The following is a 58,608-nucleotide window of genomic DNA, read 5'->3' as shown; positions in this document are numbered from 1 at the left end:
AAGGTTACAGGCAGAAGGCCTCGGGCTCACTCTTTTTTGTTTGTTTGTTTTGTTTTGTTTTGTTTTTTGCGGTACACGGGCCTCTCACTGCTGTGGCCTTTCCCGTTGCGGAGCACAGGCTCCGGACGCGCGGGCCCAGCGGCCAGGGCTCACGGGCCCAGCCGCTCCGCGGCCCGTGGGATCCTCCCGGACCGGGACACAAACCCGCGTCCCCTGCCTCGGCAGGCGGACTCTCAACCCCTGCGCCACCAGGGAAGCCCCTCAGGCTCACTCTTAAGAGGGCTTGTGAGTCTTAGTAAGATGCTACAGCCTCTGTAACTCTTCTCCCCGCCATCCTGCCTGCCTTTCAGGTCATCATGTGACCCTCTATAGGGGCGCTCAGGTGCTGCAAGACCCCAGGCACCCTGAGAGCTGCCTGCCACTCAAAAGAAGCGCCGGGGCACCCCGTGTCCTAGGGTCTGATGTGGTCAGGCCTTGGGGCCCCGGGATACTTTTCAGCTGTCTCCTCCTGGTGCCGTCTCCTCCCCCATGGCAGCCTTGAAATCCCCACCTCCCTCCCAGCAGCCTGCTCCACGCACATGCTCTTCTCACCCCTCATCAGGGTCACCCTCGGGGTCATCCTTGTCTCAGCCAGGGTTTGGTCATTCCAACTGACCTTTGGGAATGGACTTTGAATGTTACTCCATTGCTCATGTTACATCCCACGTCCCTGCAGGGCTCAATCTGCAGGCCTTGGATCGCTACTGCATCTTCCCTCCCCCTCCCCCCTGGGAGGGCCCTGTGAAAGGGCACTCTGGCTTTGGTGGAAATACTCAGGTATACCCAACTCACCACTTACTAGCTGTTTGACTTGCGCCATTAAACTTGAGGCAACGAGGCCTCCCTAGGAAGACACCCTGCCCAGAAGCTCCACCCAGTAGCCATAAATGAAAAGATGGACAGATCTGGTGACATAAAAACTGCAAACTTCTGTGCCATAAAAGGCGCCCTAGACAAAGTTAAAAGCCAAGCATATGGGAGAAAATATTTCCACTGCATGGAACTGATAAAGGACCAATAGCTAGAAACGAAAAAAATGGGTCAACAAGTCAATCTTAAAATTGCAAAATAATCTAAGAGAAATGTGCGTAAAGCCTAGGAACAGATAATTCATAGAAGAATCAGTAAAAATGGTCAATGAAGGTAGGAGAAGAGGCCCAACCTTACCAGTAATTAGGGAAACACCAATTAAAACTACGATGAGCCCCCTAGCATCCAGATCTCAGCGTCTAGAAGGAAGGCGCCACTGTTGGAACCAGGGCTCCCTGGAGAAATGGCTGCTCCAGGCCTGGGGCAGGGAAAGTGCATGGGGAGCCTGGGACATCTTGTTTGGGGCAGAAAGCAAGGCAGCTTTCAAAGATTAATGGGGTCATGTCAGAAGGACACGGGAACCAGCTGGAAGGGAGTCCCACTGGCCAAATTGTAACAATTTGAAGCTCAAAAAGAAAAATGATTGTTGGCAATCGAAATACATCAGGCTGATGAAAAGCCATGTGCTCCTAAGGAACTCCGACAGTAGAAATCCAGAGAAAGTCTTGGGACCCCATTGAGGCATCTACTAAACCAATATCTTGATGAGTACAAGGTGTGTTGAGGGAGCCGCCGGCTTCCATACGGAGTCTTAGTAGCATCAAGACGCGAAATAGGGACTTACCTGGCAGTCCAGTGGTGAAGACTCTGCTCTTCCAATGCAGGGGACACAGGTTCGATCCCTGATGGGGGAACTAAGATCCCACATGCCGCGTGGCCAAACAAAACAAAAAACAAAATAACGTGAAATAAAAAACACTTTATTTAGTTCTGTGCAGTGTTTCACCATTCATTCTAGTAAGAATGACACACAGTCATATGCATGTATCAAACTATGAGCTACCAATTGTGTAAGTTTGATGATTCTGCAGGTGAGTTTCGTGCTCTTCCAGTAGCATTTAAAAACTGGCAGTAGAGGACCTCCCTGGTGGCGCGGTGTATAGGACTCCGCTCTCCCAATGCAGGGGGCCCGGGTTCTATTCTTGGTCAGGGAACTAGATTCCACGCGCATGCCACAAGTATGGAGCTGGTGCAACCAAATAAATAAAATAAGTATTAAAGGGCTTCCCTGGTGGCGCAGTGGTTGAGAGTCCGCCTGCCAATGCAGGGGACACGGGTTCGAGCCCTGGTCTGGGAAGATCCCACATGCCACGGAGCAACTGGGCCCGTGAGCCACAATTACTGAGCCTGCGCGTCCAGAGCCTATGCTCTGCAACGGGAGAGGCCACAACAGTGAGAGGCCCGCATACCGCAAAAAAAAAAAAAAGACTAAAAAACACCTGGCAGTGCACAATATGAAGATGAACTGTTAAAATTCATGCTAATAATTTAAACTTTTATTTTATTTTATTTTATTTAATTTTTGGCCAAGCCATGCAGCATACAGGATCTTAGTTCCCTGACCAGGGATCTATCCTGCACCCCCTGCAGTGGAGGTGCAGTCTTAACCACTGGACCGCCCAGGAAGTCCCTAAACTTTTGTTTTAAAGTAAATGGCATTCATAAATGACATTAAATAGCAAATAAAAAACACCAGGAAAAAGTTTTATATTTTATAACTTTTTAAAAATTTTTATTTATTTATTTATTTTTGGCCGCGTTGGATCTTTGTTGCTGCGCGTGGGCTTTCTCTAGGTGTGGTGAGCAGGAGCTACTCTCCTTTGTGGTGCGCGGGCTTCTCATTGCGGTGGCTTCTCTTTCTGCGGAGCACCGGCTCTAGGTGCGCGGGCTTCAGTAGTTGTGACGCGAGGACTCTAGAGTGCAGGCTCAGTAGTTGTGGTGCACGGGCTTAGTTGCTCTGCGGCATGTGGGATCTTCCCGGACCAGAGCTCGAACTTGTGTCCCCTGCATTGGCAGGATGATTCTTAACCACTGCGCCCCCCTGGGGCCTCTTGAAGTAACTCCCAGAGCAGACTCGGTTCAGCAGAAGAAGGAACAACTCAAGAGCCAGCAGGGTCCCAGTGGTCATCTGGCCCCTCACTTTCGACCGTGGTAACTGAGGCTTAACTGAGGGTGAGACCTGCTCGCGGTTGCACAGTAAGTCAGGGGAGACGGGAATAGCCTGCCTCCCCTGACCCTGGTCTGAAATGGTACCACCCACCATCTGGCCCTGAGAAACAGACGGTTCCCAGGAGCTTTCCTGTCTCAAGGCTCCCGAAGGCCTTTCCAGGTCCCAGAAATGGGTGGCCTCGGGCCTCTCCTCCTGTGGAAGTGAAGCCGAGCTGGGACCCACTGCTTCTCCTGTGTGTGAACACCTGGGCCCCCCACCATGGCCCAGATCTCAGTTCGGGAGTAAGAAGCTGTGCACATGAAGTCTAGAAACACTCCCGCTCTCCCTCCAGCTCCCCTCGCTCTCAGATCCCAGGTCCCTACTCGACTTCCTTAACCTCCCCCATCAGCTGCTTCTTTTGTGGGGTCCTTCTTTTTCCTCTTTGGCCCCGCCCCGTGGCTTGCGGGCTCTTAGTTCCCCCACCAGCGATTGAACCCACGCCCCCCGCCGTGGAAATGCGGAGTCCTAACCACTGAACTGCCAGGGAAGTCCCAAGTGGGGTCCTTCTTTTGTGGGGTCCCAGGACCCATCTAGGGCCCAGAGGCCATTGACAGGTCTGAGCTGCGGCCATGATTAAGAAATCGTTGCTGGGCTGCTGGGCGGAGACACACTGCAGCGGGTGGCAGCTCCTGGAGTTCCTTTGATAAAGACACTAGTCCCATCATGAGGGCTCCACTCTCATGACTTATCACCTCCCAAAGGCCCCACCTCCAAGTCCCCCCACCGTGGGGATTAGGTTTCAACATACTGATTTGGGGGGGGACCCAACATTCAGATTCTCCTCCAGCGCCATCAGAGGGAGTGCGGCCCTGCCCACACCTTGTTTTCGGACTTCTGGCCTCCAGAACTGCAAGAGAAGACATTTCTGCTGTTTGAAGCCACCCAGTTTGTGGTAATTTGTTCCAGCTGCTACAGGAAACCAACATGATGAGTAATTCAAGTTTCCCAACCACCACCGACTCTAGCTCTGACCTTCCTCACCAGAGCTCCATGCTCTCCTGGAAGAACCCCAACGTATAAGCAGATAGGGTAGGGGGTCCCTGGAGAAAGAGAACCAGGCATGGCTTTCTTGACAGAAGAGAAGCCATTTTTGGCCTAGGCCATTTTGTGATCTAAGCCCGGCCACGATGCTTGCGCTTCAACGGGTCTCAGTAAGTAATGATTTTAAGGGAACAGGAAAAGCAGGAAAACATTATCAGGCAAGAGAAGTAACAATAGCAAAGAAAATGAATCAGTTGTAAAGACTCCCGGTTCTGTTCCAATGGTAAAGATGAGCCTGCAGCACTTTCTTGAGCTGTTTTGCAGAATGTAACCCACCTGGAGCGCTCAGCCACCAGATGAACCAGAACCTAAAGAATGATGCTGGTGTCCGTTTCTGACCCCGGTGACTTCAATCAACTAAAGCTTGGACTCTGTTGTCCTTTGCCCCCATTGGATGCTTTAATTCTTCTCCGCTCGAGCCCCTTCATGAATATGCATACGCCACCCAACCCCCTTCATGAATATGCATGAACGCTTAGCTTAAAACTTCCCCAATTTTGCGCTTTAGGAAAGATACCCGGTGTTCCTTACTTGCTGGAAGTAATAAATCCTTCCTTCTCCTGCTGTTTGACTTGGTTGTATCTTCTGACTCAACACCCACCAAGAGGCGAACCCAGTTTTCGGGGAACAAACTCACTGTCTCTGATCCCTGTCCTGTTCTCAGGGACCCACCTGACCTCTTCCCCCCACTGCTTCCCCAGGCAGGGGGCTCCTCAGGACTCCCAGCCTGGCCCCTCTCGGGGGAGACCCCTCCTCTCTGTCCCTCCTCCCTCTGCCCACCTGCTTCTGTCTTTTGCTTTCACCCAGCACTGTTTTCTCCCCTGCTGTTCCTAACTCATCCAGGGACTGTTTCCGAGCATCAGCTGTGGCTGGACGATTCTAAATAGGACAGAAGGGCAAGGAAGACAGATCCTGTCTTCATTAAAAATGTTGATATTGTTTCATCGTGGATTTTGTGGGCATTAATTTCTATTTTAAAAGATATTGGGACTTCCCTGGTGGCGCAGTGGTTAAGAATCCGCCTGCCAATGCAGGGGACACGGGTTCCATCCCTGGTCCGGGAAGATCCCACATGCCGCGGAGCAACTAAGCCCACAAGCCACAACTACTGAGCCCGCGTGCCACAACTACTGAAACCCGCGCGCCTAGAGCCTGCGCTCTGCAACAAGAGAAGCCACCGCAATGAGAAGCCCGCGCACCGCGACAAAGAGTAGCCCCCACTCGCCACAACTAGAGGAAGCCTGGGTGCAGCAATGAAGACCTGACGCAGCCAAAAATTAAAAGAAAAAAAGGGGGGACTTCCCTGGCGGTCCAGTGAACTTCGTGCTTTCACTGCTGAGGGCACTGGTTCAATCCCCAGTCGTGGAACTAAGATCCCACAAGCCGAGGGGGCAAGGCCAAAAACAAACCAAACAATTGCATTAAAATATGATTTCTCTTGATTCTTGGGGGTTTGGGATGCCCCTGTAAGCTTTGCCCCTTTTGCCTCACTCATCTCATCCTAGGCCAGCTCTGGCAGGCGAGGTCCACGCCTTCATGGCAGGCTGTGCTAATGAGGGAAGCAGACAGTCCAAAAGTGCAATATCAGGTCATGATCAGAGCCATAGGAAACCTAGACCAGAGCAAAGAGAGAGGGATGAGACAGGGCTGTTGTGTTGGAGGGGTGGTCAGGGAAGGCTCCTCTAAGGAGGTGATGTTTGAGCAGAGACCCGAGTGAAGGGAGGGACAGAGCCATGGGATGATGCAGGGGAAAAGCATTCTGGCACAGGGAACAGCAGATGCAAAGGCCCTGGGGCAGGAATGTGCACGTGCCTCTCAGGAACAGCAGGGAGGCAAGTGCGGCTGGAGCACAGAGAGGAAACTGAGGCTGGAGAGATGGGCCCTGGGCTAAATCGTGCCACCCAGTGGGCCAGGCCAGGACTCTGCATTCTGTTTGAGTGTGACTGTGGGAAACTGTGGAGGGTTTTGATGGGGCGGGGAGAGGGCTGACACAAACTTATTCACATGTAAAAGCATCCGCTGGGTGCTGAGTGGAGAACAGGACGCAGGGGGCAGGAGTGGAAGGTGCAGGCTGTAGAGAAGGCCTTGCGGTTGCCTGGGAGGAGATGGTGGGCTCCTTCCCTGGGTCGTTTCAAACAGGGGACCAGCCAGAATCCCTGGGAACATGTCTAGCACGCGTGCCACCATGGAGTCAGCTGTCATTGTTGTCACTGTGTGACCCCGACATAAACCATTACTTGGGTAAGAGCTCCAGGAGGCTCCATGTAAGCAAAGAGATCTTGCTGTGAAACAAACACGTGCCAGATGATCCCAACTTAATAAAAAACGCAGTACATGTATGCCAGGTGTGATGTACGCCAGGTGTGATGTACGCCAGGTGTGATGTACGCCAGGTGTGATGTATGCCAGCGTAGGGACGAGGCTGCGAGGATTTACACCAAAACAGTAACAGTGGTTGCCTCTGCTTGGCGGGATCACAGGTAATTTTCCCTTCTTTGTGTTTTCCTTTTGTCCCCAAATTCCCTGCAGTGATCATATGTTGCTTTTGGAATCATGCAGAACCCCCGTGAATGCTATTTTTATTGTTTTGTTTTGTTTTGTTTTTTGCGGTACGCGGGCCTCTCACTGTTGTGGCCTCTCCCATTGCGGAGCACAGGTTCCGGACGCGCAGGTTCAGTGGCCATGGCTTACTAGCCGCTCTGCGGCATGTGGGATCTTCCCAGACCAGGGCACGAACCCGTGTCTCCTGCATTGGCAGGAGAATGACCAACAGTTCAGATGAGGGAAGTGTATCAGTGCCAGGTTGTGGGCCCCCCCCCCGCCCCATGGCTGAGGAGCTCGGACCATCTTTGTGAGGTCTTTGTGAGGTCATCGGAGCCACTGGACACTCTTGAGGAGGAACAGGGCCCCTTTTGTCCCCAGCAGACTGAGCCGGTGGCCGTGTGAGGATGGACTGGAGAGGGCAGGGAGGCTACAGTGGGGGTTAGGCCTGAAATAAGAGGGCAACAAAAGAAAAGGACAATGGTCAGAGGTGGCAGCTGACTGCTCCGGGTTGAGGGTTTCATGTGCGACAGAGAGGATCTAAGACCAAGAAACTGAAGTGACAGGGAGTCGTCTGGGGATGGAGTCTCTCTTTGCCGGGAAATACTGCAATTGGCCCTTGGTGCTAGTACCGTGGCACTCGCCACGTTCCCTACCACATGGCCATTGCCGATTGGACCACAGGTGGGCACCTCACCCAGGGCAGCCAGTGGCTTCTACAGTGGCCTCAAGTGAGAGCTTTGTCCACAAACACTCACCCAGAAAAGTGGGATCAAACAGCATCTCTCTGCTGGGGGGTCTGAGAGCTGATTCCTCAGTGGGAAGCCGTGGAAGGCTGAGAGGCTGGGTCCAGAGGATTGGAGCCCCAGGGACTGTGCACACTGCAGTGGGGATGCTCAGGCCCACACTGAGGGCCGGGAGATTATGGGGCCTGGAGCTGTCCTCTCCCAGGCGACCACCCAGTTCCCAGGCCCCTGGGCAGCTGTGCTGGGGTCCCTCCTTCTAGCGAGGCCGGGCCATGTGGTTTTTCCTGACTCCCGGAGGCCTGACTCCCTTCTTTCAGCATGTCTGTCCTTCACCATACAGCACCCCTCACTTTGATTTTCCTTTTTTTTGGCCGGCGCTGCGCAGCTTGTGGGATCTTAGTTCCCCAACCAAGGATCGAACCCAGGCCCTTGGCAGTGAAAGCATGGAATTCTAACCACTGGACCACCAGGGAATTCCCCAGCCCCCTCTCACATTGGGAGCCTGAGTGGACCTCTGTTTCCTGCCACAAAAACCTTCTGACCCAGTGTCTCCAACCCTAAGGGACTGCCAAAGTCCAAACTCTTATCCTGGCGTGGCAATTCTTTTATCAAAGGTATCAGCTGAGCCACTCTGAAACCTACTGCCGTGGGAAGTGTGGAGGGGGCACTTTTTGAGGTCAAGGATGAGTGTTTTTCAGCTGTGGTACCTCGAAAGGATATTCTAGGAAAGCTCTGGGAATAGGGTGAGATGAATGAGGCACTTGCCTGGGGCACAAAATTTAAGGGGGGGGGGCAGTAAACAAAGGAAATAATATTTAAATACAATATTTAAAAAAATCTTTACTGGGAAGTCCCTGGTGGTCCAGTGGTTAGGACTCTGCGCTTGCACTGCCCAGGACACGAGTTCGATCCCTGGTCAGGAAACTAAGATCCTGTAAGCCCAAAAAACAAAAGAAAGCCTGACTGTTAAAGAAAAAAAAAAAAAAAAAAAAGATCTTTATTAAAACAAAAATATCCATGATGAACAAAAAATTCAAAATTTTAAACAAAGACAGGCCGTTGTTTCTTTTAATGACCCCACGTACGTGGCTCTTGTGTCCCCAACTGGGTTTATAAGTGTTGACATAGGTGAGCTAACAGCTTGGGAGATGTGGGGTTTTATGTAGTCTTTTTAAAAATGGAGCATTTATTAACTTTTTCCACTTGGGTCAAAACACGGGAGGATATTTTCAGAAGTATACATGCGGTGCACATTTTTTTCTTTTTGCCTCAGGCCCCGTTAGGGCACTACCTCCTTTAAAGCGAGAGAGGAAGTTGTGCTCCAGAGGAAGGAAAATAGGAACGTAACTTCGCCAGCCTCTCAGGCAGCGGCTTCCCGGGTGATGTTCCTGTCGTGGCCAGCAGGGGTCGCTGTGGGGCTGCGCGGCCAGAACGGCTTGGCCGGGAAGGTGCCTCACAGCCTCTGCACCCCCGTTCCTAACACCCCATCGCTCACCGCTCGAGCACGCCAAGGGGGTTGACACAGTTGCTCAGCTCTTCGGCGACAAGGTTATCCATGAGCATAGAGCACAAAACAAAACTCCAGTCGCTGCTCCTGTACCCTGTAGCCCCCTGCCCACAGCCTGCAGCCCACCAGGACACACGGGCCCTGCCCAGCATCACCTCTGTTTGGACCTTACCTGCCCCCCTACTCAAGCAGCATCCCTTGCTCAAGTGTAGGATGAATCACTAGTTGCCAGTGTCCTCTCTGTGGGGGGTTGGGCAGTGGAGAGAACCATTCTCAGGGGCCACATTCCAGAATGATTCCAAGCCAACCGAAGTGAACTGGGGAGGGGTTTTTCTTCCTAAAGACTACCCCCCACCTTCGACCACAGATGCCCCTTTTCCTCTTACTCCCCTCGGCCCCACTGTCCCCACAGCCCTCTGGCTCCGGCTCAGCCTGAGCCCGCCAGGGGCCATGAACTGGAAGTCTCTTTCAAGAGTCATCGCTCATCTTGGCCAGCAACCCACCCCCCGCCCTCCATCTGCTGCTTCCGGTGGCCTGACCGTCACTCTGTCCTGAGCATTCCCATGTCCCCAGCACGGTGGCGTGCATCCTCCGTCTTGCTCCTGGTACCTGCCTCGCCAGACAGGCCTCACGTTCACTCCTGTTTTAAATTAGAGGTGACCGTGGCTCAGAAAGTGTGAGTGACTTGCCCAAGGTCACACAGCATAGGGAGACAGCCCAGAGCCCGGGGCTCTCTCTTGCAGCGCCGCCTCCCTGGAAAGGTCTTGCCTCGCTCTGTCCTCTCCACGCTGCGTGCCCGTGTCAGTGCACACAGCTCACTCTTGGCCCCAGTACTGGTTTGGCTTTCTAAGAGTGGTATTTATTTAGTCTCTGGATTGCTATCCAGCACCTCTGCTGTGCCAGGCCCAGGCGATGAAGGCCTGGATTCAACAAGTTCACGGCCTGGGAGACAAGACCTTTCTTGTGTGTCAGCTGAATCTTCCCAGGCAGCCGGGAGCCCTCCCAAGGGACAGAGGCTGCTTCCTGCTTCTCCTGCAGCCCACCGGGGGTGGTGACCTCCTGGTCCCTCCTCAGGGAGTCGATGCTGCTGACTGTTGCCTCCATCATGAGTGAGGGCTGGGCAGGCCTGGCCCGAGGCTGTGGGGTGGGAGATAGGAGGGGCTGGGAGCAGAGAGCTCAGGGAAGGTATTGGGGGCCTAAGGCTAATAAGGACACACTTCCTCTTTCTCAAACGCCCAGGGGCTGCCCCACCACTCGTACCTTGAGCATAAGGCCGGGCCTCAGCTCTTGGTGTGGGATGCCCAGCTCAGGTCCAGAAGGTGAAGGTCCTATCCTTGGCTGGCTTGGCTCACTGAACTAGCAGGGCCCTCCTTTCTGAATATCTCTCCCTTGAGTTCTCTCTCTCTTCTCTCCCCCACGTGAGGGAGGATATTTCCAGAACAAAAGAGGAAAAGCCCCCGGACTATTTTTTTTTTTTTTTGCTGTACGCGGGCCTCTCACCGCTGCGGCCTCTCCCGTTGCAGAGCACAGGCTCCGGACGCGCAGGCCCAGCGGCCATGGCTCACGGGCTCAGCCGCTCCGCGGCCGGGGCACGAACCCACGTTCCCTGCATCAGCAGGCAGACTCTCAACCACTGCGCCACCAGGGAAGCCCCCCCCCCGGACTTTTTTAAACAAGCAGACTCCCTTCTCCCCTCCCACCTCTAGAGCCCAGCTTCCGTTCTGCAGCTCTGTGCTCCTGAGTGAACAAGCCGGGGCCCCCCACCACCGTCCTGAACCCCAATCAGAAGGGCCCACGACCAGCCAAGGCTGAGACACAGGTGAGGGGGACCCTTGGGCTGGGGGGTCGCCTTTCAAAAAAAAGTCCCGAGTCGAGACTTGAACTAAGGAGGGGAGACAGAGGCGAGGGGCAGGTGGCAGGAAAAGACCAAATGAGCGTGCACAGACACAGGAAGAACGAGTCTGTTTAATGACATGGCTGGGTCTAGTTACAAACATCAGAAACTACAAAAGGACAGGCAGTTACACGGATGGCTGCACGAAGATGGGACAGGAGGACACAGGCACAGTAGCCACAGCAGCAAAACATCCTTGAGGACAATACACGTGACCAAGGGGCACACATTGGGGGGGTCCCCAGCAACGCTGACCTAGATGGATGGAGAGGGCTGACTGCAAGCCAGCAGCCAGGAGAGGCAGGGGAGGGAAGGCCCTCAGCCCTCAGAGCCCCAGGAAGAGACAGAGGCATCTGGTCCCGTCACCACTGCCCCACTGACAGCAGCCTGGATCCCCCTCCCGCCAGGGCCGTCTGTCTTAGTGGCAAAGGCAGATGGAGCTGCCATCCGAGGTTTCTGGACCATGGCCCCTCCCCTGCTGCAGTCATCCTGTCCAGAGCTTCTGGCCCCCTTGCCCATTTAGGGGCAAGTCAGGGACCCACCTCCTTTTGTGGGGGCAGAGGTAGGGAACACCAAATCCTTTCTGCCCGAAGTGGAAAGCAGGAATGTGGGGAGCTGGTCAGAGAGAATGGGCTGGGCTTTGCTGGCAAGCTGGGTCACCCCAACCCTGCCCACGCAGGCCCGGGTCCCCTCCGTGCTGATGTGAGACCCCGTCATCTCTGCCGGAACACTCTGTTCTCTGCCCAGGAGCTGCCAGGACTCCTCGGTGGGCAGAACCGAGGCTTCACTCGTGCTTCTGGGCCTTACTGATACACATTATAGATATGTATGTGTATATATATAGATATAGATTTATATATAGATTGTATATAGAATATATCTGTATATACGGTAGACGTGTGTGCGTGGTATTCTAGATAAGTGATGTGGAGACCTGTGTGTGGCCAGGCAGATAGAAACAGGGCTGGTTTGCTCCTCCAGTGACTCACAGGCCTGCCCCTGATTCCCGCTGGCCGCTCAGCTAGGTCTCTAACAGTGAGTAGAAAAGCTAAGAAGGGTGTGCCCGGCTCTCCAAGGAGGAAAGGTCCCCCACCCCACAGGCCACCCTCTGCGCCGCTGAGCTGGGGTCAGCAACTAGGCAGCTGATGCAACCTTCCGGCGGCTCCAGGGGGACTGTGGCCGAGGCCGAGGCAGCCTCTTTCCAGGAAGACGAGTCAGGGATTCCTCCAGCTTCCTTGGCACCCAGAGATGGAGGGTCAAGGAGCGTCTTCAGAACTCGGCCTTCTGCTCAAGGTGCTGCCAGGGAGCGGGGAGGAGAGAGGGGGTCCTATGGCCCCGAAGAGGGCAGCGTGGCCGGCGGGCTGTGGACGAGATAGGAGATGTAGGTAACAGGTTACTAGGGCCTCGGAGTGGGACCAGGGAACCTGGGGAGAGGGCAGAGGAATCAGGGGCTGCAAGGCCAAACGGTACCAGCCCAGAGACCCACAGGGCCCGTGAAAGACGCCCACTAGACCCAGCTTCTAGGCCCTTTTCCGCCAAGACCTCGGCCGGCCCATCTGAACCTCAGCTCTTTTTCTCTAAAATGTGAATCATGTCTGTGGTGCCCACCTCCGTGGGATCTGAGCTACAGAACTGCCTGAAAGTGTTCCACAAACTGCGAACAGTGAGCTCTCTTCCTCTTACTTCTGAGACATGCGCACTCCCTGGTTGGCCTGTGGTGCCCCCTTGGGCCACCCATGGGCATTCTCTGCACACGCAGCCCCTTTGCACTCACCACCCCCAAACTCCGCCACCTCCTGACCACACACACACACACACACACACACACACACACACATACACACACACGAGTGCGAGCACACCCTGAAGCAGAGACAGTTCAATAAACAGTGGCGTCTGGCTCGCTATTACGTCTCTGATAAGCGAGGCTGGATGGAGCCTTCTAGAACTCTGCCCTGTAACTCTCTCTCGCCCTCCGAACCCCTATGGACACTGGCAGTAGTGGGGTCTGCAGGCCCGGGCCCAGGGAGACACGCCCTCTTGGGGGGGGGGGTCACACCGTGTTCCCAGGAGACCAGAGGTGGCACCAGAGCGTGCAAAGGGATGAGGGGACAATTCCCCTCAGCTGGGGTAACCCAAATGTGGGGTGCTCAGGCCCAGGAAGGCGCAGGGCCCCGGCCAGTCCCCACGGTGGCCCATCTCCATTCAGTGCACAAGGAACAGAAAGGGGGAGGCATGAAATTTCAGCGGTTTCCTAATGCTTGGGGTTTGGCGAGATTTAAGTCCCAGGGGTCCAGCTACGGCAAGAAAGGGGAGGGGACAGGGCTTCGTGTCGGGAAATGCTGTCCATGTGTTTCTGATTCACTGGGGCTTGCACGGGCCAGCTCTCTCTCTTCCGTCCCTCTAGGCCCCTATAAAAAAGCCCTTTTCTCTGGAAGCAGGAAGTCTTGTCTCCTGGCTGTAAACAAACTCATCTTTGGCGGCAGAGCCTGCCTGGGGAGAGGCGTGGGAGGGCAAGCCCCCTCCCCCCACTGACCCCTCCCCTGCCCTCCGGCTGCTTCCGGGCTGCCGGCTCTGCCAGCTCCTCCTCCGACAGGTAAAAATCGCCTGCCTGCTTCCGTTTACTCTGAGGTCTGGGGCGGCCCGGGCCCAGCTGTGAACATCTGGAGTCGCTGCCTGGCCATTGCCAGCAGCCCCCGAGGGCTCCGCGCTCTCAGGGTGGCGAAGGGAGCGGCAGCAAGCGGGGGCCAGTATGGTCAGAGGCAGGAAGGCCGGGAGGCCGGGCCTCTGCAGGCTGCCCTCGGGGGACCTACTCCGCGGAGCTGCGCGGGGATGCCTGTGTGCAGGAGGTCCGGCCGGCTCCGCGGACCAGCTCGGAGCCCGGGGAGGGGACGCCGCCTTTTCCCTGGGAAACTGCTGGGAATGTTTCTCTCCAACGCGTGTCCCGAGCCGCTGGCTGACCCCTGCTTCCCATTCCCGCCTCCGCTCCTCTCCCCCCTCCCTCCTCCAGCCCTGCCTCCGCCCCTCCATTGAGCTCCCAGAGCCCCAGCCCCTTGGGGGCCCAGGGAGGCTGGAGTGTTCCCAGCCGCCAAGTCTGGGGGCCAGCCCTCCCCTCAGGAGTCACCAGGCCAGCCACCCTCCTGGAGCCCGTTCCCCGGGGGCCCTCACCCCAGAACTGGGAACCCGGCCTCCGGGGTCAGCCCAGAAGTAAAACCCCCTGCCGGTGTGCGTGGGAGGGACACCCACTCAGGCCCCGGGTGGGCCCCGGCACGTGCGTGCGTCCTCGTGATTCTCCTGGCTCCAGCCTTGCTGAGGCCAAGGCGGGAGGGAGCGCGGTCAGCATTAGATGCAAAACAGCCCCATGTGATTGGTACCAGGGAGGAAGTGGCCAGAGCCGGCCTGGGCTGCCTCTGGGCCCGATGAGCGGCCTTCCCGCCGGGAACCTTTGGAGCCTCTCTGCCCGGGGCGGCCTCGGTCTTGGGGTGCCCTGAGTGTCCACTGGCTCCAGGGAAAGAGAAGGCTCTGCCCGAGGAGAATCTGTGTGGGGTCCTCGGCGTGAGCGGGCCTTTTCCTATCATGCCTGATCTTTAATGTGTCAGACCCCAGGCCCACCCTCCTGGAACTGTTCCTGCCCCGGTGGTCAGTCCCTGGGCGCTAGGAGAGGTGGGAGGCCAGGGGACGGGGGAGGATGCGGCAGGGAGGCTGCCTCCTCACGTGGTGGCGTTGGGGACCTGCTGTACCCAGCCCACTTCCTTGTAGGCAGCGGTCACGTGGCTGTAGATGAGGCCGCGAAGCTTGGCCCAGGCTCTCTGCGTCTCGGGTGGGAAGTCATTGGCAAATTCCTCGGCAATCACCTCCAGGATGACCCCAGAGAGGATCTGAGTACAAAGGAAGGAAGGGGGAGTAAACGCCTGGGCATCCTGCCCTCTGCAGCCCCAGAATCCCTTCTGTCCTGTGTTTGGCCAAGGGGATTGTTCATGAAACAAGAACCTGGCAGCTTTGGGAACCAGACACCCTCAAGACACAGCCCCCATCCTGCTGCCCCTCCCGGGAACAGCCATGCCAGGGGAAGAGGCTGGGTGGCCCAGTGGCCCGCAGGCTGTCATTGGTTATGGGGCTCTGGGGTGGAACAGGGTGGGTGGTGGGTGGCAGCACCCATCCGGTGACATACCTTGAAGTACACAGGCTCCACCTTGTGCTTGAGGGCGTGGGCTTTGCCCACGAGGGCGAGCACAGAGGACACCTTCTCGGGGTCGTGCAGATTCTCCACCACGGTGTTGAGGGCCCCCATGACCCGGCAGGCGTGCTTCCGCAGCTGCGGGCTCCGCTCCATTTCCAGGGGCTCCTCCATGTGCTTGAACTGGCTGAAGTACTGCTTGGCCGACGGGAAGTTCACAAAGAACCTGGCAGGTGGAAGCAGGTGGGTGCTGAGCAGGGGGTGGCCTCAGGCCCCACCCTGAAGTGTCCAGACGATGGTGGGGGGGTGGTACGGAGGTGGGAGAGGCTGAACCCACCCTCACCCCACCATGTGTAGCAGTTCCTCAAACACACACCCTTCCTCTGGACGACCTGGCTTACATGCAGACCCCTCCCCAGTCCCGGCCATTTCTATCTGCCAGGTTTGCAGCTTCCTCTCCCAAGGAAGCAAGCTTCCTTGCTTTTTGCCTTCTTTCCAAACTCCACACACCCTTCAAGCCCTGCTCCAGTCGCAGCTGAGAGGGTAAGAGCCTGCTTTCTGGAATCCCCAGCCGGTGTGCCCTTGGGCAAGTTAACTTTTCTGCGGTCAAATGCTCTATCCCTGAGATATACCCCCAAGTTAACTTTTCTGAGCCTCAGTTTCCTCATCTATGAAATGGGCGTCACTGTTCCTATCTTGGTTGTGAGTCGTTGTGGTTGTTGGGAGGATGAAACGAGAAACAGCATGTGGAGCCCTGGCACAGTGTGGACACAGGGGGCTCAGTAAATGCCACCCTTTTTTATGAAGTCAGAGCTCTCCTCCTAAACAAAGGAAGGCCCGAGCGGCTTAGCTGACTTAGCTCAGGTCATGGAAGGGATGAGACTCAGTCCTCCTCCCAGCCCAGTCCCTTCCCTATTCACTACCCTGCTTCCCTCCTCAGCCTGCATAGTCATCGGTTGATTTAATTAAAGATATGGATTGATGTCACCAGCCTGGTGAGTCCTTCACGTCTGTCTGTACATCTTACGTCTCCAACCAGCCTGTGCACTTCTTGGGGCAGACCCCAGGGCTTTCTAACCCTTCCCTCTCCAGTTTATCTGAAATTGTCTATCCCCCCCGCCCCCGCCTAATATCACATTCACTGGGTCGCTCTCATGCTTGAAAACATTCCATGGCTTCCCACTGTCTACCGGACAAAGTCAAAACTCCTTAACCTCAGATTCCACGCTTCTTAGAAACTGTCCCACACCCGCTTCTCCAGCATGGGGTCCACATTCTTCCCTACGCTCCAGCCCAACAGCTTCACTTACCATGGGTTAAAGATTCCTCGGCATGCTGGGCCCCTTCCACATGGTGGACCCACCCCTCCTTCCCCCGTGTCAGCTGGGCCTCTCCCTGAGCGCCCGGCCTGGCCCCGGGCGACCGCTTTCCCTCCAAGGCCATTAGTGTGTTCCCTGCCACCTTTCACGGCTTCTTCCTTGTGTGTCTGTCTGGGTCCTGCAACCCCAGGGCAGAGCCCGGGTCTCATGCACACTCTGACCCATCACCTTGGCCCAGAGCCCTGCACTTTGCCGGATGGTGGTGATGACATCTGCGATCCCTCACCCAGCTGGGGCGGGAGGTATGTGGCCAGACACAATCAGAACTTACATAACTGAAGCCTCAGAAAATGGATGGAATGTCCTGGACCTGTTTTCTCAGGTTGTTTCACACTTTTGGAGTGTCCCCTTTGTGATTAGAGAGAGCTGATAATTTGCCAAAACAGCCCTTGGGGCCTGGGGTCGGGTCTCAGATCTGAGAGCTGGAACAGATGCAGGGAGAGCATCTGGCCCCGGCCACCCTTTCAGGCTACGAGGAGGGCCCCTCTCGGAGGCCAAGTGTGACCTCGGGCAAATCGCTTCACAACCTCCTGTCTGCAAAAGTGTGAGAGAAGTCCATGCACCCCTGCTTGCTACTTCACAGCTGTACTGGTGAGGACAAATGACGCGATGGGTCTGAAAATACATTGGATTTCTCTGGAGAAGCGTCGTAATGAAGGACAGATACCCAGTCTGGATTTAAATGAGGATCTCTGACTTTAGAGGTTTTACATTGCAACAAAAATACTAATTTCTATTTGGCTGGTGAATAACAACGTGCAGAGCCTCTCCACTTGTTATTTCATATAAAGCCACAACGAAGTGAGTATTACGTCCACTTTACTGATGACAAAATAACAGGGACTATTTATTGAGCACTTACTATATGATCTCATTAATTCTCGCGATATCCTCCTGAGGTTGGCACTGTTTTTATTCCCACGTTCTGGATTAGGAATTGATGCCCACGGCTGCATCAGTGGGCCAAGCGGAGTGGGTGGCAGGACCAGGAAGGAGCCGGGGCGGCCCCGGCTATGATGGCTTCCCCGGACCGCCTCAGAGGCTGCTCTGCCGGGGATGGTAGCCTGGGACCCGGTGGGTCTCCCGTTGTGGCCCTAAGGATGGTCCTGATGAGCCCTTCTTCTGGGCCAGGGGAGTCAAGGGGCCTTGCGCTCTGCTCCTTCATCCTGGCGTTTCTCTGCGCCCCCCCCCCCCACCCCCGTGTTTACTCCTGACCCTCCCAGTTCCGGCCTGCGCTGCTGGGAGAAGCCTCAGCAGCCAGCTTGGGGAGTTTCTCAGCTTCCAGAGGCATCTGGGCTTCCAGGAGAGCCTGAAATAGGCTTGTCTGAGCGTGAGGGGGAAGGCGGCAGAGTTACAACCGGGAGAGGAGCCTTCCTAGAGCATGCATGCTCCCTCTTGGTCTCCTCCCGGCAGGGAGAGGAGGCGTGGGGTCTGGGCAGCCCCTCTGGCTCCATCCTCCAGGCTGCTACCTCCTCACAGGAGGAGTGTTGGGGTGTGGGAGTGGGGAGGGAGGAGGTGAGAGTGCCCGGTCAGAGGGCAACTGTCTCGGGCTCTGTCCCGCCCGTCCTTGTTGATGGGGCGTAAAGACAAGAGGGGTCTGTGACAAAACTGAGGGGCACAGGATCTGGGGAGGGGCCTTATCTGAGAAGCTTATCAGTCGAGTCCCCCTAACACCCCCTACTGGGGCGGACATCAGGAGGAGAAAAAGGAAAGGGAGGCTGGTGGGACTTGGGGCTGGGCGAGGGGGTGCCGGGCCAGCTTTTCTTCTGAGCTGGGCTGAGCTGGGCTGGGCTCCCGGCAGCAGAGGTGGGGTCCGGCGAAGTGTGCCTGGGGTTATCAGCGGCCCAGATCTAACTGCTATCTCAGGCTTTCTCAGGTTAACTGTGGGCCTCCCTCTGAGCCCTGAGCACTAGGCGACCACCCCCTCAGCCCAGACCTAGTGCCCACTGAGGAACGAGTTCCCCTCTGGGGAACTAGAGGGGTACAGAGAGAGGATGAAACCCTTGCCAAGAGCTCAGACTCTCCAGAAACACCTCAGGGTTCAGTTCCTTCCTCGGCACCCCCCATTCCTGGGGAGGTTGGGTGGGACCCTAGGCGCGGGATCTTGGACACATCCCTGACATGTCCTCACCGGCAAACGGCAGGGCGTCGGGACAAAAAATCTCCAAGGTCCTTTGGACTTTGCCTCATTTCCTCTTGGTGACCCATGTGCACACCCGGCTGCATCCTGAGGCCTGGGGGGCCCGCATGTGCCGACAACACAGCTGAGAGCAGCCCTCCGGGGACGCAGTCTGGCGCATCTGTGACTCCACTGTCCACGGTGTGCTTGTGTGGGTGCTCGCACGTGCAGAGCTGCACCTCCCAATGTCTGATGGCTTCGGGATCTGAAATCCCCTCTTAGCTTCCCCACCACCCCCGGCTGTTTCTGGGCCTGGGAGCTGCCCAAATAGCTGTCCCTTCCTCAGGAATCCTCCTGGAACTCCTCAAGAGTGCTTCTTGCTCTTTTTTCTGCAAAATCTGTTTCTAAGTTGGAATCAGGGCACATCGATATGGAGCTGAGTAGGTCCCAGGCTTGGGGGAGGCACAAAGGAGAGAGTTCGGGAGAGAAAGAGGAGCCAGAGACGGGGCCAGGACTGGGAGACAGGCATGCACTTCAACTGTCCTTTCCACAGACAGGTTTCACCCCATCTTCAAACAATCAGACTTTCCAGATCTGCCCTAGATTTGACAGCTTCCCTCTGCCAAGGACAGAGGGTTAAGGGGACCTCCCTGCCTGCGCCCCCAGGGACCGGCATGTGTGGGAAGAGAGCACCGATCTGTAGCTGTAGTCAATTACTAGCTTGTGTGGCTTGGGGACATTAACTATATGGGAATGGTGTGCATGTGCACTGGTGTGTAGGTGTGTGAATAACAGTGTCACTCTGTGTGTGTGCGTCCCTCGGGGGCATGTGGTGCCTGAATGACCCCTGAGCCCAAGACACATGACCCTTTCTCCCCAGATCGGGGTTTCAGGGTGGGGCCCTGTCTCCTGAAGCTTCTCCCTTTCCCTCCACCAAACTCGGCAGGGACTGTATCCTAGGGGACTGTTTGCTTCTCCACTCACCTGCACCTCACCTGGGAGCTCCCTGCTGGCCTGGCCCCAGAGGCAGGAAGGGGCCAGCTGGGAAAACCGGACCTCCAGGGTCTACTCCTTCTGACCTCTATTCTTTCGCCCTTTGCTCTGTTCTTCCAAGTCTCTGAATACAGAAAGGGGCTGAGCTGGAGAAAGGGGTTTGCTCCTTTGTCCTCCTTCTTGGCTGGTCCTCAGTTTTCCTGTCTCTAGAATGGGGAGCCCCCAAGGCCCCCACTGGAAAGGCTGGTAAAATGTGTGTCCATAACAGCTCGGTTGCGTGGCTGGGGTCGCTGGTGAGGAAGGCATGGCTGGCTGAGCCAGGAGTTCAGAGGCCCGGGAGGGGAGGGAGATGGAGGTGCCCTCCTTCTGCGTCTGGCTCCTAGTTCCTGGTGAGCACCTCGCCCAGAGAGAGCTAGGAAGGGCTCGGCCAGGGCTTCGTCCACCCCAAGGCGCCCCACGCTGCCCGCACCCCGACCGGCCCGGCCCCAATCGCAGCTGGGGAGGTGGCGCCCGAGCTCGGACCCGGGCCGAGCCCGCCTCTGCCCGGAGCCGCTGCCGCCGTCCCTCCCCCGGGCCCGGCCGGGCCGGGGCGACACCTACCGCACCAGGATGGCCACCCCCACGTCCTCGCAGTTGGCATAGAGCCGGGCCCACGTCGCCTGCACCGCCTTCCTCTCCGCCTCGGACAGCTCCTCGCTCCGCTCCCTGCGCTCTATCTCCATCTCGCCCGGCACTTTCTCCATGAGCAGCTCCCAGCGCAGCCCGGCTACGCTCGGCGGCGGCGGGGCGCGGGGAGCCGGGGCCGGCTGCGTGTGCCGCTGGCGGGCGAGTGGTAGAGCGCGCCGGAGGGAGGGAGCGTGTCTGTGCGCGCCGGGTGTGTGTGTGTGTGTGTGTGTATGTGTGCGTGCGTGTGTGTGTGTGTGTAGGGTATATGTGCAGGGGGCGGGGGACCGCGAGCGGGGGGCGGGGATGTGGTCTGCTGGAAAAACATGAAAAAAAAAAGATCCGCTCCAAACCCCCAACCCCTTGTCCGTGAGCCAGTTCCGGCAAGGTGAAGGCTGGGCGGGGTGCCCGCCCTCCAGGCCACCGCGGAGTTTGACTGCCGGGCGGGGCGTAGGTGGGGCGGGTGTACTGAGGGGTCCCGGGAGGAGGAGGAGGCGGGCAGTCACGGGGCGCCGGGCCGCACGGGAGTGCGCCGCGGCGCGTGCAGGTCTGGGGGCACCGGGTCGCGGCTCACGCGCTGGGCGAGGCCGGGGCGTCTGCGCGTGTGCCCCCTTCCCGCGGCGGGGAACTGACTCTAAGTCGAACACTCCCAGGCATTTGCGGCGTGGCCGCCAGCCCGAGGGGGCGGCGCGAGCCCCTCCAGCTGCGCCGCGGTCCGAGCTGAGTTCCCGCTCGCTCCCGGCCTCTCCCGAGCCAGCCGGGGGGCCGCGGCGCCACCCGCGGAGCTCCGGACCCCAGACTCTGGAGGGTTTAGGACTGGGGTCATCTCCCTACGCCAACACCTTACAGGAAAACACCAATGCGGGGATGGGGGGCGGCTGTCGAACTTGAGCGCCAGAGGCCTGCGCCAGCCTTTCCTTCCCGCCAGCACTCCTCCCCCTCGGGGCACGCACGTGGCGTCAGAAAGAAGGCCCTGGGTGGCTTACTGATGACACAGGCAGGCCCAAACCTGGCGCCGCTCCTAATTCTGACCGTGGGGGAGAAAAGCTCGAAGGAGAGGCCGCTGGGCCGGGCAGAGCGGACCTGCGGTGGGTGGGTCGGTGGGGTTGCTAGGAAGTCTTGGTGGTGGGGGAGGCCCAGGGCGCTGGAGACATCTCAGCCACCAGGACCTGGATTAGGGAGGGGTTCTGTGGGTGGAGGAGACAAATTCTTGTCCTGGTGGCCTTCTCAGGGAAGGGGATTGGACCAGAGGTGGGGACTGTGCCTCTGAGAGCCACCTGGTCCCCACCCTGCAAGCAGCTGCTCGATTCTGGTATGGAGGGGGTCCCACCTCTGACTCCCAGTTGAAGCCTGAGGCCAGACCCGGGCTGCAAGCATCTGAAACATGTGACACATGTGACGGCTCTTGTGGGGTGTGTCCAGTTCTCCCTAAGACTCCCTGCTGACACTGCCCTTCCCAAGTCTGTGTCCACTGCTCAAGTATGGCAAGAGGTGGCGGCTCTCCTCTTCAGCTTTGGTTTACGTGTTTATTTTTAAAAATTCTATTTCAAAGCAGAGGGCCCTAGGGCACAGCCCTAGCTCCGGGCCTTGCTGGAGCCCAGGGTTCAGGTACGTTACTGGAATCCTGGGCGGGAGGCCTCTTGCCGCTCAGGTCTCAGTTGAGGGAGGGAAACTCTAATGCCCTCTTCTGGGGGTCTTGGAGAGAGATGGAGGAGAGTGTGTGGGCTTAGTTTCTTACGCCACTCTCAGACCCGTGTTCTCTCTTTTGGCCTGTGCTCCGCGTGCTTCCTGGGCCGCCTCTGATAGCTTCCCAAGAGCCAGTGCAGTGGCCGTCCAAACGGCTGCCCAAGAGGTTCCCCTGGGATGTGGACAGAAAGTAGGAGAAATCTTGATTCTATTCACTTTGATCTCACCCTTTACAAGTTTTATGTATGTCTCTGGTGCGGGACTAATACAGTTTGCACAGTAATATAGTATATAATTTATGAGTGGATGCATATGTCCCTTTTCCTGAGTGCACACTTAGATTCTGCCTTTTACTGAAGAAGGTATGTAATCAGAAACATTTGGAAACGGCTGTCCAGAGGTTAGAAGTGAACCACTTAGCCAGCCCTTCACTCCCTGGCCTCCCTTGTCTTTCTGGCTTCATCATCTATATTCTTCCCCTGTCCTCCTCCCCTCCCGATGCCTCCCCTGTGACATCATGACTCCACCAATACTCAACTTCCAGTTGCCAGAACATGCCCTGTGCTTTCACGTCTGCAGCCCTGGCGGAGTCTTCTGTCTGTGGGCCCACCCTTCCTTGAGCTCCTGCAAATACAGATGAGCCCAGCTCCTCTCTGAAGATTCCCCTGATGCTTGCAACTCCCAGAGTGCTCTGCAGGCACCGTGAATAGCCTAAGTCTGTCTGTGGTGGTCATTTGTTTAACTTGCCCGTGCGTTTGTCTAGACTCTAAGTCCCTTGAGGGTCAGGCCCGGGGCTTACTTATACCTACGTCCAGAACAGACTGAGGTCGATTTACCCTGCCACGGGGAGGGGGGACAACCGGGTCCAGTGAGGTCAGTCAGTCTTCACAAGGTCGGGTCTGCTGACCCCACTAATCAGCTTGAGCCTCCTAATCCGTCGCCTGCAGGAGCCTCAGGAAGGACCGCGGGGGCTCGGGAGAGCTGGCAGGGGCCATCTTGGCCTTCTCCTGCGGACGCGGTCTGGAGGGGATGGGGCAGCTGAGCCATGTGCACTACCCTCTTCCTGCTCAGCACCTTGGCCATGCTCTGGCGCCGCCGATTCGCCAACAGGGTCCAACCGTGAGAAACTGACTGGGCCATGGGCTGGGGTGGGGGAGAAACTACTGCGCTGGGTTACAGCCAAGCTGAAGGCGGGCGGGGGCTGCCTGGGCTCCAGGGAGGCTGGGAGGGACTTGCCAGGGAGCCCTGAGAGGTTCCCCCTCGAAGTAGGGGGAACTTGGAGCCCTTCAAAGACGCTGGCCACAGCCTCCGGTTCCAGAGCCCAATGTGGCTTAGGTCTTGCAGAGAAGCAGGAGCGGGGTCTGGGGTCTGGGTGCTGCCCACAGCTCTGCCTGCCTCTTTTCCCTCCCACAGAGAGCCCAGTGGAGTAGATGGGGCAGTTATGGGCAGCAGCTTGGAAACAGACCTCCAGTCCTCAGGCAGGTAAGGCAGAAGAGTCTAGGGTGGAGGAGGAAGGGTGTCGCTAAGGAGGCTGCCGCTGTCCCCGTCCCTGCCCAGGCCCCGGGGGTGTTCGTGGGTATGTGTGTGTGTGCGTGCGTGCTCCACGCTGGCCCCTCACCCCAGCTACCCTGCTCACTGTATGCCTAGTGGGCAGGCCGAATGTCTGTTTTCTCCAGTTGGGAATGGGACTCCCAGCTTCTCCTCTGGACCAAAATTTCTCTGCCTTGCTTGTCCTAGTGCGGGGTGGTCCCCAGGGTCCCTTCTGTTGGAAGGTGCAGGGGGAGTGGAGAGAGGGATGAGGCAGAAGCAGCTCTGCGTTGCTTTGCTTGCCTTCCCTTCCCCCTCCCTCTCCCGCTGCCCCCCCCCCGCCCCCCCAGCCCCCCCAGCCTCGGCAGCAGCGGAGCTGCCTGAACCTCCAGCAGGATTCGCTGTCCAGTCCCCAATAGAAGGCGCAGGAGGAGCATGACATCATCAGCACTGAGTGCCATTGGCTGGGCAGTCCCTGCGGGCAGGACACTGTCTCCAGTGGCCAGAAAGTTAACTCTTCCCTATTCTGGAGCCATGTGGCCTTTACCAGGGGTGAAGATTGGGGAACTTCTGGACTTTTGCTTCCCCGCTGACTAGTGTCCTTTGATGATAGGGGCTCTATGCCCAAGAAGACACTGAAAAGTCAGCACATATTTCTGAAGAACATACAGTTGGAAATGTTCATTTGTGCCTTTGGGCCCATCTAGTGTGGGGGACCTATCTGAAGAATGAAATTCTCTGCTGTGGAAGCATCTTCTAGCCCCCGGCACTGCTTCTCTCACTCCCCTGAAAGGAGGCTCAGACGGCTAAGACAGTGAACATGCATGCTCGCCTGTGCACCCCACGTCTCTTCCAGGGAGTGGGCGATGTGCCTGCAGTGTGCCCCATAAATACGTCAAGGTTGGCAAGCCGAGAACTTGGGTCTTTCTCTGTGTCTCTGCTCTGACTTCTCAGTCCTTGGGTTCCCCCAGGTTTGGAATGTCAGAGGGCCTCCTGGGAAGCCCAGGGCCTGTGCAGGAAGCAGAGTCATTTCTGTGACGCCCTTCCTCGATAGCTGGGCTAGCTGAGAGGGTCACAATGGTGCCTAATTATGGCTACCGGTGAAATGGGCTGACACGTTTAAAATGACGATCACTGGGCCCTCAAATGCTGACTGGTCCTCACTGTTGAGTTTGGGTCTGGAGCGGGGCAGCCTGAGTTTAAATCCTACCTCCGCTCTTACTGAGAGGCTGTGGGCAAATTATGTAATCTTTTTATTCATATGTATAAACTGGGATTAATAACGGACTGGTTGTGAGGTTTCTGTGAGGTTTAAATGAGATAACCGTAGTAAAGCACTCAGCACAGAGTAGCTGCTCAGTTAGCGCCAGCTCTACTCTTGCTGTTATATGATCAGTGCTTTATTCTTCCGCAGGGGTTTCTCATACATTAACTCACTCGGAAGTCTCCATGGCCCCAAAGGTTTGGCAGTTCAGGTGTTTCTAGCTCTTGTCAATGGTGCAAGAAGCTGAGGGGCAGGGAGACGTAAATGACTTACTCAACATCGTCCACCCAATTTGTGGCTGATGTGGGACTGACAGGTCCCTGACTTCAGGCCGTCCATCTCCTCGACTGAAATGCCCCTGGACCTCCTGTTGGGAGAGAAAAGGCCAAATCTGGGACCATCTGGCAGGGCCTGGTCTGCTGTGGCCTTGCCAGAAGGAAGCAGTTGCCTGTTAACTCCTTGGGACCCAGCTAACTGGTCTACCAACCAACCCCTTCTGCCAGTGGTGGCTCCACGGAGGGCTGGCCCAGCGGGGCAGTAGACGTGAAAGTTCTGCTCTCCGGTTCCACAGTCATAAATTCCAATTGGCTTCTGGGGTGTTGCTGTTCCTCAATAGTGGGGTGAATCGCTAGGCTTGGGGGCAGGAGGAAGGGGAAGGCTGGAAGCGTGGGAGGGTCATCCTCCAGTCTTCTGACTCCGTGCTCTTTTCTGTTTAGAGAGAAAGAACCGCTGAAGTAAGCCCTCGCCTCTTCAGGAGGAGCTCCGCGCCAGGGCCTGGGATCAGCTGGCAGGTAGGGCAGGGGCTGCAGCCTGGAGGAGAGAAGGCAGGGCTGGGGACAAGAAAGGAAGAATACAGAGCACGCAAGGCCTGGCCATGTGGGAGCAGAGCAGGCTGTCTTCAGCTCTGTGGTCACGATGGAGGTTAAGGGTAGGAGGGTGGACTCCTTCCGTCGGCTCCTACTTTGAGCCTGTTATGTTCCAGGCCACAGGGCAAGGGTTAGTTTTAAGAGAACTACGTGTGGTCTCAACAGCATTTTCTAGGCCTGGGGATGGTGGTCCTGCTGGGGGCCTGTAGGCTGTCTAGAGAACTTCTCAGGGAGAGGCAGTGCTCTGGGATGCCCACTCTGAAATACAAGGCCCCGCTCTGGGGTGGGAGAGAGAGCCGACCCGGCTTGGTTTTCTCTTTCAGCTCACGTCCTGGTGTGCCCCCCACCCCCGAAGGACACCGTGGTGGAAGGAGCTGCAGGAGGGAGACTAGGGAAAGCAGCCGTTGAGAAGGTAGACTCCCCTTTTCGGCCCCCAGACCCACCAGTCTGCGCTTCCCCCAAGGCCCTGGCTCTGGGGCTTCTGAAGCTGGGCCTGGCCGGGCAGGCGGGAGGGGCAGAGACGCTCAGGCTCTGGGACGGGCTCCCTTCCTCTGAGGAGGCCCAGAGAGAGGGACTCAGTGGGGTCCCCCCATTTAACTCGGGGGCAACCCCTGCAGCCCGGGGCTAGAGGAGGGAACAAGTGGGGGGCGAGGAGACTCCAGAACTGAGGGACAGAGATGGTTCACATTCACAAAGCAAGGGCTGCCCTTTCACCCTCCTCTGAACCCTCGCAACAACCCACGGAGGCTGGTCATGTTATTGTCCACGGTTTAGAAATGAGGAAACTCACAGAGAGCTTTGCTGATTTGCCCAGCGTCACCCAGCTAGTAAGTGGAGGACCCCAGGCTCACAGGCAGGTTGCAGAGCCCATGCTCTTCACGCCCACAGCGCAGGCCTCCCTGAAGCCGCCTGCAAGTCTGCAGCTGCTCAGTGGAAGACGCGGTATTACTGGCCTGGCCGCCCATCTTTGGCAGCTCAGCTTGTCCAGGGCTGTGTGGTGTCACTTTGCGATGGTGGCACTCACTTCCTATGACATTTGCCTCTCCCTGGTCCCCAGAGGTCACCCTGCCACTGGCTGCTCTGCTGAAATGATCAATAGGAAATGCCGTTCGGATCTGTGACATGTCTGCCTACAGCTGGATGGAAGCAACTCACAGCTTGTCCTCGGAGTGTGTCTTCTGTGTGTGTGTGTGTGTGTGTGTGTGTGCACGCGTGCCCGTGTCCCAAATGGGCAGTAGCATGTGGGAAGGGAAAAAGCATGACACTTGCTTCCGTCAATCTGCTGACTGCTCGGTAACGGCGGTGGCCTCCTTTGCCCCCAGCTGCTCTGCCCTTTCTCTCTCTTTACCATCCTGCCTGATCCTGAGCAGACAGAAAAGCAGATTTCCGCTTCTGCTCCCTGCGGTCCAGGCGCAGACCCTGCAGGCTGCTGCTGCCAGCTGCCTTGCAGCCATTCGTCTTCCAAAGCCCCCCAGACTCCCCCCACGTGCATCTCACCTCCCCATCCAGCCCCCATTGCCCATCCAGCAACGAGGTCTCTGCCCGGCTGGGCCCCGCCCCTGACTTTCAGGAAAGAGGAGCTGGGGGAGTTCTCTAGACAGCAGGAAAGGATGAGGTGCAGCCAACTGGACTCGGGGAACCCACTCTGAAGTGATGGGGAGTTGGGGGGGCTGCTGCAGGGAGCCTGGCGGTTCTGTGGGAGCCTCACAAAGTAGGGCAGGGCGGAGGCAGGGGAAGGGTCTCATCAGGGGAAGGAGCTGCACCCCTGACGCGGGCCACGAGTTCGTGACCACCTGTCTCAGCTCCCGTCAGCATGTCTTTCTCCCTGGGAGGCATCAGCCTTCCTGGTGACAGGACTCTCAGGCTGAGGGCCGGAGCGCACTGCTCTGGGACCCAGTCTGTACTCCGTGATCCAATGTATGCATCCATTCTCTAATCTACTTGCCATATTCCTGTCACTTCATCCTTGCCTCCGCTCTCTGCCATTTTCAAGTTGCCTGTCTCCTTCCACTGGGCTGAGGAATTGTCAGACCAAGGTCGCCTAGCGGCACCGGGGCTGGCTCACGGCCCAGACGCACATCCACAAAGTGACACCCCTTTGCAGCCCTGTTCTAAGAGCCTGCTCAGGAGATGAAGGCTCCTCTGGGGACTGGTTCCAGATGGAGGGAGGGAAAGCAAGAGGAAGGGGCTACTGGAGGTGGGGGGATGTGTCTGCCTGGGCTTGGAGGCTGCCCAGGCCCTGGCAGCCGGGGTGCCATGTGGGCTGGGCGGGAGGGGCTCTCTCCCCCAGGGAGCAGGCTGGCTTCGGTGGGAGCAGATTGTGTTTACACCTTCCCCACACACCCGGCCCACGCTCGCCTCTTCTTCTCAGGGCTCTCCCACCCCTGGGCTCTCTGCACAGTCTGCACATTGGCAGCTTCTGCTGCAGAGAGTTGCCACCCTCGGCCTAGAGAGCCTCTACGGGAGGCTGCCCGGGACCGAGGCGCCCCTTCCTCGGCCCACCATCTCCTGTCACAGCAGCTGGTAGGAAGCCCATGCTGGGGGTGGACCCAATGTTCCCAAAAGGCTGAGTCCTTCTCCCCTCCCATTTCCTTGGAAAGAGCCGCTGCTTGGAAATGGGAGCAGGAAAATTCAGGGGCTTGGTAGACTGACCATAACAGGAGGGGGGGATTAAGGGCAACTCGAGAGACAGAGCTGGGTCACTCCTGGTCCGGGGTGTGGGCTCTTGTGAAATGATGATAAAGGATCTGAGAGGGAGGAGCCCTGAGTCAGGGCACCGGGTTGAAATCTTGATGCCGCCACCACGTCCTACCTCTGTGGCCTTGGGTAGGTTACTGAACGTCTCTATGCCTCAGTTTCCTCATCTATAAGATGGAGATAACAGTAAACCTTCTCACAGGATTATTGTAGTGTTAAATTAGATAATGCGTGTCAAGGGCTTACCATGTTTAGTGAGTGTTCAGTATATGTAAGCTAGTGTAATTGTGTTTATAAACTGTCAATTACTGAACAGTTAGTCATTTCAGAACAGTTAGTAGGTTCAGAACAGCTAGAGTCCCTCACCCCCTCCCCACAGCCCTTCCTGGCCTGTCTTTCCACATACACACCAGCTGGGCAACGGGCAACCCTGAAACAAATGAGAGGAGAGCAGGAGGTGGAACTTCTGGGTGGGGGCCACCTAGTAAGACCCAGCACCCAGTGAGATGGTACCAGAGTGCACCGCTGTTGCTTCTCGGTATCTAGAACCCTGTCCCAACCTCCAGTGGGAGGGTCCTGGCCTGGATACCTTCCCCGCAACGGGCTCTGCTTCTCCGAATGAATCTCAGCTCCCAGAGAAGACAGGAGGTGGTTGTCCTGATTCTTTTCCATCCTCCGTCTGAATGCTAATCTCCCTACTGATGGGAGCCTGAGTGACAGGGAAAAGGCTGCTCGGAGCTGCAGGGTGGCCGAGGGCAGCAGCCGGGAGCGAGCGGGGAGGTGCTGTCTGCTACTTCTGTAGCTGCAGCTCAGGGCCGCTGCCAGTCTCTCCTGGAGATTGGGACACGACCAGAGAGCTAATGAGGTGCCAGGGGTGGGGCGGGGGAGCAAGGGAAGCAGCTGCCACAGCTGCCTGGCATCACCCTAGGGTGCAGATGCAACCGGGGAGAGTACCCGCCCATCCCAAACGTGTGACCGAGTGTCTACAGGCAAGATAGTCCTGGGCAGGGGCAGAGAGCACAGGCCCCGGTCCTAGACTAGGGGGCACGGCGCCTATTGGAGGCTGGCACAACGGCAGGGGACCCAACTGGTTCCCCCAGGCTCCCAGGGCCCCTCTGCAGGGCCCTCACTGTTAGGAAGAAGCCCAAGACCTTGAGATAGAGGCAGTAATGCTTCTCTGTGAGCCTCAAAAGAAGGAGAGTAGCCAAGTGGCTCATATTAAGGTTTACTTGACTATCGTGATGATGACACTACTCATATTATTAATACTGGCTAATGGGTCTCAGACACTTACTCCGTGCTAGGCGCTGTACCAAGAGCTTTATTCATAAGCACTGTCTCACTTATGAGGCAGGAACTGCTGTTAACCTCATTTACCCAATACGGAAAGTGAGGTTCACAGAACCCACTCAAGGTCACGCGCCGCTGGTGGCAAAGCCAGGACCTGTGCCTGGGCAACGCTGATGCCAAAGCTTGTGAGGCTGTCGGGCGAGGAAGGAACTGAGTCCAGAGCGGGGCCTGTGAGAAAGCCTGGGGTGACCGTCCTCCAGGCACAAGGCATGAGAGCTGCGGCCTCAGCCCAGCAGTGCCTTTGCAGGTGGGCCGGGCGGGGTTTGCCAGGGTGATTCACATGCTCTCTCCTCAGGAACCTGGGGTTCAAGGGCAGACCAGACTCTGGGTCCCGAAAGGCCAGTCCTTGTCTACCAGCTGAGGGGAAGGAGGAGAGTGGCCCCTCCAGGATCTGTCATCCCCTTCAGGGAGGAAGCAGTGGCCACCGGCAGGGGTGACGGACGGCGAGGCCAGCACTGAGAGCCACTGCCACTGCCATTCTGCTACCTCCTTCAACCAGGGCAGAGCCCCTGGGAGGGAGACGATGGCAGCCAGCGGCCCGGCTGGAGGCGGAGCTAGAGAAGCGGGGAGCTGTTTGTTTTTGCAGGGGGAGGGTGCAGGGCATGTGGACCAAGGAGGTAGCTTCAGGAGGGATCCACGGACAAACTGGAAACAAGTCCTGGAACTTTAGAACTGCAGACCCTCTCTGTGGAATGCACATGCCCCCTAGTGGGGACTAAGCCTAGAGGGTGGAGAGAAAATTAAAAGAAAGAGTTACAGATGACCATGACCTACGAGCCTGGGTAGGAATGGCCAGTCCTATCCTTCTGTGAACACACACACGCCCACATAACATCACACGCAGAAGCCAGCTATACTAAGTATTAGAGGAAACTATTCCATTTATTCACTTGCTCCTATCTAACAAGCACGTATTGGGAGCCTACAATGTACAAATCCTGTGTGAGGTGCTGGGAATGAGACAGCGATAAGAGGCAGTGCCTGCCCTGCTGGTTAGTACAAGACCAAGATCCTGGCCTGGGAGGTCCAGTTCTGCCAGCCCAGCCACTGCCTGGTCACTTGACCTTTCCTTCTCTGGACCTCAATCTCCCCATTTAATAGGCATGTGTTGAACCCAGGTGGGCTGGCGCTGGGGACGTAAAGGACTAATGACCATCCTCAGGAAAAGAACTGTCTACTAAGATGCAGGGGATGGACCAGATGACCCCTGGGGGCTCCACAGCTTCTCCCAATCAAAAGAGACTCTGGGGCTTCCCTGGTGGCGCAGTGGTTGAGAGTCCGCCTGCCGGTGCAGGGGACGCGGGTTCGTGCCCCGGTCCGGGAGGATCCCACATGCCGCGGAGCGGCTGGGCCCGTGAGCCATGGCCGCTGAGCCTGCACGTCCGGAGCCTGTGCTCCGCAACGGGAGAGGCCACAAGAGTGAGAGGCCCACGTACCGCAAAAAAAAAAAAAAAAAAGAGAGACTCTGGTGGACTGTGTCTGGAGGTGCTAACAAGGGCTCGCTCACTCAACAGACATTCACGGAGTGTCTGTGTGCCAGGCACTGTGGATGCAGAAATGAACTAAGACTTCCTGCCACAAACAACCAGAAAACTGCGCAAAATATAAGAAACAGACACTTGACAATGCACAGCACACAGGACGGTGACCTCATGATTGCCTCAGCGTCTGCCTCAGACAGTTCCCTGCCTGCGGCGCGGGGAGGGCAGACCACGCAGACCACGGTGGTCTCACTAGGATGAGGAGACATGATGAGAGTTCAAGACGGTGCTGGGTGGGGGCTTTGCAAAGGACATACATACAGATCAATGAGATCCAAAGACAGGACAAAGGTGATTCAGTGGAGAAAGGAAAATCCTTTCAATAGAATACAGAAAGCACTAACCATAAAAGCAAAATGGATAAACTGGACTTGATCAAAACTGGAAAGACTGGGAGATAATATCTCCCAAGCAAGTATCTGAGAAAGGACCTGTATCCGGAATATTTAAAGAACTTTCACAACTCAATAAGAAGATAGGCCAATACAAAAAGGGAGGGTTTTAAAAGACACTTCACAAAAAAGTATACATAGGGCCAACAAACACACAGAAAGATGCTCAGCGTGATAGTCAACGGGGAAATGCACGTTAAAACCACAATGAGACATTATGACACACCTACCAGAATGGCTTAAAGACTGACCATAACAGGTGTTGGTAAGGGTGTGGAGCAAGTGTAACTCTGTAATATGTTGCTGGGGGAGTGTAAGCGTCACAAAGCACTTGGGAAACCCGTTGACAGTTTCCCCTGCAGTCATCTAAGAGGGATGAAAACTGATGTCCACAAAAAGGTTTGTACAAAAACGTTCATTGCAGTTTTATTCATCATAGCTCCAAACTGGAAACAGCCCAAAGGTCCACCAACATGCACGGGAATAAAAATGTTGTGGTCTATTCATACAATGGAATGATATTCAGTAATTAAAAAGGAAATGAACTACTGATCTAAGCCACAACACGGGTAATTGAGAGAAGCCAGACACAGAAGAGCACCTACGGTATGACTCCATTTATATGAAATTCTGGAACAGGGAAAACTAATCTCTAGTGACAGAAAGCAGACCAGTGGTTGTCTGGGGCCGGGGCTGTATGGAGACCTGACTGTAAAAGGGTGTGAAGGGGATCTCTGGGCGATGAAGATGTTCTCAATTGTGATGGGGTCGTGGCTGCATAGGTGTATTCCTTATTGGACTACTGCACTGTACATTTTAAATGGATGCATTTTATTGTATGTAAATTACACCTCAAAAAAGATGACTTAAAGAGTTTCAAAAAAAAAAAAACCAAAAAAAACAAGAACGAAGACTTGATTCTTGCCTTGCTGTCTAGTAGAAAAGCCAGACACGAAAACAAATCATCATAAAACAGTGAGCATTAAAAGAAGTATGTACGTTCACATAATAAGAGTGCCGCTTACTGAGTGCTTCCCTCGTGCCCGGGCGTGCTAGATACTCTTTGCGTGCACAGTCCTAAGACCGTCGTGTGGGGTTTGGGAGAGCCTCTGCCTCCTCCTGTTGCAGATAAGGAACCTTAGAGAGAGGTGAAGTCATCTGCTTGGGGTTACTCAGCTCGAAGCAGCAGAGCGTGTGCTGAAACAGCCTGCTGTGGACGCTGGGGAAAGAGCGAGGGGACTGCTCGAGCACCTCAGGGAAGATTTCTCAAGGGGGTACTGAAGCATGAGTTGGGATTTGCTACGCAGAGGGAAGGATGAAGGGAAGGAAATGTCAACGCAAAGGAAACAAGCAGCATGAGCAAAGGTGCTGCAGCAGTTGTGAGAAGGCAGGGTTTCTGGGAAGGAGAGATGTGTCCAGAAAACAGCAGAAGAGGTCAATGGGATATTACCTATTCTTCAAATTCACTTATTTTTTTAAAAACCCATTAAGTAATAATTTTATGAGAGGCAACAGATCTTCCGAGCAGGCGAGTGAAGTGTGTGCTATTGGTCAACACAGGAAAGAATCCACCGCAACCCAAGGTCATCCATCCTCAATAATTAGGGTTCGTGTTGTTCTGTTTCTTCTCCTCCAGGAAGTTAAAGCTATGTTCAATGGTCCCAGATCCTGAACAGGATTTGTGGCCCTCTTTCACAGTCCTGAGAAACTAAAGGGAAAACATCCCCTATGCTTTTATGATGGGCTTTCTAGCTGGATGAATTAAAATCACCAGAGTTAACAAAACATGATCCACTGTCATAGCGTATTTTTCCAGGAAATCCAGCATAGCAGTTAAAACCATAGGTTTGGAGGCTAGATTGAGTTCTCAGTGCCCCTACTTACTAATGACTTTCATCTTTCTGCACTTTGGCTGCAAAATGGGAGGATAATGACAGGGCTGTTGTGAGAGTCAAATGAGATAGCAAACTGAAGGTGCTTAGAATCGTCAAGTTTTATACATTAAATATGGGCAGCTTTTTGTATGTCACTCAGATCTCAATAAGGTGGTTTTTTAAAAAAGGTGTTTAGAGCAGTGCCTGGCACGGAGTCAACACTAGACACCAGCTGTTATTTTTTTCAGGATGGTAATTTGAGTGTGTCAGTTTGTCTTTATTTTACCACAATCCATCCTTCCAGAGAATAATCATTAAAAAAAAAAAATTTCGGAAAATGTCGATCATATCATTTAGGATGATTTTGATTCTTTTTTTGGCTGAGTTGGGTCTTTGTTGCTGCGTGCGGCTTTCTCTAGTTGCAGCAAGCAGGGGCTACTCTTTGTTGCGGTGTGCAGGCTTCTCATTGCGATGGCTTCTCTTGTTGCGGAGCACGGGCTCTAGGCGCACGGGCTTCAGTAGTTGTGGCACGCGGGCTCAGTAGTTGTAGCACACGGGCTTAGTTGCTCTGCGGCATGTGGGATCTTCCCGGACCATGTCTCGAACCCCTGTCCCCTGCACTGGCAGGCGGATTCTTTTTTTTTTTTTGGTGGTACGCGGGCCTCTCACTGTTGTGGCCTCTCCTGCTGTGAAGCACAGGCTCCGGACGCGCAGGCCCAGCGGCCATGGCTCACGGGCCCAGCCGCTCCGCAGCATGTGGGATCTTCCCGGACCGGGGCATGAACCCGTGTCCCCTGCATCGGCAGACAGACTCTCAACCATTGCGCCACCAGGGAAGACCTGGCAGGCGGATTCTTACCCTCTGTGCCACCAGGGAGGCCCAGGATGATTTTGGTTCTAACAGAACACCCAACTTGAGATGGCTTAAACAACACGGTGGTTTCTTTCTTAAATCTCACACTCTGTATTTCACTGAAACTACGATGCCATTGCTCAAAAGATGCCTCCCACATTCAGAAATACTAACATGTAAAAATACGTGTCTCTGAATCAAACAAAAGGTCTGAAGGCAGGGGGTTTGGGGACTGGTTTCTCCAGCAGTTCAAAAGCATCTTCAAGGGTTCATGCTCTTTTCTCCTCTCTGCCACCACAGACCTTCCGCTCTTGCTGGGAAACGGGCGTCATGGATACAAGATGGCTTCGGTGCTCTCAGGCATCTCCTCACGATGTCCCAAAGCCGGAAGAGAGGCTACTGTTCTTAAAAACTAGAAAACGTTCCCAAACCTGGCAGAACTGCGCCGCAGACCCTTTCCTGAAACAATTCCTGGCAAAGGGAATAGCTTTCTATGGCCGAGATGCACTCCTTTGGGCAGGGCAGGGGCTTGCTCAGTAGCTCTGCTGTTTGTAAGACAGAGGAAGGACAGCTGCAGGACTAGGAGCGCCTGCCACACGGGTGAACTTCCCGGGGTATCACTGGTGCATCTGCTCCCAGTTAAGCAGCCAGCTGCTTGGGATATACCTGCCCTCCTCATGCTTTTACTGATAAAATTAAAGATTCCTTTTCAGGTTAAGAAATTCACCTCAATATTTAAAGACTCTGTTTTCTATATGTGGGTTTCGGATACCATGTCTTAAATCCTAGCAGTGACTGGAACTCAGTGAGCTGACCGCTTGAGCACAGCAGGCCAGCTGACCAGATTTCCCCTTTGCACTCAAGAGTCGAGGTCCCTTGAACGGCGCTGGGGACTCTTGCCCTGTTCAGCTTGTGATCTACTTCTGTCACTTATCACTAGACTGTGTGACTCTTTCCATGTAATAAATAGAGGTCTACGCCGGCCTTGAATAATGTAAAACTCAAACGTCCTAGACCTCACCAGCAACGAGTGCAAATGAAGGCACACTGGCCTCGGCATTTCGGTCTCAACAGCTCTGAGCCCTTGCCAGCTCATTCAGGAATTCTGGTGCATTCTTTGAAGTCTTTCTCAGTTATTTCTGGATTGCCTAAGCAGTGCACCTGACGTGTGCTCAGACGCAGGCCTCTCATTGCATTTTGCTCCGGCCGCTTGGCCACAGCCCAGCAGCCCGTGACACCGCCATCCGCCGTGAGCCTGTTGCTGCTCCACCTAGTGCCCTGTCAGGTGTGAAAGCTACACTGTGGCCTCTGGCACAGTGGCCCTTCTCGAGCTGCGACAAATGGCCCTCACTGCACACTGGGTGGCAACTAGTCTGGGACCCAAAACAGACCTGCCAGGGCCCAGAGCCTCTGCCTTTCACTGCAGCCTTTCACTGCAGGCTCTCACCCTCACTCTTCCTGCCAGAAAGTGGCTCGAAACAGTGCAACAGGTGCCCATCATTCTCCCCCAGTTTCCTCCCTAACCACCCATGCAAACACACAAAATCCCTCTTCCTTCCCCTTCCCCCCAAACCAAAAACCCTTATATATAAGATCCATTTATATATATACACACACGGTGCAGTATAACTTTGTGGTGAAAGCACAGACTCTACAGGCTGGGATCAAACCCTGACACCACCAGTTACTAGTTGTGTGAACTGGAGCAAGTTACATCATCTCTCAATGCTTCTGTTTCCTCATCTGTAAAAAGGGGGTAGCGATAATGCACTGCACTGTGCAGTGGTGAGGATTAAACGAATTAATATCCGTAAAGTACTCAAGGAGTGAGTGGCATACAGTAAGTGCTATGAAGTGTTAGCTATCATCATTGTTTTGCCTGCAGATCACCTGCCCACACAAGCAGTTTTTGGCAAATGCCGCACTTAGGGTCTGAGATGAAAGGAATTTAGTTTGCAGGGAGAGACCCCATTCTTTCTTTCGGTATTATACAAAATAATCTGTCTTCAAGGGTAAGATAGAGAAACGTAAGGGCCAATTTCACACGATAGAAGCTATTGCTAAGTTCATGATTATATTTGTGAAGTACTTACTGTGAGCAGAGGCAGTGGAATACCAACTAGGCCTGTGAGGAAATTAAAAAGAAAAAACAAATTAAAATAGACTTCTGCCTTGAAGAGCTCACAGTCCAATTGAGGGAGGTGAACATTAACGAATGTGGTAACTTGAAAATAAGTACCCACAGTGTATTACCACATACAGAACAATTTAATCCAGACTAAATGCCACTGAGATCATTGCTGAGGGCTGATGAGCACGGGGAGAAGGTAATACAGAAAAGGCTTCGTGGTCTTGCAAGTTGAAACCAATTTCCAAATAGGTGTAAACTCTGGCTCTGACTCTAGTTGTTGTTTTGCCCTTTTGTTATTTCAAAACTGAAGCCGGGGTGATTACCTGAAAATCAACACTCAGGAGTAGCAGAGGGCATTACACTATTCTCAGTTCTTTTCGTAATTTGATTATTTTTCCTTGTCGGAATTAAAGCCGCGCCCCGGCGGGGCGGCGGGGCGGCGGGACCTGAGGCGCGGGGATAAGCCCCCGGGTTCAGGGTAATTTAGAGCCCGGCCCAGCCCGTCGCTCTCGGGCGCCCTCTGCCGGCCGCGCCCGTGCCCCACTGCTCTCGCCCCAACTAAGAGCAACTGAGCGGGACGTCGAACAATTTCCCGGGAATCTCCCTCCTCTTCGCTAACGCAGCCAACCACCCCAGACGAACTCGCCCCGCCCCAAATAAAATCCGCACAGCAATTAAGAACGAAATCCGGCAGGGCCTCAGTTCCCTCAACCGTTCCTCTCGTGAAGTCCCCTCGAGTTTTCTGAGACCTCCACCGCCCACCCAGTCTCGGCCAGGGACACCCTGTTCACTCAATAGATAAATGACTTTGTGGACGAGGCGACAGTCCACCTTCGTTTTCTAACGGCCGTGGTTCTATACAGAGCAGGCCTCTCACCCCGGGCTCTCTACTGTCCCTGGCGGCGGCCACCATCTAATCCCGGGTCCAGAGCCGCGCTGAGGACGCGGCTGCCCCGCAGCGGCGAATGTTTGCACTACATTTCCCATCAGCCTTTTCTCAACAGCGCGAGAGTTCCGGCGAGACTGCCGCGAAGACTTGCGCGCAGGCGCGGCCCTTCTCTCTTTTCGGCGTCGGTCTCGTGGCGGGAAGTCATGGTGGCCTCAGGCTGGTCCGAGCTAGGCCGGCAACCTCGGACCTTTGGCGGCGGTAAGGCTGCGGAGGTGGGAAAACGGGGTCTTTCTTGACACGGCGCTACCACACTCGGCCGCCCCCTCCTCGAAGGAGAAATGGTGACTCTTAAGCTTGGTCTCGCCCCGAGTAGGGTGGTTGGGAGGATTCGCTGAGATAACTGGGGAAACGCTTTCCAAAGGGCGCGAGTGTTCATTAGTGAGCGGGGAGAGCCCAAGCCCACCTTGGCGTCGGAGCGGCCCTCCTGGGGGAGAGCGGCCCTTCCGTATTGCGCAACCCCCGCGCCCCCCTCCCCGGCTTTGCAGACACCCATGTGCTGAGCTCGCAGCCCCGCGGCCTTGGCAGGTCCCCAGGTCTTTACACGGAGCAGGCTGACAGGGACGGTTCTCGGTTCACTTCAGGGGTGTTAGCGGCTGAACGGCCCCAGTCAGTTTTTATGTAACTCCAAAGATGGTAATTAGGGGGATGGTGGACTTTGTTTGGAAAGCCGTAGGCCGTAGTTTTACAACGACCCTTAACACGCTCACGTTTTCGTTCCCCACAGGCCTTTGTTTGGCAACTGCAGAGATGGTGAGAAGCCGACGTGCACGTTGAAGCTTAAAACCAGCGAATGGAACCCTGAAATGAGTAAGAATGGATGCAGGTAAGACCTGGGGGGGCACCAGAAGTGAGAAGGGGGAGGTGGTGTGAAGGCCTACCGCATACCGCGCCCTCACGCTCTGGTCTCAATTCTGAAGTTCGGCTCTGTGAATCCGGGTGGACCCAGAGGTCCCGTCAGGGTCATGCCTAGAATCCAGAAGTGAGGATGGCCTGAGCCAGTGTAATCGGGGCCACTAGGTGTCACTGAAATGAAAGTGGATGCCGCTGCATACAGGGGTGAAAGGAAGACTTGGAAAATGAGCTTTGCTTGGCTGGGATTTAGAAATGTTTTGTCACTGGTTGAGCTGAGGTTGGTTTGAAGTTATCCCTGTCTGAAAGGACATCTTTTGTGAGGAGTTCTGACTCGCTTAGGTTCAGCTTTTTTAAACACCATCGAGAATCAATACCTTAAGTTGGTTTCTGTTAGAATGAAGTGTGTTATCCGTATTTCTCTTTTAGATTAAAGATGTTGGCTGTGGACTTGGAAAAAAGTCACATGAAAACCATCGTTCAAAGATACTGAGTGTAAGGATCTTTGTGATGAAATTTCTATGAATGGTAAGATTTTTACCTCTTTCACGGAATTGCATAGGTTATGATCCCTTTAAGTGTTGGTCAGTTAGATTCTGAGATGTGTGGGTCTTCCAGGATTATTAGTGGCTGGATAAGAGAAGTGGTATGGAACTCTTTGCTAGACCCCTGCGAAGCAGCCTCGCAGTGTTTGTTACAACCCGACATGAGGTAGATATTTTCCCTGAGTTGCTACTGAGTAAGTAAACCGAGACAATGAGTTCACTCATCCATAGTACGCGGCTAGGTGTTTTTTTGTTTTGTTTTTAAAGAACCATAAAGATATAGCTAATTGATTTTGGGAGGTGGGGGGGTGTTATTATTACTATTAAGCTTTTTTTTTAATTTAGAAAATGTCACTGATGTAATATTGTCAGTTGTAAAGAGGTGTGTCTCAACCAGATTGTAACAAAATTACCACAGCTTATTCCAAAAGAAACTATTAAGCTTTATTGAGGTGTTAGTTGAACAACTAGTTACTGAGTTAGGCCAGTGGTTCTCAGCTTGGGGTCGGGGTGCGCTGGGACGCAGTAAGTACCCCGAAGTACCCTGCAGTGCGCAAGACAGCCCCCACGACAAAGAGCTACCCACCCAAAGCGTCGGTAGGTTGAAATCCCGTGTTAGACTAACTTGAGAGATCTAGACTCCAGTCTCAGCCTGTTACCAGGTTGACCGCACCAGAGCCTTATTTCTTCAGTTTGTAAAAACAGGAATGGTGCTTCTCAAACCTGGCTGTGCACCTACAGAGGTTTGAAGTAGTATACATGTTCTGGACCCCACCTCTGGCCATGATGAGATGGCTCTGGTTTAAGAGCGGGTACGGAGGAACAGTTAGATGATCTGATCTACTTTTAGCCAGGGATTTTTATGACAGCAAGATTATAGTACTGGCTGTTTTTAAGTAGCTCTCAGGGCAGATCTATAATCCCTGTCTTAAAGCACTGAAAGCCACATGGTTGCTCTGCAGTATCCTTTTGCACACAGAGGTGAGTGAAGGAGAAATGACCTTGTTTGATGTTGATTCCTCTTGGCATCAGGTACCCTTTGTGCAGCTGACCTTCAGTGGTCTGGCTGAAAGGAGTAATCCGCACTGTCTCAGGCATTTTACTGACACCAGAAAGATGCTGGAATGTATATACCGTACTTGGCTGCTAGACACTTTGTGCTAAGGGAGACCCTGGCTTTAAAAGGACAGGAACTGTCAGCGTGTCGGGTCTGGGATGCTGGGTACAGCTAGGCACAGTGCTGCGGGCTGGCTGAGGGGTGGGAGCTGAGTCCATGATGATGTGAAGTTATCCCTGTCTGAAGGCAAAGAAGGGCCTTTCTGTGTGGAATTTGTATATCTGAGACTCAGTTTCCCAAGTTTTTTTAATGCCTGATTTAAAAGTGAGCTACCTGAGAGAGATTGTGTATATCTTCTTGAATAGGTTTTTCTTTGCAATTTCTCCTCGCCAGGTACAGTCTCAGCCTCAGTTTGAGGCCGAAAATGATGCTCCAGAACAAGACACTAACTAGCAGCAGTGCCGTTTCCGCTGCCCTGGACCCGAGGCGGAATTTCTCTCGTGTGTGTAATAGAGAAGATCTTTGGAACAGGCTTGGGGGGAGTGTTCTTTTTGCTTCCCCTGTCCTGGCCTTTGAGTTGTGCTGAGTGGCAGGGAGACTTTTACTTAGGTTTGTCTTCTTCGCCGGGTGTCTGCAGTGAGTGAGACAGAATTGAACTGCTTTGCCTGAAGCAGGTGAAACGATGATTCTTCTCGTGTTTGTAAGCTTTCTCTTTCTTCTTACGTGTCCCAAAGAAGCCCCACAAGCCTATGATGGTTAGTTATCCCCGTCTGAAAATCTCAACTGAGGGAAAACCATCTGTTCTGAGGCTTAAGGGGCTGGCCCTGTGCTCTTAGAAGAAGTTCAGGCTCTAAGGGATCGAATTGAATGGACTCCACAGGGAATTGTGCACACCCTGCCAAGACCCCAGTCCTAATGCATTCACCCCTCTGCAGCTTGAAAAGCAGTGGTGTGGCTGCCCTGTCACACTTTAGGCCCCTTGATTAATGGCTCTGAGGGCACAGGCTGTAAGAGGTGGCAGAAGTGGGCAAGTGGCCCAGATTTGGTTTATACTCTATTGTGGAATGAAAGAGTGCTTGTCGCATATTTCGAGAAAATGAATGTGCTGTTTGAAACAGACGGGAATGGCAGCTGTGGCAGTGAGAACACTTCAGGACTATCTGACCTCTTCCCCTTGCACCGTATCCTGACATGCAGGAAAGACGGTACAGTGGCACTAGCAGAGCGATTTGGTTTCCAGGTGCTTTGTTAACACCAGGGAGCTCTCCTGGTGTTTGCTCAGCTCTGTCTGAATGGCATGGCTGGCATGTGAGCAAGAGAGTAGCAGAGTGGAGCTGGGCTTTGTTCCCATTTAAATGCCAGGCTTGAACTGGACACAGATTGCCTTTCTTTTCTGTTGAAGTTGGGAGGTGTGTGCAGCTCTTTATACGTAAGGTCACATATTTGTTCGGTCACCAAGGAAGCTGTATTTGGAGTGAGATTTAAAGAGCCTGAAAACCGGTCCAAGCAGCTTATAGCTGGGAGTAAAACAAAGCAAAAGGACGTGTTAGCAAGTGAGAAAGTCTACCTCCTGGGTTATAGCCTGCTTCTGCGTGGACTTGACTGCTCTGTGGGACCCAAGTGAACCTGTAGGTTTGTTTCTGTTTCTGTTTTTTTTTTAAGCTGCGCCGCACAGCTTGTGGGATCTTAGTTCCTCAGCCAGGGGTTGACCCCTGGCCCTTGGCAGTGAGAGTGATGAGTCCTAACCGCTGGACTGCCAGGGAATTCCCGAACCTGTAGGTTTGACTCCAGAAGGGGTTGAATATAAATGTGGCCAGCACTTCATGGCCGCTCTTTACTGGTACTGGCCACTTGCCAGATTCTGCTTCCTCAGATCACAGTCTCCCAAAAAGGGGAGTCATCGGGAACCACCAGGCTGCACTGAATTGATCTGGTGGTGCCTTACACGCACACACACATGCACGCACGTGCGTAATGACTGATTGCCCAGAGTTCCTCTAGGATCACCTTTTTTTCTCTAGTTTTTTCTTTAAATTTAACCTCAGTTTTGAGTCTCTTAGTTGGCTACTGCATCAAATGATTCTTTGGTTTTTTTGTTTTTTGGTTTTTTTTGCGGTACGCGGGCCTCTCACTGTTGTGGCCTCTCCCGTTGCAGAGCACAGGCTCCGGGTGCGTAGGCTCTGCGGCATGTGGGATCTTCCCGTACCGGGGCACGAACCCGCGTCCCCTGCATCGGCAGGTGGACTCTCAACCACTGCGCCACCAGGGAAGCCCGATTCTCTGGTTTTATAGGTTGCCTCCCAGTGATGCCAGAAGGGATCAGCACAGCCCCAGGTGCTGGTTGCTAACGCCTATAAAATACCACCACCCCCTTCAAAGGAGAATCATTTGAGAGTTCTTTGGACTTCATCTTCAAAAGTAGCCAAAGAATTCAAGTGACAGGGTATCCCAGAAGTGAAATCCCAGTTAGTGAAATCAGGGTATAACTAAGAACATTCAGAATACTGCACGCAGTTTAGGTGATCTTGGTATAGTGGCGGGACAGCAGTGATTACAAAATGAAAGTAATTAACATGTGCATGCTCTGTTGGGGAGACTAAAAGGAAAGAGGTGTTCAGCCCAGAAAGACATTTCTCAGTGGATTTCCTATGAAGTCAATGTGTCTTGGGTATAACTTTGAAACAAATTTAAAAATTTTAAAACTGACTTACTAGCATTTGTGGATTTCAGATTGAGACCCGTGTAAAAGCAGTGTTTTATTCTGTGACTCAGCATATTCTTTTATAAGTGAAAGTTTCAGAATAGTTGCGGGTAACAGGATGCAATCAGATGTTTTGGTGTTTATAAGTTTCCCACTAAATTGTTCTTATACCCCTCTAACTGGTTGACAGGTTTTGGTAACTACAGACGTGATGGGAATAGGGGAAAATAAAGTATGGATAAAAATGGGTCCAGGCATCGGGAAGCTATGGTTTCTCAAGTAGCTGCTTTAGTCATTAAAGCCTAAATGTCCTTTCACTTAATCACATGTCTCAATTTCTGAAGTAGCATTTTGATTCATCCCTCTTGTTAGGTGTGCTGATAGGATCGTCCCTTCAAAACCACAGACCCAAGGGCCAGGTTTTGGGCAGGGAGGCTCTTGCCTACCAGACCTGTGGAGACATCCCCCTGTCCCCTCCACTGCCTTGCGGGGTAGGGTGTAGCAACATCAGACTAGACATCAGGACAGTAAATCCCAGGGTTTGCTTAAGGGGTAGTATGGTGATAACTCAGTTGGTTTACACTTCTATAGAAGCCCATGTAATCTAAAATAAAACTGCCTATATCAAGTCAAATTATTGAAGCCATGACGTTTAGTGTCCGATAATGAGGGTTCATTACCCAGTAATGTCCTTTTGGTGACAAGGTGGTAATACATCTCCAACGGGACTTTAATCAGGGGCCAGTGACCTTCTGCATGGTTGACTCCCATCAAATTCCCGTGGTTCTTGGATTCTGAATTCTTTGTGCTAAACACCCTGCATGATATACTACTTTCCCCAACACACACAGACACAATGGTTATCCACCATTTATGCAATTACCTAGTTCCAAATCACATTTATCGGGGCAGAAGTCAGTTGGTCCTGTTCTCAGAAAGGCTGTTCCGACATGGCCTTGAGTTGAACTGCTTTGGAGTTTGCGTGAAGCTGGACATGCTAGTGGGAGGATTTGGGCTGAGAAGCGTGCGTTTGCTTCTACTGCTGCTTGATCTTTGTTAACTGAGAGACCCTGAGCCGCTCCACTGACCTCCTAGTCACCTCGTGCCACTATTGTCTTGGGAACGCTCAGCTATGAAGGATGCCTGCCTCACGCTGGTGAGGGGCAGTCTCACCTTGAGAGTGTTATCTTCGGTTTTAAAGACAAATCCAGCACAGAGCAGTCCGTTTTTTCTTGGCCAGGGTTGGGATGTCTGCCTCAGACCAGATGAGCTGAGGACAAGGTGGGGTGTCTCACAAAGAATAGGCTTCAGTGACAGTCACACATCCACTCGGTGTCCTCTGTAGGGAAGAAGCGGGGGGAGGGTCAAGGACAGTTGGAGCCCCTCTCAGGCTGAAAAGACCAGAAGGCAGCTTTGGCCACTTGAGGGGCCAAGGGCCTCAGCTCTGCAAAAACACAAAGGTCTTGGGTGCTTCAGGGTCAGCGCTGGTACAGCCAAAGGATGCCAGCCTTGTGCAGGTCCTTCCACAGGGTGGCTTCCAGGGACAGATCATGGTTCACGTAGAATATCAGTGGCTGCTTTATTCGTTCGAAATAGTGGTCAGAAAATTTCTGGTAGTTGCTTGTGATGAATCCATAGGCACTAACCTGGACGAGGACAGTCACTGAGTTAGCATTTACTGCGCTTCCACTATGTGTAAAGTGACGCGAATGTAGAAGCCACGTCCCCCCATAGCTGCCTTGTGTTGTGTGAAGGGGAGGATCAACGGCTCTCGCCACACTTTAACACCCTGAACTGTGCTCTTTCCACACATTTTCTCACTCAGCCTCACAACCATCTTGGGTAGATATTGTCCCCATTTTACAAATGGGGACACAGGCTTAGAAAGGTAACCAGACATGTGTCCCCCGTCACAAACTAGTAAGTAGCTGGGCTGGATTTTGAACTTGGGTCTGTGACACCAAAGCTGTGATCATCACTGTGCTCAAGATAGAGGCAAAAAGCCCCTTACCTCCTATTCTAGTGGTGACTGCAGACAAGCAGACTCCTGTTTAAAACGGGGAAAAGGTGACCAGAGTCCAGTGGTGCCTGGCCTCAGTTCTTGCGCTGGCTTCAGTGTGGGTCACTGCCTTTTCTTGAAAACCACTTCTCAACCTCTGTCTCTGTGCACGTCATGTGGGCACCACCCCATTGAGAATGTCTCATACAGTGATTTCAGAGATTCCTTGTGTGGTTGGCTGCCCACCTTAGTTCTAGAATGTCTTCACAAAAAGATGTCTCTGCCCACTTTTGTTAAGAAGATTTTGCTTTCACAAGAGCAGTTGGTTAAAATGTGCCTTAAATACCATATGGAGCAGCTGCCCTGGGGCAGAGGGGGTGAAAGAAGCCAGCCCAGGGGAAGGTGGCTGTGATTGGGAACTCAAGGCTGGCACAGGGGACTGTCCTATAAGGGACCCTGAAGACCACTTCTGCCATCCTGTTCCCGAGACCAAGATCACTCCTGCAGCTGGGGCATCCTTCCGCCACAGGATAGAGGCCCAGAGTCCCAGATCTGGGCTAGCAGGCCTCTCATGTAGGGGATATCATGGATCGAATTAGGTTCCATGCAAACCTACTTTGCTGCTGTGGGCTCCTGAGAGGGAAGACCTCTTACCTGGTCACAGGTATGCAGTGCTGTCAGCAACATGAGGGCTCCAGTACTAGGCATGTATAGGTCTCTGAATTTTGTGTTAATCCACTTGGATTTCAGAAACCTGGAATCAAAAAGAGCCATCAAAACTCAGGACTTTGGGTCCTGCCGGTCCTGCACACCAGCTAGCTTGATGGTTGCGCCATTACACCAGTTTGGTTGGAAAACTGCAAAAATTTCCTGCCCCTCTACCCCAGCCCACCCCCAAATGAACTATACACAAAAATCTTTGGTTGAGATAGCAAAGAGGAACAGGTCCTCCCAAAGGACCGCAGGTGAGAGCCTTCCCCTTCCTCCCACTCTCTAGAAGCCTGAATCCAGTCTAACTCACCTTTCCTCTCTACAACACCCTCCTGCACCATAGTGTCTAGGGCAAAGGTGGCCTAGTTAATTAGCCGGATATCTAAGCTTCTACCTCCAGACTTTGGCCAAGCAGGAGCCACGTATGAGGACAGAGCACACAGGTCCTGTGACTGGAGGCACCGGTGAGGTGATGAGGGGGGTGGGGTTTGAGATCTGCAGGCAGGTGTTCCCCAGGCTCCTCCCATGGTCTCCTGTGTTTGAGCTGTGATCAGGCCCGCAAGTGATGACAACTCGGCCTCTAGCAGTCCCAATACACCCCCACATCTATGGTCCCCCCATGCCTGACCTAAGGCTTTCTGAGCTTTCCTAGTAAGAAAACCTGATGAGTTCCCTCTCCATTTCCCATCTACCTTGACTGATAGAACACCACCTCCATCAAGGTATAATACTCAAATAAAGTAGTAAGTGAGGCAGTATAAGTGCTTGCGGCGTCCTCGTACATGGCCCCCCTGTGGGTTTAGTCCTCGGGGGGATAAAGCCGGTGCTGCCGGTGGGTGTGGAGCCAGGGGCGGGGGTGAAGCAGTTCTTCCCAGCACCACCCCTGCCCCCACCTACCTCTCTGTCAGGTAGCTGATGAAGTCTGGATGGAGTAGCTTGAATTTGCTGGCAGAGGCTTCTGGTCCAAAGTAGGTCTGAGGCCTAGGACCCACGATAGAAGTGGACAGAGGGGCCGGTGCCGTCTTACGGCCCGTTGGGGAATGAGGAGAGGGGAAGGGCGCTGGGACGGTGGCGGCGTGTGGACCGGTAGGGGCGGGGCTGGACGTAGTAGCGGGAAAAGGGGGTGTAGAAGGTGGCGGGCAGCACCGTCGGGACCACGTGCGGCTTCCCGCCCACCAGGACCTCCAAGGGCGGGGTGTACGTGAGAGAGGAGGGGGGTGTGAACAGAGCGGGAGGGGTCGGGTAGCAGCAGTGGACCGGGTGGTGGGGAGGGGGTGGGAGGAGAGGGAAGTAGAGAGACTCAGAGGGGGCGCTCTCTTGGTTCTCGGAAGGGCAGGGGAAGCACTGGTTTTGGGGGAGTGGTGAGGTGGGAGGCTGGAAGAAGGGGGGCTCCTTCAGGAAGTGGGGCACGTAGGGGGCGATGTAGGGCGGGATGCGCCGAATGGGCCCGATGTAGGAGGCCGAGGGTGCAGGGCTGTAGGATGGAGACAGAGCGCTGGGCACAGGGGGAATTTGGGAAGAGTTTCGAGAGAGAGATTTTAAGCCAGATTGGGAGGGAGATTTGGAGGCGGGTGGAGTGATGTTTTGGGCAGACCCTCGAGGCTGGACATGAGGGCTAGGGTTCAGGGAGGAAGACCGGGAAGAGGGCTGTGAGGCATTTGGGGTGGCAGGGTGAGAGGGGAGACGGGAGGAAGACCCCCGGGTGGAGGACGGGGAAGGGGCTGAGCCACCGGCGCTGGCGTAGGGCTGCTGGTTGATGTGGTTGGATCGGGATTGAGAGGGGGACTGGGAGGGGGAAGGATTAGGGGTGTGGGAGGGGGAGCTCATTGGTGTTGGGGAGGCTTATGTCTGCTCGATGTCTTTGAGCCAGCCCCCCCAGAGCCAGTCCTGCCCCGCGTCACATAGCCCACCCTCATGACCAGCTGCATTGTGAGCTCTTGCAACGGATTGTTAGGTAATCACGAGGGGGGTGGGGCACAGGGCAGGGCTGGTGGAGCCCCCCAAGGAGGCCTCAGCAGCTGCTCTTTCATGGTGGGTGGGATGTCCTGGAGCCACCGAGATGGGAGGCTGGTCATTGTCACGGGGGTGGCACAGATTTCTAAGGACCTGACTCAGGGACAAGAAATTGTCTCAGCACCACAGGGAGGAGGTTTAGATGAGGACAGGACATGGTTCAAAAGAGCTGGACACAGGCCTGCTGCCCAGGAAGGTGGGGGAGAAAAGACAGAGGGCCCTTTGTTCCCACTTCGCCGGACACTGGACTCACGTCGCCTGCTCACCCATTTCATGGGCAGTCTTGGGAGGGTGCCCGCCAAGAGGAATGGAATGGATACTGGCCCCCACTCTTGGTTTCCAGACACAATGTGCTGGACAGGTCCTGCGGCTGCCACTGGCTGGGTGGCTGGGTTGTTTGTGGGGACAGCAGCCCGAAGCTGAGGGGCCAGGCCTGCCTGCTCAGGAAGGAGCCCCTCGAACCTACAGCCCACCTTGTCAGGAGGGTCCCTGGGGTCCAGCAGCGTTACCTAGGCTTTCCTGGGGGTAGGAAAAGAGCTTAATCTTCTAATGCTCTGTTGAACTCAGGGGTTTTCTTGCCGCCTTCACCCACCTTTCCCATCTGACAGTGGACCCTGGGAGCATTACCATGCCCTGCCCCCTGCCTGGCTGCTCACCTGTCCCCTTTATCGGGGCCCTCAGGGACAGGCACACCTAGAATGGCCGATCTTAGCATCATGTAGTCGCGGATGTCTGAGGGGATGAAGATATAGCGCAGGTCCTGTCGGAGGGACAGAGAAACAGCCGCAGTGGGAACGAGACCACGTCAAGATCCTGCTCAGAGTGGACCGCTCTCCGCCCAGTCTGTCTGCCCTGACGGGAGCATTTCCCTCTTATGCCTGTAATTCCCACTTTCAGGTACCCTGCTGGTTTCAGTACTCAAATCCTTCGATACTCTTCCCTTCAAGAAGTGATGCTTAATTGCCATCCCCTTGAGTGTGGGCTGGACTTAGTGACTAATGAACAAAATTTTTCTAATGCGTAGGAAAAAGTGGAAGTAAGGAAGGGTATGTGACCTTGGAAAGTGGGTCATAAAAGGCACTGGAGCTTCCTTGCTCTCTGGGATCGCTCACTCTGGGGGAGCAAGGGCTGTGAGGGAGCCATCTGAGCTCCGGCCAGAGGCAGGCCTGAGGACTGCAGCCCCTGCCCGTCCTGACCGCGACCGCTGGGGGACCCTGAGGAGACCCCGCTGAGCTGCTCCTGAGTTCCTGACCCGTGAAAACTGTGAGATAATCGGTGTGTGTTGCTTAAAGCTACTAGGTTTGGGGGTAGTTTGTCATGCAGTTATAGATAATGCCTACAGGTTCTGTGGCTACACCAGAAGTGGAGCTGTCCCGTGTTGTTCTGTCACGAGCTGAAAGAGGCCTCGGTGCACAGACACTGTGGCTAGGACACCCCTGAATTCCCTGGTCAGAGGAGGAAGCATCTAGAAACTCAAACCAGTCCTACTGAGCATCCCAGAACCCTTATCCTGGGACCTCCCCGCTGCATGTGGTAACCAGCCCGCTGTAGAAGCGAAGCACTGTGTTACAACAACCAGCTGTGGTTGAAAGAACCTGGAAGCGGCAGACAGATTCAGATTCCAGTTCTCCTGCTCCGAAGCTGCGGCTCTGGGCGTGTTTTCCTCGATTGCTCAGCTGAGCCTCAGCTTCCTGCATGGTCTGCTGTGAGCCCTCAGGAGGGCACACATCATTCTTCTAGTGGGCAGCGTGAGAGATGGAAACAACCCTGCACTGCGGTCAGAGGGGCCTGGATTTTGATGATTCTGGCTGGGTGGTGGCCTTGGACACACCGCCCTCTGGAAAGGGGCTGCTGTGATGCCTGTATCCGGTGCTGGGAAGGAGGGAGGCACTCAGTAAATACTGTGTGTAGCCTGAGCTCTGGGTGCGGGGGAGTCTGGATTTGAATCCAGCCCCACCGCTGCTTTACTGACTGAAGGGGCCCTGAGCCTTAGTCTCCTCACCAGTAAGAGAGGGCTGGCGTGGCCTCTGTAAGTGCCTGGCATTCCATAAGCTTTCAGTCAATACTCATTCGTGTTCCACCCCAGAGTTGTCCTGAGCCACCTGAAACCACAGGGCGCCCCTGCCCAGATCCGCCCCTTCAGTGGCTCCATTGTGTGGGCCCAAGACCCTGGCACAGCCTCTCTATGCACTGGGCTGGGGCTTGGGAACCCTGTGGCCCACCCCTCAGACGCGGGTTGGGAAACAATGGCACCGACTGTCAGTGGCAGCCTCACCTGTCCCTGCGGCACAGAGGTGAAGCCCAGGTTTGAGTAGGAGATGAGGGAGTTCTTCATTGTGTTTACAGTGAAACCGTAGAAGGAGGTCTTGGTGCCCACGTCCTTCTCAAAGCCTTTGATCACAGCACCATTGAGTCTGGTCCAAACAGAGGCCCATCAGCCTGCTTGTGGCTACACGATGCTGCGTGTTTACTTCCATCCCCAGGGGGCCTCACCTGTCCCTGTTCCATCCCCAGGGTTCTGTCACTCCCTCTGCCCACAGCAGCCCCAGTGCCCGGTCACTAGTCCCATCCCCACAACTCGGGACCTGAAGGGATGCCTTGTGAAGTGGACAAAGCTGACCCCTGGCAGCTCCTTCCTCCTGGGTCCCCTTAGCCGACCACACCCTCGCTTATCTTCAGGGCCTGTTTCCGTAATGCCTTTGTCCGCGCCTGTCTGCGCATTACAACTGCTGAGCTGCCTGAGGCCACTGCTGCCTTGGCCCATGCCCTCACCTATGATGCCCCCCCCCCCCCCCCCCCCCCGCCGGGGGGCTGGCTGGGGACCAGCTCTCCACCCAGCTCCTCTCCTGCTTCCTCCCTGGCCCCTGCCCCACATACCTGAACACGTAGTCATGGGCATCGATGTTCTGACCCTGGCGGGAACCATTCAGAATGCCTCCGTTACCCACCACGGCACACCGGATGCAGCCCGGAAGCAGCTCCCTGGAGACGGCAAACAGCCTGGTGCTCTCAGAGCCATTCAGGAGGCTCAGGGTGGAGGCGATGGCTGTGGGTGTGGGACAGGGTGGGGCACCACGAGGGGTCACATGGGTCATTGGGGCCTTCCCAAGACTTCCTGGCTCCCCATCTGCCCGAGGCCTGACACCAGCCCCTCTCCAGAGGCACAGAGGGTGGAGGACAGTGAAATGCCAGTGGGAAGAGGGTGGTGGGGCAGGGGGTTTGGCTGTGCCCTCAATCATCTCAAGAACTCATACCAGTCCTCCCAGGACCGTGTGTATTCCCAAAGAAAATAATCGGAGGCATGGTGGGGCGGGGGGCAGATTTAACGCGGAGGGGGCTCTGGGTGGTTTCCCACAGAAGCAACCACCCGCAGGCTGTTTGAGGCCCCACAGCCGCTGTCCTCGGCCACCTTTGGGCACTGGCATCTTTCACACCAGGGAAGCCCCAGGATGGTGAGAGCCACTTGCAGGGGCAGCCAGGCCCCTCTTCTGGACACTGTGCTGCTTATAGAGATGAGGGGGGAGGGAGTCAGGAGTCGCACAGCAGGGGTGTCGAGCCCTGAGGCCCGCCTGGGAGGAAGAGGCAGGGGGTCCACATCTTGGTGCTGTGAGGGAGGAGAGGCCCATTCTGCACCAAGGCCAAAAGCAGGAACAATGGACTAGTTGAAGCCAGAGGGCTGCAGGCTACCTTGGCCGGAGAGCCCCTGCCAGCCGTAGGGGGCTTTGTGCCGGCTCAGGCTGTCCCAGAGCTCCTGGGTGAAGAGGTTCCCTGACAGCAGCACTGGAATGGAGAGATCAAACAGATCCCGGAAGTGAGGGTGCCGTTGAATGGCGAGATAAAGTGGGTGTCGACAGGGCAGGTTCTGTGGGTGAGAAGAGAAGAGGGCTGTTTCTGGGGGTTGGGGTGGGTAGGAGCCACCAGGGGGCTGGAAGGGAAGTGCCGCCCTTCTCCCTCTAGACTTGGGCAACCCCCCGATCTGCAGGCCCAGGTGGCCTGTAGTGCAGCAGCCCAGTGGGGCTGGGAGCTTTCTGGATTTACCCTGCCCAGCCCTTCTCCTGGATGCCACATCTGGGGCCTGATGGCCTCCTACAACTTCACCTCACACTAGGGGGGGAACTTTGAGGCATTTTCCCACAAATGGATAAGACCTGCCTGCCCTGTAGTGGAGGAGGAGGTCCAGCCTGGGCTTAGGAGTCCGTCAGCCTGGATCCAAATCCTAGCTCTGGCAGTCCTTGCCGTAGGATTCACGTGGAACAGGCTGCTGGGAAGACTTATGACATGTTTCTGCCAGTCGGTGCCTATACTGAATTGAAGAGTGTCCCCTCCCCCAATTCATGTCTGCCCAGAACCTCAGAATGTGACCTTATTTGGAAATAGGGTCTTTGCAGGTGTAATTAGTAAGATGAGGTCATACTGTATTAAGGTGGGCCCTAAATTCAGTGACCGGTATCCTCATAAGAAGGCATGTGCTGATGGGGGCAGAGATTGAGTGATGCACCTACAAGCCAAGAAACACCTGGCGCCTCCAGACGCCGGAAGAGGCCAGAAGGGGTTCTTCCCTAGAGCCTTCAGAGGGAGGCTGGCCCTGCTGACACCTTGATTTCAGACATCTGCCCTCTAGAACTGTGAGAGAATCCATTTCTCTTGTTTTAAGCCACCCAGTTTGCGGTAATTTGTTCCAGCTGCCATAGAAAGCCCTCGAGGGCCTCTGCACACAGCGACCTTGAAGGAGGGCAGTGTACCAAAAAGGCCTCAGCTCCCTCTGCCTGCAGCCCCCATGTCAGAATCCCGAACAGCCTCGGCTTGGGTGGAGCTGTTCTTCCCACTGAAGGGGGCTCTTTGTTAAGCCGTTGGTTTGATCAAAGGACAATGCAGGAAAGAGCTGTACAGTCATTTCTGCTCTTATGTGACATATGAGTGCCTAAAAACCATTATGCAGAATTGTGCAGCCAGAACCACAGGGCTTTGGGGAAGGGGTTAGCAGCGCAACACTCACAGACTTGATCCGTGACGCATAAAATAAGAACGTGGGTAAGATAGAAGCAGTTTTACATACATTCGCTGGTTAAGGAATATATAAGTACTACTAAGAATATGGCACTTGACCTTGGAAAAGACTTGACCTTTGCTTGTGGATGTGGGTGTCGGAAGGGTGGCAGCTTGGGAGTTTTCGTGAAGTGGTGGAAAGCTGGTTATAGCGTATGCGATGAAGCGGGTGGCTATCTGAAGTGTGCATGTGTGCCTTTTGTGTATTCCTACATGGCTCCCTTTGGTTGAGTGTGGTTTTCCGCATTTACCAGTGTTCTTGCTGACAAAATCACTGAAAACACACACGGAATTTGGATTATGCTCATATTGTTTACTAATATAGCAAATACTTACGGAACAAATTCATGTTTTCAAAGCGAGCATTAAGCCGAACTGACAGCGCTAATGTCACTACTATTCGGTTTATCATAGGGATGTTTTCCAGGGCCTTCTTTATGAGGCTCCAAGAGAAAAATCTTCAGGTCTCTGTATCTGGAAAGGCTGCACTTTCCTTGGGCAGCTGGCTTGCTTTTTACCTCATGGACAGGGTGGCAAACTTTCCTTCTTTGCCGTGGCCACCAGGAAGCTAAGAGCCGGATATATAGCCCATCTCTTACACCCTGTGGCACATTTTTCATGCACTTATCTGACGTTGTCTAATTTTCCTCCCTTTATTTTTCCTTTACCTGCTTCTTCATTTTATTCTTTTTTTTTTTTTTTTTTTTGCCATGTCATATGTATCCGAAAGCCACCTCAAATCCTTTTTTTAAATGAGGTGGGGAAATATGTCAATTAGCACCAAGCAGCTCAAGGTGAAAAGGACTTTAGGAAAAGTAAAGGTGACCTGACCAAGCACTTATAAGACCCTCGACGCCTCTCTTCAGCCCGCTGGCCAAGTGTCCACCCGGCCTCTGTTATCAGGAAGGGGTCCCCATCACCTGCCCAGGGTTGCCTACTCTGTCTCTGACCGCTCAGCGGTCACTAAGTCTTGCATGGGGTGAAATCTTGCTCCCTGAGGCTTCAGTTAACAATTTCCAGTCTCTGGGGCATTAAAAACAACTCTTAAACCCGAATCAAGCCAGAATTACACAGTCATCACCCCTCCCAACCACAGCACGCAGAGGGGGTGAGGCCGTATTGCTCAGTGGTTCAGAGCCAGGCTCTGGGGTCGAATGAGAAGCTCGAACCCCTGTACCACCTCTTCTCCATGAGTGACCTTAGCCTTTCTGCGCCTCATTTTACTCATCTGTAAAACTGCCTCACAGGCTTGCAATGAGGCTTAAGTGAGAGAACTCACGTAAAACGCTTGAGACGGTCTTTCAGGCCACAGTCAGCGTGATCTGTTACAGAGCAGGGCCCGGAAATGCTCAAAACCGTCTTCCCAGGGCTTGGTGTTTACTTCATGGTGAGCAGTTTAAATGTGACTTTTACAGTAAAAAGACATTTTGAGGAGTAGAATGTAAAGGTCACAGGACTTTTAAAGACAAATCAAGACTTCCCAGAACTTTTCAGCTGGCTACACCCCAAGGAGTAAATATGGAGTCACCCTTCTCTGCTGTTAGGGTTCAGGGAACCTCCGTGGTCAGGTCTGAGGAGCCCTGACTGGCTGGCTGCTCAGTTCTCTGCTTCCTTTGGGGGAATGGCGGGGCGGGGCGGGGGGGGGGGTTGTGGTTCCAGAGTGCTCCCGCCAGCAGTCTCCTGAGAATGTTCTCATTTGTGCTTCTCTTTCCCCTTTTCCCCCCAATGCTAACTTGAGAATGTGAGAAACCGCCCCAGGGTAGCTGGCCCCAGTACCTTTCTCGTCGTAGAATTCGATGCCTTGGGTCCAAAGAAAGCTTGAGACGATGTGATGTTCCTGGGGGAGAAGGCAGAAGTAAAGCAGGGATCTCACCTGCCCCTGGAACCTGCTGTCTGGCTCTGTTAGCTCTGGGGGCTGACATTCCATCAGGGTCTGATTGTTTTTTCTGTGCTCCGATTCTTGCCCATCCCTCTCTCTTTGGGCACACAAAATACTGTCCTATTATTATGTTCTACCCAGAAACCAAGAAATAAAGAAGCCCCTTGGCAAGCGGCTGAAATGTGGAGTGTATAGGAACAGTGAGGTGGTGGTGAAGAGATGAAAAGATAAAACAGGAAAGATTGCCAGCCCCCTGGGATTGTGACCATCTGAGGGGTCTCCCTGCCAAAAGGCCCCAGAAACAGGTGTTAGATCCCAGGTGCCTTGGGCCCCCTTCACCTGGTGAAGGGCATGGGTCTGAAGCCTGACTCCGTGGATTTGTATCCCAGGATCTCTGGAAGCTACTGAACTTCTCGGAACCTCAGTCTCTGTCTGTTCAGCTGGGGTAATCATACAAGTGTGAAGATAATCACATTGAGACAGGCTGGGACCTGGGGGCCTTTGCTGCAGTGCTTGCACGTGGACAAACGACCCCTCGAGCCACAGAATGCAAAGAAACTTATAAGGGACTAAAAATAGCTGGGTGCGTGTGCAACTGGGGCAAATTATGAACAAGATACAAAAAGACCAAAACCTCAGCAAAAGCAGGGTGTCGAGCAAAAGCAGAATACTGCACAGGTACCCTGCACAGGTAGTACCACCAAGGGGGTGGGCACCTAAGCACCCCCTCTGGCCCAACGCCTGGACCCATTCCTACTGTCACCCAGTATAAGGAACCAACTCGCGCCCCCGCCCCCCCCCCCCCCCCCCCCCAGGGAGCAAGCAAGGGAAACTGTTACTTGTTTTCGCTTCCCCCTACTGCAGCAGGGGCCCCAGTAAAGCCTTGCCTGAACTGTTGGGAGGTGCAAACACAGAATTTATGTTACCTTACATAAAAAGCCTGCCTTCAGGTTTGTGAAAGACCATGGAGGAGCAGGCCAGGAAAAGCAGGGTGATCCCTTCCCCCACCTGTCCCTTGTGCCCCAGAGGGGCCACCCACATAATCCTGTAGTTCGTCTTTGAGGAACTGGGACTGCGGTGCTCAGCCTAGGTGGCCTTCGAGAATCCTAGGGAGCTTTTGCTCCCTCCCCAGTGATTCTAACACGCAACCAGGCTTGGAACCTGATGGAGGAACTGCTGAATTGGTGGAATAGAGACAGAAGGGACAGAGTTGTGGGGCGGGGCTGGGGAGCCCCCCAATCCAGTTTTGCTGCTCTGAATTGCCCCAGCCTCAGGGAGGCCTGCTCCTCTCTCCAGAGCACCCCTTACGCTCACAGACTTCCCCCAGCCCCTCCCACTCCGGAATCCATGGGCATTTACACACCAGCCTGGGAGCTGGGAAGGAGTGGGGAAGGGGCCAGCCCAGCTCACCCGCACCCCTATGGAAAATTTAACCAGCCCGAGGAGAAAGGAGGTCGATGTTGTGCAGTTTTTCATAAAACTAAATTTACTCAACTTAGATCATATTCTTAGGAATTCTTCGCCCTAAAATAGCCTTTTCTTTTACAAAATAATGTTCACGGTAGATGGTAACTGGCAGGTAACTGGCGTCCTGTAGTATCCTCACCCCCTCCTCCAGAAAAAAACAAGTCTAGAAATCCAAGCCCAGGAACTACTGATTCAGATTCTTCTGTGAGTAAATTCCTGAACCGATTCCACTGTCTAACCTGCAAGGAGAGCCCCGTCTCAGGTGTGGTAGGCCTGGTCCCAGGGCCTTGCTTCCCTGGACTCTCCACTGTAGCCAGCCAGGTAGGTCCGTTTTTGGTCCCCAGTTGGGGAGGTCGCACAGCCTGCTGTCCCCGCCCAGATTTCCATCCCACCTGCCACCCTGCTTACCCACCTCCTACCGAGACTGAGTCTGGACCTGGCCCCTGGGGTTTAATTACAGCACAGACGTCACCAAAACAACAAGGATATGGACAGGTTCTTGGGTTGTACTAGATTTTTGAAAGATGAAAGATCTTTAAAAAAAGCTTTGTTGAGGTGTAATGGATGTTCAGCAAACCTCATGTTTTGAGTGGTATTAGTTACTCTCAACAGATGTTCAAGTGTGTTTCAAAACATCCTTACATAAAACTGACAAGGATCCCCTTTCTTAATACCCTCAATATTCTCAGTCCTCCTTATGCAATTTCTGACTCCAGGGAGATGAAATAACTTCAGGTATTGCCTGTTAGAGCACCTTTTGTTCTAAAGGGACCGGACTCATCATCAGTGGCAAGGGTGTTTCATATTGTTTGGAAATTTGGGTGGCTTCTGACCTTGTTTCCTGATAGCAGACACTAATTTTGATTTCATTTCCTTATTCCTGGAGCAAGGTTTAGTAAGGACTGTGCCGGTGGGAAAGCGCTGGGAAGGGAAAGACACGCCCCGCAGGCCTCAGAAATCCAGGCTCTGGGCACAGCTTGGCCCACCTTCCAGAAGTAAAGCTAAATCCTTTTGAGGCTTCTTCAGTAACTGGAACCATCACCTAGCAAAGGCAGGCTCTCAGATTTCTCCTCCTGGGGCACAAATGAAAGAAAGGTGCCCAGGGTCGGCGAAAGGGAGCGGAGCGCAGGAGGAGGCTCAGGGACGGGAACTTGGATGGAGCCCAGGATCGGCCCCAGTTCGCCGATCGCGCCCGATTGCGCCCAGACGGTGCTTATCAAAATAAACGGAGCAGAGAGCGGGGAGTTAAGGGAGCCCGGCGCGGGGAGGGCGGGGACCACAGCTAGAGGGAGAGGCGACCCGCCGCAGCCCGGCCGAGGAGCCCGGCCAAGTTGGAACCGGGAGACTTGGATTCCTGCTCCCAAGGAGAGCTTGAAAAAAACGTGACGTTAGCGAGGGACAATGGGTGGCAAAAACGGGGCTGTTTTTAAAAGATTCAGGTGTCCTAGCCAAATCTGGACAATAGAAAGGGTTTCTTCTCAGGGCCGGAGGGAAGTAAGCGTAAGGTTGTCGGGAGCGGATCGCCGGTGCGCAAGGGGCGAAGCTCCTCTCCGACCCCGGCGGAGGCTGTGGGGCCCCGGCAGCACGCCGGGGTGGAGGCTCTGGGGACAAAGGGCCGCAGCCCGAGTGCCCGCGGCAAGCCACCCCGGAGGGCGGCCCAGCCCTGAGCTGGGCGCCCCGCGCGTCCCCTGCGCCCTCCAGACAGGTCCCGCGCGGCAGCCCCTACCTGGCTCCGGTCAGGGGCCCCGGGTATGACTCCACCGCCGAGGAGTACAGGGCGACGAGGATCCCCAAGCAGACAACCGCGAACAGGAGCAGCAGCCAGAAGACAGGGACGCGCGGGAGCCCCATGCAGCCCCAGCCCGCGGGCGCCCCGTCGGCCGCAGTCCCGGGCGGAGGGGAGAGGCCCGGGTGGGCCGGGCCGGACTCCTGGACTCGGCCTCCCGGCCCCTTGGGCCCCTCCCCGCCTATCCCCGTTCTGCCCGTGCCGCACCCTCGGGGCCTGCGCGACGGGTCCCGGGGGCGGGGTGGGGGGGGGGAGAATGTAGCGCAGGCGCCGGAACTGCCCTCGCCCTGCCGGCGCCCAGCCCGGGGACACCGCGCGAGCCGTGGTTGGGCAGGGCGCTTCCCGGTACCTTCAAGGGCGGGCGTGCGAGGTCCGGGAGCTGCGGGGCGCGGGGAGACGCCGCCACCTGCCGCGTGGGCTGCGCACTGCGCCCCGACGACCCCCGAGGCCCATGGGAGGGGCGGCGAGGATGGAGGAGCCAACGCTGACAGCCCAGACCCTGGGTAGAGCTGGAGGGGGTGAGGTAGGGGGCCTGCCCGGTTGGGATGGGTGGGGGAGCTGAGGCTGTTCATCCTCCTCATTTGGTGACTGGCTGGGGCCCTCAATCGAACTGCCTTCCTGTTACAAACCGAGGCCAACCTGGAGATCTCAGCAGTCCATTGACACCTGAAGGGTGTAGCAGGGGATCCGGTGTCAGCAGGAAGGGCTGGGGAAGCTCGGGCACTAGTGCTCTGGAAGCAGAGCCCTTCCAGGGAGTGAACAGTAGGTGACACAGTGTATTCTCCAGTGGGCCACGTCCTGGCCTCAGAAACCTGTGAAATACCCCAGACTCCCCCCCCCCCCCACCGCCCAACTATCAGAGCCTGCAATGACAGGGACCTTGTCCGTTTCTACCGGCTTTCTGCTCTCCCCTGTTCTTCACGTATGGGAGCAGGTCTGGGTGCAGCAACAGGTATCTGTCCAACTGCAGAGCTTCCCAGAAAGCTTCCTGGAGCCTCTGCTCGTGGGCAGGAATGGGTCTTTCAGGCTCAGTTCTCACAATTTAAAAAAATGCACCTTGCCACCCTGCTGATGGACACTACTTAGAATTGATGGTTTCGAGTCTTTTCCTTTAATCTTTATGGTTTTCAATCGCCAAAATCCCTGCCCTTGTTACTTATCCCATGATCAGCACCTTCTCCCATTTCTTCAGTGATTGATAAAACATCAAACATCTCTCTAAGCCCCCCAACTGCAAACCTATCCCT

General features: G+C 54.7%; 3 protein-coding genes and 1 long non-coding RNA gene across 5 annotated transcripts; 1 reads left to right on the top strand and 3 right to left on the bottom strand.

The window, feature by feature from the left end:
* Nucleotides 1-10,845: 10,845 nt before the first annotated feature.
* Nucleotides 10,846-20,457, bottom strand: CYGB (cytoglobin). 2 transcript variants are annotated; one of them, XM_079904664.1, is made up of 4 exons: nucleotides 20,116-20,457; nucleotides 15,019-15,250; nucleotides 14,588-14,725; nucleotides 10,846-12,208 (listed from the first exon to the last, which is right to left on the bottom strand). In XM_079904664.1, the coding sequence occupies exons 1-4, from the start codon at nucleotides 20,256-20,258 to the stop codon at nucleotides 12,104-12,106; spliced, it is 618 nt and encodes a 205-aa protein (XP_079760790.1). In that variant the 5' UTR covers nucleotides 20,259-20,457; the 3' UTR covers nucleotides 10,846-12,103. The 2 variants fall into 2 exon arrangements, with proteins under 2 accessions (XP_079760790.1, XP_079760791.1); XM_079904665.1 differs by having other exon boundaries at nucleotides 10,847-12,208; nucleotides 14,562-14,725; nucleotides 20,116-20,448.
* A 16,840-nt stretch (nucleotides 20,458-37,297) lies between these two features.
* On the top strand, nucleotides 37,298-43,877 carry LOC307177267. The gene is made up of 4 exons (XR_013825016.1): nucleotides 37,298-37,506; nucleotides 38,033-38,131; nucleotides 38,587-38,685; nucleotides 40,153-43,877. It is a non-coding gene; the product is annotated as an uncharacterized lncRNA (long non-coding RNA).
* A 46-nt stretch (nucleotides 43,878-43,923) lies between these two features.
* Nucleotides 43,924-57,621, bottom strand: ST6GALNAC2 (ST6 N-acetylgalactosaminide alpha-2,6-sialyltransferase 2). The gene is made up of 9 exons (XM_079904295.1): nucleotides 57,302-57,621; nucleotides 54,006-54,066; nucleotides 50,871-51,045; nucleotides 50,061-50,229; nucleotides 49,459-49,597; nucleotides 47,840-47,943; nucleotides 46,068-46,151; nucleotides 45,114-45,213; nucleotides 43,924-44,106 (listed from the first exon to the last, which is right to left on the bottom strand). Exons 1-9 carry the CDS (start codon nucleotides 57,424-57,426, stop codon nucleotides 43,939-43,941), a joined length of 1,125 nt encoding a protein of 374 aa, XP_079760421.1. The 5' UTR covers nucleotides 57,427-57,621; the 3' UTR covers nucleotides 43,924-43,938.
* Nucleotides 46,194-46,997, bottom strand: LOC307177372 (testis-specific serine/proline-rich protein; the record flags this gene model as incomplete). Its single annotated transcript, XM_079904481.1, has 1 exon — nucleotides 46,194-46,997. The coding sequence occupies one exon, from the start codon at nucleotides 46,995-46,997 to the stop codon at nucleotides 46,194-46,196; it is 804 nt and encodes a 267-aa protein (XP_079760607.1).
* Nucleotides 57,622-58,608: the final 987 nt, after the last annotated feature.

Source organism: Stenella coeruleoalba (genome assembly GCF_951394435.1).
Source record: "Stenella coeruleoalba genome assembly, chromosome: 19".
NCBI classification, from domain to species: domain Eukaryota; kingdom Metazoa; phylum Chordata; class Mammalia; order Artiodactyla; family Delphinidae; genus Stenella; species Stenella coeruleoalba.
The sequence above is the reverse complement of the archived record's forward strand: the minus strand, read 5'-3'. Positions and strand labels throughout refer to the sequence as shown.

Coding starts and splice junctions, on each gene's coding strand:
- CYGB (XM_079904664.1), bottom strand. CDS start 20,258: ATGGAGAAAGTGCCGGGCGAGATGGAGATAGAGCGCAGGGAGCGGAGC. Junction 14,726..15,018: donor TGGAGCCTGTGTACTTCAAG/GTATGTCACCGG, acceptor CTTTGTACTCAG/ATCCTCTCTGGGGTCATCCT. Junction 12,209..14,587: donor CCTACAAGGAAGTGGGCTGG/GTACAGCAGGTC, acceptor TCTCGTCCACAG/CCCGCCGGCCACGCTGCCCT.
- ST6GALNAC2 (XM_079904295.1), bottom strand. CDS start 57,426: ATGGGGCTCCCGCGCGTCCCTGTCTTCTGGCTGCTGCTCCTGTTCGCG. Junction 54,067..57,301: donor GGGCCCCTGACCGGAGCCAG/GTAGGGGCTGCC, acceptor CTTCTCCCCCAG/GAACATCACATCGTCTCAAG. Junction 50,230..50,870: donor GCAGGGGCTCTCCGGCCAAG/GTAGCCTGCAGC, acceptor CCACACCCACAG/CCATCGCCTCCACCCTGAGC.